This window comes from Lactuca serriola, chromosome 5 (genome assembly GCF_051521515.1).
Source record: "Lactuca serriola cultivar US96UC23 chromosome 5, Lser_US96UC23_V15, whole genome shotgun sequence".
Taxonomy (NCBI): Eukaryota; Viridiplantae; Streptophyta; class Magnoliopsida; order Asterales; family Asteraceae; genus Lactuca; species Lactuca serriola.
In genome coordinates, this window is record NC_136412.1 from 202,449,259 (window position 1) to 202,521,347 (window position 72,089).

General features: G+C 38.9%; 1 protein-coding gene across 1 annotated transcript; it reads left to right on the plus strand.

The window, feature by feature from the left end:
- The first annotated feature begins 35,099 nt into the window (after positions 1 to 35,099).
- LOC145050095 (homogentisate phytyltransferase 1, chloroplastic-like) lies at positions 35,100 to 49,527 on the plus strand. The gene is made up of 11 exons (XM_078998402.1): positions 35,100 to 35,175; positions 35,528 to 35,838; positions 36,486 to 36,569; positions 36,677 to 36,835; positions 36,943 to 37,032; positions 37,123 to 37,224; positions 37,361 to 37,456; positions 37,560 to 37,631; positions 37,719 to 37,814; positions 48,476 to 48,580; positions 49,483 to 49,527. The coding sequence occupies exons 1-11, from the start codon at positions 35,100 to 35,102 to the stop codon at positions 49,525 to 49,527; spliced, it is 1,236 nt and encodes a 411-aa protein (XP_078854528.1).
- The last annotated feature ends 22,562 nt before the right edge of the window (positions 49,528 to 72,089 follow it).

Sequence of the window (72,089 nt, forward strand, 5' to 3'; positions counted from 1 at the left end):
GTGGGTGAGAGTGGACACCCATTAAACTACCATTTTATAGGCAGTTTCCTTATACCTCCCTTATAGACTAGCTTCGTGAATGAGGCATACTAGCGAGTTGACTGACCATATTCTTATACATATATAATATTAACTTTTAATTATAATATATATATATATATATATATATATATATATATATATATATATATATATATATATATATATATATATAAGGTGTGTTTTAAACTTTTCAAACTTTAGGGCTTACATATAAATTTCGAAAATTAAGACATTAATTTTAAATTTAAAAGAAACCAAATAACTAGATTTAATATTTATCTATTAATTAACTTTTTAATTAATTAATTAAATTTTGTAGGGATTATCTAATTAAATCAAACAATTAATTTAATCCTAATCCATATCCCTTCTAGATTTCGAAAATATAGGGATAGGATAATTTCCTTATTTTTCGAAATTATCCTATAAGGCAACTATTATCCAAAACAAAGAAATCCTAATTCTTCTAGCATATTTTGAAAATCAAGGGAGGATGCTAGGGTTTCCAAAACCCTAACCCTAATTTCGATTAAGGTTCATGGAGGCTAGGGTTTTTTGAAAACCCTTTGAACCAAAAACCCTAGAAATCGAAAATTTGGCCTTTTAGGGTTTAATAGCTATAAACCCTAATTTGCAATTCAATTATTATAGCAATTCAATTTAAAACAACAATAGCTCTGATACCACTGATGGGGTTTAGGTAAAACAAATAAACTAGAAAAACAATTCCTAAGTTCACACGCAACCTACTTTGGATCTATGTTTTAACTATTGAACATATAACTTTAAATTGCAAAACAAGAACCCTAGAGGAGAGAGGCTATTTTTGAAAATAACAAACTAGGGTTTAGGAGTTACATACCTTTCAATTGTTATAGCAAACAATTGACAATCCTCTTGATCTTGATCTTGATCTTCTTGGAAGCTTAGCACCACATATGTAATGCCTCTAATGGTATCACACCCAAGAACTAGAAAGAAGGAAACTAGTGTTGGAATAGTGTCTAACGCTGCAACTATATTTGGCAAGTACTTAACCCGGTTGTGCATGGTCCTTTTGGGTTGCCTTCACCATAGCAACTTGACAGGTTGATTTATAATGAGAGAAGAAATATTATTAATATATTATGAGAATAATATAAGGAATAATAATATTATTATTTGATTAATATAAGTCATGAATTAATTAGGAATTAATTTGGTGACTTAAAGGGATTAATTGAATAAAGGGGCATAAACTGTCAATTGTATGATAGTTGTACTTTTGGCTATTATCCCTTATGGATAAGGGGTGAACGGTTTTGGGGGCTTAGGATAGACCTAGAATTCGTCCAAGGCTTATCATGAGGGTATTGGATTGCTTAGGGCCGATTTCTTCCTCCCCTCTCCTCTCTCTATAATCATCCTCTTGCTAGTTGGTGTTTGTAAGCCATTAGAGGAGTGACACTTGTGACTCTAAAGCTCCAAGGACAAGAAGATTCAAGCAAGTGATTCAAGGTAATCTTCTAAATCTGATTTCTTATGTTATTATGCTAGAATTTTCATTAGAAGTCTTGGATACAATGCATTTTCAATTAGAGAAACCTAGATCCAACCATTAGGGTTTGTATGTGCACATAGGAATGTTCTTATGGCTCAAACCCATCAGTGGTATCAGAGCCTGGTTGGTTTCCGTTGAATTGATGTATTAGTTGCTTGATTGTTGTTTAAAAAATTCGATTTTGTGTTTCTGCCTGATGAACTCGGCGAGTCCCATGGTGGTACTCGACGAGTAGGCCTCAACTCGGCGAGTCCATTGTGGTACTCGGTGAGTTCGAGCGTCAGAAAGAGCTAAGTTCGGGATTTTTTGTTGTTTATCTTATGGAAACTTGCCTTTATCTTAATGGGTCAATATAAATCCGATTTTAACATATATTTGAGTATATCCTTGACCTAATTAAAGATATTTACCAATAAATTGAATAATAATTTCCTTATGTGATAATTGATTGATTATTTTATTAAATTGGTAAATTGTTTTGCAAGAAATAATTAAATAAATCAAATATGGATAATTATGAGATTATATGTTGATTTGAATTATTTGTTATTTGATCCTTCATGTTTTGAAAAGTTTAAAACTTGTCCTCAAGTTTTGAAATTTATGTTTTGTGATTAAAAGTTTAATTTAGACAATTTAAATTTCAAACCCTAGAATTTTACAAGTTTAAAACTCAACCCTATACTAATATAATATTACAAGATTAATATATATATATATATATATATATATATATATACATATATATATATATATATATATATATATATATATATATGTATGTATGTATAATTAAAATGCTAGTCTTACCGTTAGTAGGCCTCATTCATGAAGCCGGTCTATAAGGTGGGTATAAGGTTGCTGCCTATAAAATGGCGCTTAATGAGTGTACACTCTCACCCACCGCTTGCTTGATCGGTGGAGGGTCATTAGCCGAACGGGTAGGATAGGGCAACTCTCTCTCCTCATTAATAAGTATAATGAACCTATAAAGTAACTAAACTATTTTTCAAATTCCCAATCCTAGTTACTTTAGGAAAAGTGAATTGATGCAATCCCATGAAATTACACTTTGCACCCTTGCTAAAAAGTTAGTGGAGCGTGTGTGGTTTACCGGCACACTAATTGGTTCTAAGCATAGGTGGCAAAGGGTGATTCAATGTTTATCATAGTTCGATAGAGCGTGTGTGGTTTACCGGCACATCGAATAGGTGATTGTTACAATGAAGGCACCATGTAGATTTGCATGCTTATTCACACCCACTTTGTGATCCTCGGTATCCCAGTCACAAATGAGAGGGGAATATCGAGATTTAAACATGCCATTGAAAAGTTCAATGAATCTTATCAAAAACTAGGAATTCTCAATACATTTAGAACTTAAAGTTAGGTTTTCATGGTGGAGAATTAGTGAATCGTCATTCACTTACCCTCAAATTGTTTGCATGTTGGATTACGGCATCCCTTTTCTAATATGTAAATAATGTTGTTGGATCCTAGCCCTAATTTTTCTTATTGGGTGATTATTAGGGATTCAAATTCTAATCAATCTTTGTCCTTTCTATTTGTAGATGTCCAACGCGAACAACGATGTTGCTAGTTTGTTCACATTGATGACCCTTTTCCCAAAGGTGACATTTGATGGAACGAACTTTAGCGAATGGATAAGATACATTCGCACAATTGCTCGCTACGAGGATAAGGAGTATGTCCTCGACGAAAAGCTCGAGAAGATCAATCCGGAAATCGCTACTCCGGCTGAAATGGCTGCTTTTGAAACTCATGAGCGTGATGCGACGAAGGTACATTGCATCATGATAGCCACGATGAACGCCGAATTCCAAAAGTCCTATGAGGACATGTACCCGTACAAGATGCATCAAGACTTATTGGAGAGATACCACCAAAACTCAAGGCAGGAGCGTTACGAGATTTTCACCAACATGATCTCCGCTAAAATAGGACATGGAGAATCTCTATCCGTACACATGCAAAAGATGCAAAGGTATGTCGATCGTCTTCGCAAGTTGAATGTTGACTTTGGGGAAGACTTGGCTATCGACATGGTCCTTCACTCCTTGCCTCCGTGTTACAACCAATTTAGGATGACCTACCACATGAACAAGGAAGAGGTCACCCTAAGTAAGCTCCAAGGTCTCCTTAGGGTTGCTGAGAGCAACCTCAAGGACAAATCTGTTGCACCTACTCCTAATCCACCCGCTGCTCCTGTTTTGGCTATTGGGCAGGGAAGGGGTAAGAAGAGGAAGGCTCCGTCTAAGAGCCACCGCAAGGGAAAGTCCCGAGATGGTTCCTCTTCTAGTGGGACCAAAGTTGATCCTGCTAAGCCCAACCCAAACCCAAAGGAGGCAGAGTGTCACCATTGCCACAAAATAGGGCAATGGAAGAGAAGCTGCCCAGAATACCTACAAGCTATCAGGGAAGGAAAGATCAAGCCGTCTTTCGCAGGTATTTATACAATTAAATCTAATGATTCATCTCATGCTATTTGTTGGGTCCTCGATACCGGTTGTGGTTACCACATTTGTTCTAAATTGCAGGGACTAAGAAGAAATAGGGATGTGGAGCATGGAAGAATAAATCTAATCATGGGGAACAGAAGATCGTCGCCTGTGACCAAGATTGGAGTGTATTCTCTAGTGCTTAGGAATGGTTTATGTTTAGATTTGAACAATTGTTGCTATTCGCCAGAAATGGCAAGAAACATCATTTCATTTCATGGTTTGTTTAGACAAGGATTTAGATTTTCTTTTAATAATGAGAATGGTTCTATTTATGCTTATCTAAATGGTGTCTTATATTTTAAAGCAATACCATGTAATGGAATTTATGAAACTGTTATGATTGTAGATAACCTAGGAAATGATGTTTTATGCATGGATTCTTCCAATAGTATGGATAGAGCATCATTGCGGCATTGTTGTCTTGGACATGTCAACAAGAAATGCATAGCCCAACTCCAAAAGGATGGGGTGTTGGACTCATTCGACCTTAGGGAAGATGACACATGCGAATCTTGTTTACATGGAAAGATGACCAAGTCACCCTTCACTAGCACATGTGAAAGGGGTGAGGGTTTATTGGACCTAATACATATCGATGTATGTGGACCCTTTAGATCAACCACAAAGGATGGGAACCGCTTCTATGTGACTTTTAACGATGACTATAATAGATATGGGTATATCTACTTAATCAAGCAAAAGTCAGAAACGTTTGAAAAGTTAAAAGAGTTAAAGAATGAAGTGGAGAATCAATTGGGCAGGAAAATCAAGATGCTTCGATCCGATTGAGGAGGAGAGTACCTAAGTCTTGAATTCCACAACTATCTAAAAGGCGTAATCGAACCTTGTTAGGCATGGTCCGCTCTATGATGAGTCGTGCTTCACTATCTATCTCATTCTGGGGGTATGCCTTAGAGACTGCCGCCCATATCCTTAACCGAGGCCCTACTAAGAAGGTTGCCAAAACACCTCATGAGATGTGGACAGGGAAAGCTCCCTCGTTAGCACATATCAAGGTTTGGGGTTGCGAGGCTTTCGTAAGACGAGATACTCATGACAAGCTCGAACCTCATAGTGAGCGATGTATTTTCATCGGCTACCCACAGAAATCCTTTGGATATCTCTTCTATAGACCGAAGGACAATGTAATCTTCGTTGCGAGGAGAGGCTTTTTCCGAGAGCGAGAACTCATAAGCCAAGGAGATAGTGGGAGGCAAATCGAGCTTGAAGAGATTCAAGAATCCATTGATGAAGGAACCTCTACCGCTGGCACTCAACCCGAGGAGGAAACTCCGGTTGAACCTATTGACCAGTCCTTACCTCTTAGACGTTCCGAAAAAGTTACAGTTCAACCCCAGTTTTATGGTTTTCATATTACTACCGAAGGGGACACGTATATTAGTGATAGTACACTAATAAATCTAGATGAACCTAATAGCTTTAAGGAAGCCATGGCAGGCCCGGAGTCTGCAAAATGGAAAGAGGCAATGGACAGCAAGATACAGTCCATGTATGAAAACCAAGTTTGGAATTTGGTTGATAATGTACCCGGACGTAAGACCGTTGGGTGCAAATGGATCTTCAAGAAGAAGACCGACGTGAATGGAAATGTACACACACATAAGGCGCGATTGGATGCAAAGTGCTTTACTCAAACTCCCGGAGTTGACTATGATGAGACCTTCTCACCAGTTGCAAAGATAAAATCTATTAGAGTGATGCTAGCTATTGCCGCATTTCATGATTATGAGATTTGGAAAATGGATGTCAAGACCGCTTTCCTTAACGGGAAATTGGCTGAGGATGTTTACATGGCTCAGCCAGAGGGTTTTGTTGATCCGAAGCATCCAAATAGAGTGTGTAAGCTTGAGAAGTCCATTTATGGACTTAAGCAAGCGTCTCGCAGATGGAATCTTTGTTTCGATGAGAAAGTCAAAGAGTTTGGATTTGTACGAAGCGAAGATGAATCTTGTGTATATGTCAAAGCCAGTGGGAGCATAGTTAGCTTCCTCGTTCTTTATGTCGATGACATACTACTCATAGGAAACGACATCCCGACTCTGCAGGAAGTAAAGTCCTGGCTCGGGAAGTGTTTCGCTATGAAGGACCTCGGAGAAGCTTCCTATATCTTGGGAATAAGGATAGTGAGAGAACGAAGTAAGAGACTAATAGGACTTAGTCAGAACACTTACTTAGATAAAGTACTAAAACGTTTTAGTATGGAAAATTCGAAGAAGGGAGAGTTACCGATACAAAGTAATGCCAAGTTGAGTAAGACTCAAAGTCCGAGTATCGAAGTCGAGATAGCAGAAATGAGTCGAGTACCATACGCTTCCGCAGTTGGCTCAATCATGTACGCTATGACTTGTACTCACCCTGATGTAGCCTTTGCTTTGAGCATGGTTAGTAGATATTAAGGGAACCCTGGCAGAGCCCATTGGATTGCGGTCAAGAATATCCTTAAGTACCTTCGGAGGACCAAGGAATGGTTTCTAGTCCTCGGAGGGAGTGATGACTTGAAGGTGCGAGAGTATAGTGACGCCGGCTTTCAAACCAACAGGGACAACTACCGTTCGCAATCGGGTTGGGTCTTTACCCTTAATGGAGGAGCAGTAACTTGGAAGAGTTCCAAGCAAGAAACCGTAGCTGATTCAACATGCAAATCAGAGTACATTGCAGCGAGCGAATCGTCGAAGGAGGCAATATGGTTAAAGAACTTCATCGACGATCTTGGAGTTGTGCCTACCATCAAAGAGCCTATGGAGATTTTCTGTAATAATGAAGGAGCGGTTGCCTTGACCAAGGAACCGAGGGATCATGGTAGATCTCGTCATATTGACAGAAGATATCATTTCATTAGACATCGAGTAGAAGAAGGACACCTCATGGTGAGGAGGATATCATCAGAAGATAACCCAGCAGATCTGCTTACGAAGGGACTGAGTAAGGTTAAGCATTTGCAGCATGCTAGGAGTATTGGGCTAAGAGATGATATTAGATTAGATTAGATGATTTTAGAAACTTGTAATAGATAAATGTAATTTAACATGTAGCACCTGGTTCCTGGTTTTGAGGCAAAAGGGGAAGTAGATCAAGAGGAAGGAAAGGAACCCAGGCATCTTTGCACTCTTTCAGCAGTTCCTTTGAGGTATAATCCATTTTCCCCCTGTTTCTATGCTCATTACTTCATTTAAGTCATTTTTGAGCCATTCCCCAAGCTTGTATGTGCATAATGTTTCGTAATAAGTTTATTGACCTCTAGATCTAGGCAAGATTGAGCTCCAGGAGCTCAGATCTGTTAGCTTTATGGACCAATGTTGCTTGTTCACCCTAGATCTACCCTTTTGACGCATTTTGAACCCTAAAATCCATATTGGTGAATATCTACACGTAAAGTTGGAAACTTTACGTGTGATTCATGTCCTAGAAGCCCAGATCTGTGAATGGCATGGACTGGAACCGAGCAAATCGGTGTATTTAGTGGGTGCATGGCAACGACTCGGCGAGTCGTTCATGTGACTCGGCGAGTCTGTTCTCGAGTCTCCGAGTTTGTCCCCTTTTCGTAGTGTCGAGTGAGCAGTGAGTCACGGGGTGTGACTCAGTAGGTCAGAAGCTGAACTCATCTATGGAGGAACTCGGCGAGTCAATGCCCTGACTCGGCGAGTTCAAGGCAATCTCCTTAGATCAAGAACAGACTCGGCGAGCTGTTCATACAACTCGGCGAGTCTTAGCATAAGTGTTCATCGGATGAAGATGAACTCGACGAGTTTTTCATACAACTCGGCGAGTAGGATGAAGGACTTGAATATCAGTTTAGAAGGAGAACTCGTCGAGTCATCGCCTAACTCGACGAGTAGAATCGGGATTCAGGGCAACCATTTGGGTAGGGACTCGGCGAGTTGGAAAGCCAACTCGGCGAGTCGGGTCAACTGAAAGTTGACTCTGACTTTGACTTAGGGCATAATCAGGGGTAAAATGGTCATTTTACCCAAAGGACGGCTGGCAGTGTTTGATTGAGTATGTTGTGGGAATTACAGCCGGAGGATTTCCGGAGCAGCAGCAACAGCAGTAGACAGTCAGTTCCCGATCAGATCGGCAGCTACTTCGAGGTGAGTTACCCTCCAGTAGCGGTGGGTCTACGGCCACAATGCCGGCCCACCAATAGGAGTTGTATGTAGATGATTGTCTCTGTGATATTCATCTACAGTTTACTACTACCTGTGTGTGTTTATGTGCTAGTATGATATGATGCTATATGCTAGTGACATTAGGGGGAGATAGTCCCCGAGATATCCGGTTGGTAGGGCTGAAGGGGTAGTCATACCCAGCCATGTTAGATAGATACTGATATTGCGATGCATGTTATGTAGTAATAGTAGAGGGGAGAAGTAGTTCTCCAGTATCCGGTCGAGAGGACTGAAGGGGAGGCCAGCACCCAGATATGCTAGGCAGTATCCGGTCGAGAGGACCGAAGGGGAGGCCAGCACCCAGATATGCTAGGCAATGTTCGGTCGAGAGGGCCGAAGGGGTAGGTCGGGCACCCAGATATGCCTGACAATATGTGTATGTTATGTGATTATATGGTATGTGGTACAGTGGAGGAACTCACTAAGCTTCTTGCTTACGGTTTTCAATTTTGGTTTCAGGTACCTCCTCAGTTAGGGGAAAGGAGCTGGCGCGGTAGCAGCATGTCACACACACACACACTCTCTTGTTTCCGCAGTTACGAGTTTGTTCTGGGAAGTGATACTCTGATATTTGATTGATCGAATGTTGTGATTTTCAACTTGGTTTTCGATGTGAAAATGTTTTAATCAAACAATGTTTTAACTATTACTGCTTTTATGTAATGTTTATACGAAATTTTTGGACGTGAAAATTGGGTCGTTACAAGTTGGTATCAGAGCCCTTGTTTGAGGGATTCGGACTCACCTTCGGGGGTGGCTGAACTCAAATCGAGGGATTAAAAGATTTTCTAAAAGAAAATGTTTTCTACAAATTAAGAAAAGAGTTTGAGAAAGAACGAAGTGTGTGATGTGCGCGACCGGCCGAGCTCAAGTAAGTATTCCCCAAAGTACCCATACAAGTTTATGTTTTGTTTATCAACCTTTGTAGAACAACATGCTAGAAAAGGACTACGGATCTAGGAGTGATGCCTTATGTGCCTACTTTATGTGTTCTAGCTGTATGAGAATTGCATGCTAGTATCGAGTAGACAGCAGTAGGGTAGCCTGTTAGGGTTGTGCCCGATAGTATGAGTTAGCACTGTGTGCCAGTTCAGCTTCCCTCCATGAGAGCGGAATTGCTTGAGGTTGTTTCCCTTGTCTGAATGTTGCTTGCTTCGTGCTATGTGGGACTCCGAATAATGGGAATTAGCCGTTAGGCGAATACGTCACGTCACATGTGATCAAGGTTGAATAATCTTAGAGTACCGGATTTGATCCTACTGCGCAGCTCTTGTTTGAGTCCAACCGTTGTAGGGACGAGTCGGGTACTCAAAGGATTATCTGAGTCTCGTCGCGTGTGATGGTATTCGGGTGATGGCTAATTGGCATTACAAGGAGGTCTGCAGCAGCTGAGGACTGGATCGAGTAGAGTCGGAGATTTCCTAGGGCGAGCCTGGGATGAGTATAGTAGTGATCAGCAATAGGGAAAGGGATCTGGTGGAGTCGAGGCAGTCCTTGAAGAAGGTACGGATAGATGTGGAAGGTAGTATGGGCCCGTACTACTGAAAGCAGAGGATCCGTACCCGAACCAAGGAAGGCCAAGACAAGACCAGGGAACTTGTAAGTAGTTGTGATCCCTCAGGAAGTATCAGTATCTCTAATGATTGTTGTGATGTATTGAAGAATGGTGGTACTTCGATCGAGGCTGGTAGATGGCGGTTCAGGAGAGGGGTCAGGTTCGGGATCAGGTTCTGAGCCGGTAGATGAGGGACTACGCGAATTCATCGCGTCAGAGATCACCAGAGGCATCCTCGAGTCGACCCCCATCCTCTTTGGGTCGATCAAGGAAGGGATCATGGAGTTGATGGAGGATCGCCTGCGGGCATTCAGGAGTGATTTGGCATTTAGCCAGTCGGGATCTCGCATACTGTCCTTCAGGGACTTCAGGGGCAGTGGTGCGTCGGATTTCCATGGGGTGAAAGACCCCATTGCTGCCAGGCGATGGATCGTAGACATCGAGTCTGCACAGTTGACTAGCTTCTCCCCCGAGGGGTCGAAGGTGAGGTATGCAGCAAGGTGTTTACGGGACCAAGCCCAGGATTGGTGGGAGTCAGTGGGTGACTCGTTGGGAGCCTCAGCTATCGAGGCTATGACCTGGTCGGACTTTGTGACCAGGTTCAGGGCAGAGTGTGCACCGGCTGTCGAGCTCCAGCAGCTGGCCAGGGAGTTTCTGGACATGAGACAAACGACGGAGACTGTGGCGGAGATCGCCGCCAAGTTCCGAGAGAGGGCTTTGTTGGTGCCCCCGTATGCTGGTGACGAGGATATGAGGAGGACTCGTTATCACGATATGCTACGAGCTGACATCAGGGAGCATGTTAGCTTTTCTGCTTGCCCTACCTTGGACTCTATGATTGCCAGGGCAAGGGAGAGGGACATAGATTTGGAGCACATCCGGAAACGGAAGGCAGAAGAGGGTCAGTCAGGAGGGGCTTCGGGGAAGAAGCCCAAGGGATCAGATGCGGGGCCGAAAGGCCAACAGGGACGGGGACGCTGCAGGAGATGTAGCAAGACGCACGAGGGAGCGTGCCGGTTGGGATCATCAGGCTGCTACAAGTGCGGCAAGTGTGGGCATTTTAGCAGGGATTGCACTGCTCCGGCAGCAGTTATTCAGACATCGGAGTTGCTGTGTTTCCACTGCAGCCATAGGGGCCACAAGAAGGCCAATTGCCCCCAGTTGACAGTTTCAGCGCCGGTGAAGGCGCCAGCTCCAGCGACCCTGCGGATCACGGATGGCCGACAGGGCAAGGCAGAGGCTCCGGTGGTGAGGAGCCGAGCATTCCAGTTCACTACCGAGGAGGCACGCGCCGCATCCGATGTGGTGACGGGATCGTTCCATGTGAACGGCATCCCAGTTCAGGTATTGTTCGACTCGGGTGCATCCCGATCATTTGTTTCCCTTGCGCTTAGCAAGAAGTTTCATGAGACTTCGGGCGAGTTAGATTGCCCTTTAGAGGTAGAGATTGCTGATGATCGATCGGTGCGAGCATCGATGGTGTTTCGAGATTGCGTTCTGCGTTTGTTTGAGGAGCGTTACTTGGTAGACTTGGTTCCCATTCCGTTGCGCGGGAACAAGGTGATTATTGGCATGGATTAGTTGAGCCCTAATGGGGCGGTGATAGATTGCGTGCATCAGTTAGTGCGGGTCAGGACCCCAAGCGGGGGGAGTTAGTGATTCATGGCGAGAGGCCGCAGGGTGGACCCACTATATGTTCAGCAGCGAGGGCTAGGCGCTATCTTCAGCAGGGATGCACAGGATATGTCGCGTATGTGATGGATACCCGGGAGGCAGGTAAGGCGACAGTGAGCGAGGTTCCGGTGGTTCGAGATTTTGCAGATGTTTTCCCGGAGGAGCTACCTGGGATACCTCCGGAGCGACAGGTGGAGTTCAGGATTGACCTTGTTCCTGGTGCGGCTCCGATAGCCAAAGCACCGTATCGGTTGGCTCCTCCCGAGATGCAGGGGTTGTCTATGCACCTGCAGGAGCTGTTAGACAAGGGATTTATTCGTCCGAGCAGTTCGCCTTGGGGAGCCCCGATCCTGTTTGTGAAAAAGAAGGATGGGTCGCATCGGATGTGTATAGATTAACGGGAGCTGAACAAGGAAACAGTGAAGAACCGTTACCCACTCCCGAGGATTGATGACCTCTTTGACCAGCTTCAGGGAGCATCTTGGTTCTCCAAGATTGACTTGCGTTCGGGTTATCATCAGATGAGGGTTAGGGAGGAGGATATGCAGAAGACCGCGTTTCGGACGCGCTATGGCCACTATGAGTTTGTGGTGATGCCGTTTGGGCTCACCAATGCTCCTGCTGCGTTCATGGACCTCATGAACTGCGTGTGCAGACCGATGCTGGATCGGTCTGTGATAGTCTTTATCGATGACATCTTGGTTTATTCCAAGACTCAGGAGGAGCATAAGGAGCATCGGAGGGAGGTGTTGGAGACCCTGAGGAGGGAGAGCTTGTATGCCAAGTTCTCCAAGTGTGAGTTCTGGTTGCGCGAGGTGGAATGTCTTGGGTACCTCGTCAACCAGAATGGGATTCTGGTCGATCCGACCAAGGTCGAGGCCGTGATGATATGGGAGGTTCCGAAGTCTCCATCTGAGATTCGGAGTCTCCTGGGATTGGCAGGCTACTATCGGAGATTTATTCAGGATTTCTCCAAGATAGTCGTGCCCCTGACGCGGCTGACGAAGAAAGTCGTGGTCTTTCGGTGGGGGCTCGAGCAGCAGGCTGCATTTGAGATGCTGAGACAGAGATTGTGCGAGGCGCCAATCTTAGCCCTGCCAGAGGGCGTGGAGGATTTTGTGGTTTATTGTGATGCGTCCATTTCTGGGTTGGGCGCGGTACTGATGCAGAAGGGGCATGTCATTGCCTACGCTTCGAGGCAACTCAAGCCTTACAAGGCGAACTACCCGACGCATGATTTGGAGTTGGGGGCGGTGGTTTTTTCCCTCAAGATTTGGCGACATTACCTCTACGGGGTTCGATGTACCATCTACACGGACCACAAGAGTTTAAGGTACCTCATGGATCAGCCAAATCTGAACATGAGGCAGCGTCGGTGTTGGATGTGGTGAAGGACTATGATTGCGAGATCCTTTACCACCCAGGGAAGGCCAACGTGGTGGCCGATGTGCTTAGCCGCAAGGCGGCGCCGATCAGGGACGTCTGCTTGAGGATGACCGTGGTGACTCCCCTGTTGGAGCAAATTCGGGAGGCTCAGCAGGAGGATATCAAGGAGGAACATCGGAAGAGCGAGCGTGTAGTGGGTCAGGTTTCCTCCTTCGATTATGATAGCCGAGGACTTTTGACACTACACCGTAGAGTGTGGGTGCCGTATCACGGAGGCGTGCGCCAGATCTTGATGGAGGAGGCGCACAATCCCGCTTCTCTATTCATCCCGGGGCGACGAAGATGTATAGGGATCTTCGTCTGGATTATTGGTGGCCCTGCATGAAGCGGGATGTGGCATGGTATGTCGAGCGGTGTTTGACATGCAGGAAGGTCAAGGCCGAACATCAGAGACCGCATGGCAAGATGCAGTCGTTGGATATTCCACTATTGAAATGGGAAGATATCACGATGGATTTTATCACGAAGCTTCCCAGGACCGCATGTGGAGTGGATTCGATTTGAGTCATCGTGGATAGATTGACCAAGAGTGCTCATTTTATTCCGATTCAGGAGAGCATATCGGCCGAGAAATTGGCCGACATCTATATCAGGGAGATCGTGGCGCGGCACGGGGTGCCGGTATTGGTGATCTCGGACAGGGATGTGCGTTTTACTTCCAGATTTTGGAAGAGATTCCATGACGAGTTGGGCACTCGTCTGCATTTTAGCACCACCTTTCACCCGCAGACGGATGGCCAGAGCGAGCGGACCATCCAGACTCTGGAGGATATGCTGCGGGCGTGCGTGCTAGACTTCGGTGGTAGCTGGGATACCTATCTTCCCCTGGCCGAGTTCTCATACAACAACAGCTACCACGCGAGTATTGACCGTCCTCCATTTGAGATGTTGTACGGTCGGAGGTGCAGGACCCCGATATGCTGGGGTGAGGTTGGCCAGAGAGTCATGGGGAGCACCGAAGTGGTGCTCAAGACGACCGAGAGGATTCAGCAAGCCCGGAGCAGGCTTCAGACTGCTCAGAGTCTACAGAAAAGTTATGCCGACAAGCGTCGATCCGACTTGGAATTCCAAGTCGGGGATATGGTTCTCCTGAAGGTGTCGCCTTGGAAAGGCGTCATTCGATTCAGGAAGCGGGGCAAGTTGGGCCCGAGATTCATCGGACCGTTCAGGGTCGTAGCCCGGGTGGGCAAGGTGGCGTATAGGCTGGATCTGCCAGCCGAGCTCAGCCAGATCCACAACACTTTCCATGTTTCGCAGCTGTGGAAGTGCCTAGTGGACGATTCAGCGGTAGTGCCGTTAGAGGATATTCAGGTTGATGACAGCCTGAATTACATTGAGCGCCCAGTCGCAATCCTCGATAGGATGTCGAAGGATTTGCGGAACAAGAAAGTCGAGCTAGTGAAGGTGCAATGGCAGCACCGCAAGGGTTCGGAATGGACTTGGGAGCCAGTGGATGAGATGATGGAGCATTACCCCGAGCTGTTTCAGGATCGAGCAGCAGACTTCGAGGACGAAGTCTAAAATAAGTGGGGGAGATTTGTAGCACCTGGTTCCTGGTTTTGAGGCAAAAGGGGAAGTAGATCAAGAGGAAGGTAAGGAACCCAGGCATCTTTGCACTCTTTCAGCAGTTCCTTTGAGGTATAATCCGTTTTCCCCCTGTTTCTATGCTCATTACTTCATTTAAGTCATTCTTGAGCCATTCCCCAAGCTTGTATGTGCATAATGTTTCGTAATAAGTTGATTGACCTCTAGATCTAGGCAAGATTGAGCTCCAAGAGCTCAGATCTGTTAGCTTTATCGACCCATGTTGCTTGTTCACCCTAGATCTACCCTTTTGAGGCATTTTGAAGCCTAAAATCCATATTGGTGAATATCTACACGTAAAGTTGGAAACTTTACGTGTGATACATGTCCTAGAAGCCCAGATCTGTGAATGGCATGGACTGGAACCGAGCAAATCGGTGTATTTAGTGGGTGCATGGAAACGACTCGGCGAGTCGTTCATGTGACTCGGCGAGCCTGTTCGCGAGTCTCCGAATTTGTCCCCTTTTCGTAGTGTCGAGTGAGCAGTGAGTCACGGGGTGTGACTCAGTAGGTCAGAAGCTGAACTCATCTATGGAGGAACTCGGCGAGTCAATGCCCTGACTCGGCGAGTTCAAGGCAATCTCCTTAGATCAAGAACAGACTCGGCGAGTTGTTCATACAACTCGGCGAGTCTTAGCATAAGTGTTCATCGGATGAGGATGAACTCGACGAGTTGTTCATACAACTCGGCGAGTAGGATGAAGGACTTGAATATCAGTTTAGAAGGAGAACTTGTCGAGTCATCGCCTAACTCGACGAGTAGAATCGGGATTCAGGGCAACCATTTGGGTAGGGACTCGGCAAGTTGGAAAGCCAACTCGGCGAGTCGGGTCAACTGAAAGTTGACTCTGACTTTGACTTAGGGCATGATTAGGGGTAAAATGGTCATTTTACCCAAAGGACGGTTGACAGTGTTTGATTGAGTATGTTGTGGGAATTGCAGTCGGAGGATTTCCGGAGCAGCAGCAGCAGCAGTAGACAGTCAGTTCCCGATCAGATCGGCAGCTACTTCGAGGTGAGTTACCTTCCAGTAGCGGTGGGTCTACGGCCACATTGCCGGCCCACCAATAGGAGTTGTATGTAGATGATTGTCTCTGTGATATTCATCTAGGGTTTACTACTACCTGTGTTGTGTTTATGTGCTAGTATGATATGATTCTATTTGCTAGTGACAGTAGGGGGAGATAGTCCCCGAGATATCCGGTCGGTAGGGCCGAAGGGGTAGTCATACCCAGCCATGTTAGATAGATACTGATATTGCGATGCATGTTAAGTAGTAATAGTAGAGGGGAGAAGTAGTTCTCCAGTATCCGGTCGAGAGGACCGAAGGGGAGGCCAGCACCCAGATATGCTAGGCAGTATCCGGTCGAGAGGACCGAAGGGAAGGCCAGCACCCAGATATGCTAGGCAATGTCCGGTCGAGAGGGCCGAAGGGGTAGGTCGGGCACCCAGATGTGCCTGACAATATGTATATGTTATGTGATTATATGGTATGTGGTACAGTGGGGGAACTCACTAAGCTTCGTGCTTACGGTTTTCAGTTTTGGTTTCAGGTACCTCCTCAGTTAGGGGAAAGGAGTCGGCGCGGTAGCAACATGTCACACACACTCTCTTGTTTCCGCAGTTACGAGTTTGTTCTGGGAATTGATGCTCTGATATTTGATTGATCGAATGTTGTGATTTTCAACTTGGTTTTCGATGTGAAATGGTTTAATCAAACAATGTTTTAACTATTACTGCTTTTCTGTAATGTTTATAACGAAATTTTTGGACGTGAAAATTGGGTCGTTACATAACATTTGATGAATAAATAAAGGAGTATTATTTATAAGTAAAGTTACTGTCTTATGTTAAATATTTAACTATTGTTTCACTTTGCATGTTTTGACTTCCAGAATAATTGAGTTTATTTAGAATAATCGAATTATTCAAACAGTCCACAATCGTTCATATTTTGGAAGTAGGTATGAATGAAGATTGTCATGAATTGGTATGTAGATTGTCTAAATGGTATTAGACATAGCAAAAGTTTGTTGCAACGTTCATGAGTGCTTATGAACTAGTTTTGAGCATTGGAATAAACCCGCGCTTGCTGGAATCACCTTATGGAATCTGTCGAAAAGGTTGCTCGCAAGACGATAATATTATATGGTATTAAAACCTAGATATATGGTTTGTTATTTGTTGATTGGTTGTACATTGATAATGCGAACCCGCATCAGTAAATTGATGTTAAAACGCATTGTTGTGTATGATTGATTAATGAATAAGTAAATGCATATAAGTCGAAGTTTATCTGTTACTTTTATCCTAAGAGGCTAAAAGCGATATCTCGGTCGCTCGATGATTTGATTTGACTTGTGTGCGGGCCCGGTCAGAACTGAATTGATGTGTTCGATTAAGTTCTATGTCAAATAAATCTGAGATCGAGAAACTAAATGCTAGACAATTGGTTCCATATAAATGTCTGCATGATATCTAAACAGAGGACTGTACGATCCCTTATCTAAAGGACAAGATTGATAAGATCAGAGTTTGACATCGTCTTTGAGAGCTACGATTGCTAATCGGATTGTACTTGTACATATAGTTACTAGACTTATCCAAGTGGGAGACTGTTGGAATAGTGTCTAAGGCTGCAACTATATTTGGCAAGTATTTGACTCGGTTGTACATGGTCCTTTTGGGTTGCCTTCACCATAGCAACTTGACAGGATGATTTATAATGAGAGAAGAAATATAATTAATATATTAAGAAAATAAGATAAGGAATAATAATATTATTATTTGATTAATATAAGTCATGAATTAATTATGAATTAATTTGGTGACTTAAAGGGATTAATTGAATAAAGGGGCATAAACTGTCAATTGTATGATAGTTGTCCTTTGGGCTATTATCCCTTATGGATAAGGGGTGGACGGTTTTGGGGGCTTAGGATAGACCTAGAATTCGTCCAAGGCTTATCATGAGGGTATTGGATTGCTTAGGGCCTATGTTATCCAATTAGGGTTTAAGGGTGAAACCCTAGGAGCCTCACTAGTATAAATAGACCCTAGGGGTCAAGGAAAATCAGCACCCTTGTCTCTAAAGAAATCCTGGCCGATTTCTTCCTCCCCTCTCCTCTCTCTATAATCATCCTCTTGCTAGTTGGTGTTTGTAAGCCATTAGAGGAGAGACACTTGTGACTCTAAAGCTCCAAGGACAAGAAGATTCAAGCAAGTGATTTAAGGTAATCTTCTAAATCTGATATCTTATGTTATTATGCTAGAATTATCAGTAGAAGTCTTGGATACAATGCATGTTGAATTAGAGAAACCTAGATCCAAGCATTAGGGTTTGTATGTGCACATATGAATATTCTTATGGCTCAAACCCGTCAACCAGAAGGAGAGATAAGGAGTGAGTATGCAATTTTCAGCCTAGGGTTTCTTCTAAGGTAGGAGTGACCAAATTTAGGAGCTGGGAGGCTCCTTATATAACTGAGGGATCTAGGGTTTAGGGAAAACCCTAATACTCCTTTACTTGGGGCCTAAGATAATCCAAGGCCTTATCCAAGCCCCCTTGAACGAAATCCTTACGGTTTCCCCTATAGATTTCGTCCACCTCCCTCCAAGGAGGTTCTGGAGCCTTCCACTCAACTATTTGATAATTGCAAATCAGTCCCTGCACTTTATAATTAACACTTTTAACCCCGAAATTAATTCTAATTAATTTCTGCTTAACTATTAATTAAATATTATGATTTCTAATTAATATATTATTTTCATAATTTCCTTGTCCAGTTGCTTGGTTTGAGGGCAACCCAAAAGGATTATGCTGTTATCAATTCAAGTACATACCAATTATAGTTATGGGCTTAGACACCTAATCCAAGAAATTCTTCTCGTGATATATGTATATATATATATATATATATATATATATATATATATAACTATTCCAAGTTATTTCTACCAGGAATAATCAAATAACATTTTCCACCTTACGGTTTAACTTTAGGTATCTACTATAAGCACCTAATTCACTTAAACCACAGCTCTGATAGCATCTTGTAACACCCAAATTTTTTCCTCACCAGGTATACCCCAAAATACATTCCATAATTACAAAATGTTTACAAAACATTTTGGTATACACTGGCACACTGAAGCACAAGAAGCTATCACAAGGATCGTGCTGGCAGCAAGCACAGGATCAATCTAGGCGCTACAATCTTTAACCTGCAAAACATTTATAAACAAAATCCGTAAGCCTCATAGCTTAGTGAATAACAAGTAAAATAAAATAAACACATAATCCAAATAACAAATAATACATCAAGCAGATATATTCATAATATTTCCTAAGAGATCTAACATAAACCTTTTTGCATAATAATCCCATTCTTAGTAAAGCATTAGACCTAAACATGTCAAATGATACTATCTCCGAGATAAATATAATCCTATATATATATATACATATATATATATATATATATATATATATATATATATATATATCATCTTCAATCTGAGATAAATATAAACCAATATAAAAATAATTATAACCTATATAACTAATCAAGTACCATATCTCCAATTCGAGATAAAATATTCAAAGAATTATACCATCTTGAGGTATCATATAATGTCATAATAATCACCAATACACATATACCAAAATGTGCAGGTACCAATACCAACGGATGTTAGAGTAGTGTTTCTCACCTGATCACTTGGTTGGCACAGTACTTCGGCCCTTAACCTATACAACTTTCCCGTCCATCACAAACCGGTACCTAACAACAATTTCCAAGTTCCTTAGAATCTATTATAGTTTACCCTTAACTACAGCCCATGACTATTTGTCACTAAGCTCATTAAATACTATAATATATCAATACTAGTCTTAACCCTATAAGCCAATAACCAAATCTACCATATCGTGACATTTCAGTAAATTAGGGTTTATAACCCTGACGGTCCCAACTAACTATCTTACCATGAGATTTACTTACAAATCTCACCAACAGGTCCGTAACAGCACCATATCACAGATACAAGTATATGTACGTAACTTATACTCAAATCTATCCAATCCCAACAATAATGTTGTATAAAACAATTACATAATAACAGGGTAAATTATACCTCTACGAGCCTCGTATCTCCCGTATATCAGCACAAATCACTTTATACGATCTCCCACAACCGAGTCCCGGCAGCGCTTCACTTACATGAACCATAACCTCCCAAATGACACTAAAAACACTCGTTTTTATAGTCTTCAAGCTCTCACTTCATGAGAATTATAAGCTCACGGTGTGAGCAATGTCTAGACCTAGTCCTGCAATGTGTCGCACTCTGTCGCCACGTGTCTCGTCGATTCATCGCATCTCATGTTGTGAGAATCACTTGATTACGTCGTGAGAATCAAATCTGACGTTGTGACAATCATGATTCACGTTTGTGGTGGTCAAATGTTGACCTTTGACTTGACTTCCGTTGACTTTCTCATAATAGCATCCTACTTTCATCCCAACTTTTAATAGCCATAACTTTCTCATACGGGCTCCGTTTTCAGCAAACTTTATATCCATGGAATCGTCATCACATGAACTACAATATAATTCAATAATATTTTAATAGTTAACATTTCTAAAAGTTAACCCTTTCTAGGGTTTATCTCACCTGTCGCTTTCATAATATCTATATTTCATAAAATAACACATGTTATAAAAAATCGGGTGTCACAATTATGGTTAAAAGTTAGGTAATTTGGTGATAATATTGATTAAATTGATAATAAACAAAAGTAAATTGTTATTATGGTTTAAAAGTTAAGTGTATTGCTATAATTATAAACTAAAATGCATTGTTATAATAAACTAAAGGACATTGCTATTATTTTTTAAGTATTACATTGTGTTACCATTTTTTAGGTTGATAAGTTGCATGCGCAACTCTCTATCATGAAACAACAACAAATGAAAGAACAGATAGAAATGGTTATAAGGATGATAAATATGTCTGGAAATTAATCAACACTGTGGTCCCCCCGCTAATCCACCCGAGGATAGCTGATATGTATTTTGGAACAATTGAATTTGTAAACACTTGTATTGTTTACTTGTTTTGTTATGCTTAATTTGTATGGAATTTGAGACATTTGTATGGTATTGAGATAATGGAATGGAATGTGTTAAAGTTGATATTAGAGACATTTTTGGTGTATTTTGTATTGTATTTTGGACAAACTAAATTGATATATGGTATTTGATAAAAAATGGAAAATTTTAAATTTTTAAAATTTTATATTTTGATAAAATGAAATTAGCTACGGACTAGTTATGGAAATCCGTTGCTAAATAGGTACGTAGGTATTCCGTATGAAGAAAATCAAATTTAGTCAAAATTGAGTTCCGTCGTTAATTCGTAGGAAATCCATAGCTAAGCAGTTTTGTAGCTATTCCGTAGGAAAAAAGTCAATTTTGGTCAAACACAAATTGTGTAGGTAATCTGGAGCCATGTGATTTCGTAGGTATTCTATAGGAAAATAGTCAATTGTAGTCAAACTTCACACCTGTAAGCAATCCGTAATTATTCCGTAGCAATTTGTGTTTGTAGATAACTAGATTATAACCCGCGTTAAAGCGGGGAACGTATAAAAAGCATACAAATGTCTACAGATAATGCATAATAATTATAAAAAAAACATTATGGTTATTGGTATTATTAAAATGTGTAGAAGATACATTAAAATCAATAAATATCTATAATCGTTGAAGGACCTCTTTGTATACAACATTTTTTGTTTTATCAGTTGAATGACCTTCTTCATCACATATGGTTATGATATTGTTATATTAGCATAAGTATTCTAATTAGACGTTCCTTCCATACTAAGGTTACTTAATTTGAGCCTATATTGACAACCAATATACCATTTTTTTCACTGCATTAAATATTGACAACTATTTCATTTATTCAAATAAAGTCATAGAGTATAATTTATGGAATGTTAAATGTTATATGTATTTAATTTTAGTATATCATCAATGGAAATTCTTTTCTAAATCATGAATGGTTTATTTTAAATTGATTATGAATATAAGTGTTGGCTTTTATGTTTGTTCTTATTTATTTAGTGTTCGCAAAAACTTTGTATTAGTCTTGGCGCAACTTTAATTAATTTTAGTATATCATCAATGTAATTTAGTATATCTTTCAATTATATGAAATATCAAATAATGACATTTCATTACTATTGTGATAATTTAGTTTATATATTACATTTTTACTAATCTTAACGATCTTATTTTTTTCTAATAACCATAGTGTTTTTACTAATTGTACTTACAAATCTCCTAATATATTATAATTTTTATCTACTTTATAATTTTTCATAACTATATTATTTTCAAGATTTGTTGTCTTAATAGGTTTTTTTAGTCTATTCAATTTTATATTGTAACGCCCCATCTCTGGTATGTTGCTTCAGTGGCATTTATGTAGAAGTTTTCAAGAGGGACTCGGCGAGTCTATGGCCCGACTCATCGAGTAGGGATGAGATTTCGAGCACGTGTTAGTCGGCGAATCAGCGAGTCCATATTCAGGACTCGGCAAGCCCATATTCGGGACTCGGCGAGTCCGCCTGCCAGGTAGAAACCCTAAATCCCCGGGTTTGCACCCTATTTAAACCACCTTATGAGCCTCAAACTCATCCCCTTCACCCTCAGAGCATCATTTAGCAAACCATAACCATTTCCTTGAGTATTTGAGCATTTCTTGTGTGAATCTTGAAGTTTTGAAGAGAAGAAGGAAGCTAGATCCAAAGGAGAAGAAGAAGATCCAAGGTCTTGCACCCATTTCAGAATTTATTGAGGTATTAATCGAATTCCTTCTGTTTCTATGATTGATTTCTCTTTCATAAGCATATTTAGCCCCTTTTATCCATTCCTTAGCTTGTTCATAGTAGAGAGATCACATTAGATTGATTAGCCTTCGGATCTAGCCTTGTTTCAGTTCCAAAATCGTAGATCTATCACCTTTATAGAGCCATTTTGCATGATAGCCCTAGATCTACTCTTCTAAGTGCCTTTTTAGCCTTTATATCCTTTTTCATGCGTATGTACACGTAAAGCTGGAAACTTTACGTGGTAAATCAGCCTTAGAAACTCAGATCTATAAATTGTATGCGGTGGTTTTGAGCAGAATCGAGTTTTTAGTATCTGCATGCATGTGACTCGGCGAGTCGTTCTTCGGACTCGGCGAGTCAGGTCGCGAGTCCCCACTCTTTCCCCTTTGATTGATTCCGAGTGGGGACCAGTGAGCAGTAGGATGGACTCAGTGAGTCGGAGGTTAGACTCAGTAATGGAGGGACTCGACGAGTTGTTCATACAACTCGGGGAGTCCAAGACACTCTTCTTAGCTCAAGAACAACTCGTCGAGTTGTTCATACGACTCGGTGAGTCGGATGCAGTTTGCCTGAGTTTTTGAATCGAAGAGGGGACTCGTCGAGTCGATGCCATACTCGACGAGTAGCCACGAGTAGGGTTGAGAAGTGAGACTAGAGACTCGGCGAGTTGGCGGCCCAACTCGGCGAGTCAGGTCAACTGTAGGTTGACTTTGACCGGGAGAGTTGACTTTGACCAGGGGGTAAAAGAGTCATTTTACCCAATGTAGTGATTAGCGTCTGATTGAGTGTGTTTATGGATTTGTAGCCAGGGAGATACCGGAGCAGCAACAGATAGCTTCCAGAGCCATATACACAGCAGCCAGTTCACGAGGTGAGTTTCCTTCCAGTAGGAACGGGTCTACGGCCATAATGCCGGCCCGTTTAGTTAGCAGTAGTTCCGGACTTCAGACCGATGCAGTAGTTCAGTATGCTTGATGTTTATGTGATTCAAGCATGTTTATGTGTTATATGTTCCGGACTTCAGTACGATGCAGTATGCAGTATATGTGTCTATATTAGTTGATATGTGTTATGCTATGCTATGATCAGTTAGTTCCGGACCTCGGTCTGATGCAGGGGAAAAGGTCCCAGTCAGTTCCGGACTTCGGTCTGATGTAGGGGACAAGGTCCCAGTCAGTTCCGGACTTCGGTCCGATGCAGTTAGTTCCGGACTTCGGTCCGATGCAGTTAGTTCTGGACTTTGGTCCGATGCAGTCAGTTTCGGACTTCGGTCCGATGCAGTCAGTTCCGGACTTTGGTCCGATGCAGCTAGTTCCGGACTTCGGTCCAATGCAGTGGGCAAGGCCTAGTATGTGCTTTATTTGTTATTGTGTGGTATGTGGTAGTTCGGGGGAGCTCACTAAGCTTCGTGCTTAAAGTTTCAGTTTTGGTTTCAGGTACTTCCGCAAGCAAAGGGAAGAGCTCGGGATGATGGCATCGCACACACCACAACTTCAGTATTTGTCCTGGGAGTTGATTCAGTTTCTTTGATATGTTTTGATACAGTTGTGATACAGTTTTTCTCACAGTATTTTATTATGGTTTTGAAACACGCAACATATGGTTTTATTATGTGATACTCAGTCTCATGGTTTTTGTTATAATAAAAATGAAATTTTTGGGTCGTATTTTTGGGTCGTTTCAAGTTGGTATCAGAGCCTTGGTTTGAGGGATTTGGATACACCTCCGAGTGTATCTGAACTCAAACTAAGGGAAAGATAAAAAGATTTTCAAAAAGGAAAAATGTTTTCGAATGAAATTGTGAAAAGCACTTAGAAAGAAAAGAATGTTTAAATAAGATAAGGGTGTGGTGCATGCAATCAGCCGAGCTCAAGTAAGTACTCCCGAGTTACCCATACAAGTTTATTATGATTAATTGTTCCAGTTTCAGTAGAACAGCATGCTAGTATAGGACTAAGGATCTAGGAGGATGCGTTATGTGTCTGCTATATGTGTTTCAGCTTTATGAGAATTGCATGCTAGTATTGAGTAGACAGTAGTAGGATAGCCTGTTTAGGTTATGCCCGGTAGCGCGAGCTTAGCATTGTATGCTAGTACAGTTTCTCATTATGAGAATAGATTTGCTTGAGTAGTTTCCGGTGTCCGAATGCTGCTTGCTTTGTGCTTTGTAGAACTCTTGGTGATGGGAGTTAGCCATTAGGTGAATACGTCACGTCACATGTGATCAGGATTGAATAATCTTAGAGTGTTGGATTTGGCCCTATTGCGCAGCTCTTGTTTGAGTCTAACCGTTGTAGGGACAATTCCTTTACTCAAAGGATTATCCGAGCCTCATCACATGTGATGGTATTCAGGTGATGGCTAATTAGCATTACAAGGAGGCCTTCAGCAGCTAAGGACTGGTTTGAGTGGAGTCAGAGATTTCCCTAGGGCAAGCCTAGGATGAGAGTAGCAGAGATCAGTAGTAGTAGAAGTGACTTGGTGGAGTCAAGATAGTTCTTGAGGAAAGTACGGATAGATGTGGAAGGTAGTATGGGCCCGTACTACTGAAAGCAGAGGATCCGTACTCGAATCAAGGAAGGTTTAGACAAGACCAGGAAGCTAGTAGTAGTATCAATGATCCCTTGAGATATTTCAGTTTTCTGATGTTGCTATGATGTGTTTCAGAATGGTGGTTTTGCGTTCGAGGCCAACAGCCGACAGTGGAGGTGCCGGGGAGGGATCAGGATCAGGCTCGGGGGACGAGCGTATGGATGAGCAGACCAGAGAGTTTCTTTCTTCAGAGATTACTTGTATCATACTAGAGCAGACTCCTGTGATCTTCGGTTCGATCAAGGAGGGTATCCTGGAGCTGATGGATGAGAGGTTGGGTGCCTTCCGTGCCGAGGTGGCGGCCATGATGGGGTCGCGCACACTTACGTTCAGGGAGTTCAGGGCATGTGGAGCTCCAGATTACCACGGGGCGCGGGACCCCATAGCGAGTACTAAATGGTTGGTGGATGTGGCCAACACTTTCCGCACGAGCAGGTGTCCCGAGGGGGACAAGGTTAGATTGGCGTCCTGTCTTCTAAAGGACAGGGCACAGGATTGGTGGGAAGAGGTCGGACATACCATTGGAGATGATGCAGCGTTAGATGCCATGACCTGGGCTGATTTCTCTACCAGGTTCAGGGCGGAGTTTGCACCAGTTATTGAGGTGCAGCAGTTAGCTAGAGAGTTTCAGGACCTCACCCAGACTACAGAGACTGTGGCGGAGATCACCACCAAGTTCAGGGAGAGGGCTCTTCTTGTTCCTCAGTATGCAGCCGATGAGGAGATGAAGAAGGCCCGTTATCATGAGATGTTGCGGAGCGATATCCGGCAGTCTGTGAGCTAGTTCAGCTGTAAAACGCTGGATGACATGATTGCTAGGGCTCGGGAGAGGGAGATTGACCTTGAGATGGAGAAGAAGAGGAAATTGGAGGCGGTTTCGGGTACAGATAGTTCGGGCAAAAAGCCCAAGGTTTCAGATCACAGATCCAGGAGTCAGCAGAGCCACGGTCGATGTGGCAAGTGTGGGAGATTGCACGATGGGGTGTGCAAGGCAGGGGGTTCTGGCTGCTACAAGTGCGGTCGGACTGGGCATTTGAGCAGGGATTGTACGGCCCCTGCTACTGTCACTGCAGCATCAGATCTGATTTGCTTTCAGTGCAATCCGAGGGGACATAAAAAGTCCCAGTGTCCGAGTTTAGCTGCAGTAGGGAAGGTGGTTGCACCTGCCCCTGCTACTTTGAGGATTACAGATGGCCGGCAGGGCCGAGCCGAGGCGCCAGTGGCGAAGAGTAGGGCTTTTCAAATGACAGCAGAGGAGGCACGAGCGACTCCTGATGTGGTGACGGGTATGTATCTTCCCTTCATCTCTATATTATTATTGATTGATTATTGCTTATGATTATATGTTTTATATAGGGTCGTTCTCTGTGAACGGCATTTCTGCTACGGTATTATTTGATTCGGGGGCTACCCGATCATTTGTATCGCTAGCGCTAAGCAAGACATTTAGTAGAGCTCCAGGGGAGCTAGATTGTCCTCTAGAGGTTGAGATAGCAGATGAAAGGACCGTGAGGGTCGCTAGAGTGCATAGAGGGTGTTCTCTTCAGTTGTTCGACGAGCAGTTTTCGGTGGACCTGGTTCCTATTCCCCTGAATAAGGTTATAGTAGGCATGGATTGGTTGAGTCCCAATGGGGCGGTGATTGATTGTGAGCTGCAGCTAGTGAGGGTTCGCACTCCCAGTGGGGGAGACTTAGTGATTCAGGGCGAGAGGCCACAGCGCGGACCAACCTTTTGTTCCGCCACAAGAGCGAGGCGCTATTTTCAGCAGGGTTGTGCTGGTTATGTAGCTTATGTCTTGGATGCCCGGAAGAAGGGCAAGACGACAGTTAATGATGTTCCGGTAGTGCGAGACTTGCTGGATGTATTTCCCGAGGATTTACCGGGAATACCTCCTGAGAGGCAGGTTGAGTTTAGGATCGACCTAATTCCTGGTGCGGCTCTGATAGCCAAGGCACCGTACCGCCTAGCTCCCCCTGAGATGCAGGAGTTGTCTACGCAGCTGCAGGAGCTGCTAGACAAGGGTTTCATTCGGCCGAGCAGTTCGCCTTGGGGAGCGCCAATCCTGTTTGTGAGGAAGAAGGATGGGTCGCACCGTATGTGTATAGATTACCGGGAGTTGAATAAGGTAACGGTGAAGAACCGTTACCCACTTCCGAGGATAGATGATTTGTTTGACCAGCTTCAGGGAGCGTCTTGGTTTTCCAAGATCGATCTACGCTCCGGGTATCATCAGATGCGAGTCAAGGATGAGGATGTGCAGAAGACTGCTTTCAGGACCAGGTATGGTCATTATGAGTTTGTGGTGATGCCATTTGGGCTCACCAATGCTCCAGCCGCGTTCATGGATCTCATGAATCGCGTGTGCAGGCCGATGCTGGATCGGTCAGTGATAGTATTCATAGATGATATCTTGGTGTATTCCAAGACGCAGGAGCAGCACGAGGAGCACCTGAGGGAGGTGGTAGAAGTTTTGAGGAGGGAGAGACTTTTCGCAAAGTTCTCCAAGTGCGAGTTTTGGTTGCACGAGGTGCAGTTCCTTGGTCACCTCGTCAACCAGAAGGGTATTTTGATAGATCCGGCCAAGATAGAGGTCGTGATGCAATGAGAGGTCCCGAAGTCTCCATCCGAGATTCGGAGCTTCCTAGGGTTGGCAGGGTATTACCGAAGGTTCATTCAGGATTTCTCCAAGATAGCAGTGCCGCTCACCCGACTGACCAAGAAGTCGGTGGTATTTCGTTGGGGGCCTGAGCAGCAGGTAGCGTTCGAGACCCTCAGGCAAATATTGTGCGAGGCTCCGATCCTTACCTTGCCAGAGGGGGTAGAGGATTTTGTAGTCTATTGTGATGCCTCAATCACAGGTATGGGAGCAGTATTGATGCAGCGAGGCCATGTGATAGCTTACGCCTCGATACATTTGAAGCCTCACGAGGCTAACTATCCTACCCATGATTTAGAGCTGGGGGTGGTCGTGTTTGCCCTCAAGATTTGGAGACATTATCTTTATGGGGTCCGTTGTACTATCTTCATGGATCACAAGAGTTTGAGGTACCTTATGGATCAGCCGAGTCTGAACATGAGGCAGAGGAGGTGGTTGGATGTGCTGAAGGATTATGATTGTGAGATCCTTTACCATCCAGGGAAGGCCAACGTGGTGGCCGACGCCCTAAGCCGCAAGGTGTCGGCAGCCCCTATCAGAGATTTGTGTTTGAGGATGACAGTGATTACTCCGTTGTTGGAACGGATCAGGGAGGCTCAGGTTGAGGGTCTCAAGGAGGAGAGGCAAAAGTGTGAGAGGATAGTGGGCCGAGTAGCTTCGTTTGATTATGACAGTCGGGGATTGCTGACACTTCATGGGAGAGTGTGGGTACCATACTGGGGTGGGGTACGACAGGTGTTGATAGACGAGGCTCATAAGTCTCGATTTTCTATCCACCCAGGGGCGACGAAGATGTATAGAGATCTTCGACCCAATTATTTGTGGCCCTGCATGAAGCGGGATGTCGCTTGGTATGTTGAGAGATGCCTGACCTGCATGAAGGTCAAGGTGGAGCACCAGAGGCCTCACGGCAAGATGCAGCCGTTAGATATTCCCGTGTGGAAATGGGAGGACATCACCATGGATTTTATCACCAAGCTTCTTAGGACCGCACGAGGGGTAGATTCGATATGGGTGGTAGTGGATCGGTTGACGAAGAGTGCTCATTTTATACCGATCCAGGAGAGCATATCGGCGAAAAAGTTAGCCGATATCTATGTCCGTGAGGTGGTGGCACGCCATGGAGTGCCGGTATCCGTGGTGTCAGACCGAGACGTCCGTTTTACATCCAGATTCTGGAAGCGGTTTCACGACGAGATGGGTACTCTTCTCCATTTCAGTACCGCTTTCCACCCTCAGACGGACGGGCAGAGTGAGAGGACGATTCAGACTCTCGAGGACATGCTCAGGGCATGTGTTCTAGACTTCGGTGGCAGTTGGGATACATATCTTTCCGTTAGCGGAATTTTCGTATAACAACAATTATCATGCGAGCATTGATCAACCTCCCTTTGAGATGCTTTATGGGAGGAAGTGTAGGACCCGATTTGTTGGGGTGAGGTCGGTCAGCGGGTCGTTGGAAGCACAGAGGTGGTGCTCAAGATGACCGAGTTGATTCAACAGGTCCGTAGTAGACTGCAGACTGCGTAGAGTCGGCAGAAAAGCTACGCCGACAGGAGGCGTTCAAACTTGGAGTTCCGAGTGGGCGATATGGTCCTTCTGAAGGTCTCACCTTGGAAGGGTGTCATTAGGTTTCGGAAGAGGGGCAAGCTGGGTCCCAGGTTCATTGGTCCTTTCAGGGTTTTGGCTCGAGTGGGTCGGGTTGCTTATTGATTGGATCTTCCAGTAGAGCTTAGCCAGATCCACAACCCTTTCCATGTGTCCCTGTTGAGGAAGTGTTTGGTGGATGAGTCAGCAGTTGTTCCCTTAGAAGATATTCAGGTTGATAGCAGCCTGAATTATATTGAGAGGTCGGTCGCGATTCTGGACCGGAAGACAAAGACCTTGAGGAACAAGGCAATTCAGTTAGTGAAGGTGCAGTGGCAGCACCGGAAGGGGTCTGAGTGGACGTGGGAGGCTGAGGAGGAAATGAGAGAGCACTACCCAGAGTTATTTGCAGATTCAGTCGTAGCAGACTTCGAGGACGAAGTCTAAGACAAGTGGGGGAGAATTGTAACGCCCCATCTCTGGTATGTTGCTTCCGTGGCATTTATGTAGAAGTTTTCAAGAGGGACTCGGCGAGTCTATGGCCCGACACGTCGATTAGGGACAAGATTCCGAGCATGTGTTAGTCGGCGACTCGGTGAGTCCATATTCGGGACTCGGCAAGTCCGCCTGCAAGGTAGAAACCCTAAATCCCCGGGTTTGCACCCTATTTAAACCACCTTATGAGCCCCAAACTCGTCCCCTTCACCCTCAGAGCATCATTTAGCAAACCATAACCATTTCCTTGAGTATTTGAGCATTTCTTGTGTGAATCTTGAAGTTTTGAAGAGAAGAAGGAGGCTAGATCCAAAGGAGAAGAAGAAGATCCAAGGTCTTGCACCCATTTCAGAATTTATTGAGGTATTAATCGAATTCCTTCTGTTTCAATGATTGATTTCTCTTTCATAAGCATATTTAGCCCCTTTTATCCATTCCTTAGCTTGTTCATAGTAGAGAGATCACATTAGATTGATTACCCTTCGGATCTAGCCATGTTTCAGTTCCAAAATCGTAGATCTATTACCTTTATAGAGCCAGTTTGCATGATAGCCCTAGATCTACTCTTCTAAGTGCCTTTTTAGCCTTTATATCCTTTTTCATGCGTATGTACACGTAAAGTTGGAAACTTTACGTGGTAAATCAGCCTTAGAAACTCAGATCTATAAATTGTATGCGGTGGTTTTGAGCAGAATCGAGTTTTTAGTATCTGCATGCATGTGACTCGGCGAGTCTTTCTTTGGACTCGGCGAGTCAGGTCGCGAGTCCCCAATCTTTCCCCTTTGAGTGATTCCGAGTGGGGACCAGTGAGCAGTAGGATGGACTCAGTGAGTCGGAGGTTAGACTCAGTAATGGAGGGACTCGACGAGTTGTTCATACAACTCAGCGAGTCCAAGACAATCTTCTTAGCTCAAGAACAACTCGTCGAGTTGTTCATACGACTCGGCGAGTCGGATGCAGTTTGCCTGAGTTTTTGAATCGAAGAGGGGACTCGTGGAGTCGATGCCATACTCGACGAGTAGCCACGAGTAGGGTTGAGAAGTGAGACTAGAGACTCGGCAAGTTGGCGGCGCAACTCGACGAGTCAGGTCAACTGTAGGTTGACTTTGACCGGGAGAGTTGACTTTGACCAGTGGTAAAAGAGTCATTTTACCCAATGCAGTGGTTAGCATCTGATTGAGTGTGTTTATGGATTTGTAGCCGGGGAGATACCGGAGCAACAGCAGATAGCTTTCAGAGCCATACACACAGTAGCCAGTTCACGAGGTGAGTTTCCTTCCAGTAGGAACGGGTCTATGGCCACAATGCCGGCCCGTTTAGTTAGCAGTAGTTCTGGACTTCAGTCTGATGCAGTAGTTTAGTATGCTTAATGTCTATGAGATTCAAGCATGTTTATGTGTTATATGTTCCGGACTGAAGTCCGATGCAGTATGCAGTATATGTGTCTATATTAGTTGATATGTGTTATGCTATGCTATGATCAGTTAGTTCCGGACCTCGGTCCGATGCAGGGGACAAGGTCTCAGTTAGTTCCGGACTTCGGTCTGATGCAGTCAGTTCCGGACTTCGGTCCGATGCAGTGGGCAAGGCCCAGTATGTGCTTTATTTGTTATTGTGTGGTATGTGGTAGTTCGGGGGAGCTCACTAAGCTTCGTGCTTACAGTTTCAGTTTTGGTTTCAGGTACTTCCGCAAGCAAAGAGAAGAGCTCGGGATGATGGCATCGCACATACCATAGCTTCAGTTTTTGTCCTGGGAGTTGATTCAGTTTCTTTGATATGTTTTGATACAGTTGTGATACAGTTTTTCTCACATTATTTTATTATGGTTTTGAAACACGCAACGTATGGTTTTATTATGTGATACTCAGTCTCATGGTTTTTGTTATAATAAAAATGAAATTTTTGGGTCGTATTTTTGGGTCGTTTCATATATTTCATTGTACAACATTATCATTTGTATGTATTCTGAAACTTTATTTTTAAAATGCTTAATGTTTACATCTTGATATTTTTTTACTAAACTCGTGTAATAATAATGGAATATATATCTACTTTGAATTAACATTTACTTCATTCACTAAATTAAGTTCCTCATTAAATGGATATATTTTGGAAAATAATAATTATAATGTGGCAACATTAATATACTTTTAGAGGGAAAAAATCAAGATCATTAAAAAGATTTATATAAAGAAAATAAAATTTTAACTTGGATGAAATTACTGAGAAAAATTATTTTAGAGAGAATTGTATTTTGTAAAGTATAATACTATGACAAAATTCAAAATATGTATATTGTTCTTTAAATTTATAAATTTTGTTGTTACTATATAAAGAAAACAAAGTAGGTTGGTATGTTAAACAAAAAAATAATAATTTCAATGTGTGTAACTAAACAATGGAATTTGAAGATGAAAATGTAAAACTTAAAAGTATGAAGACATGTGATAAAAAAAAATGTTTGAAAGAGCTCTAACCACATTTGACCAATTTGTTAGTGAGAATATCATAAATGGACCATTTGATAATGATTAATGAATTATTTCCTGTATGAATCAAGGTGGATTCTATAATTAGTGGATTTGAAATGTTTTAAATAATGCTAAAATATACATGTATATTGAAGTGTAGATAAACATGTCATTTTCAGGCAAACCACATGTTTTATGATATCATGTAGAAAAATACTTTAGAAAATAAATTTTTTTAAAAAAATATACTTAACTTATATCCTGATCAACCAGGTTCATCAATCATTTCTCCCTTGAATTTTCAAAAATCACTTTCATAAAATTACTCGACATAACCCGACTAAGAAAATCTGGAACAAAAAAAATAAATGTTTGTTGTATTATAGATGTGTAATACAATAAATATTTACGTGTAGATAAGGTAGAATGTTAAAATAAAATCTTACAAAATGCAACATGAGTGTCGATTCCTGACTATCAAATCTTGGAAAGTCAAAAAATTATAAGGATCCACCATATCTGTCAACAAAATTGTTTCCATACTTAATTTCAAATGATGCATAAATAAATGATATATTATTTCCTATTAAATCAACCTAAAAGTGTAATAGGATCATACCAAAATATTTTAAAATCATACCAAAGTTAACCAGATTCTTATGACATAATAATAATAAAAATCATAATCACCTCTAATATATAAAAATAACATTTTCCTAATCAGTGTCAATTCCAAAGATAGTTATTTTCTGTTTTGTTAAAGGTATGTAATATTTTTTTCTGTTTATTTGAAAAGTTTCAGAAAATTAGTTAACCAATTTCATGTAATTTGTGACAAAGAAAATCGAAATATATGAATACATATATTTGATATAAAAACAAAAAAATAATCGAAAAAAAAAATCAAAAAGCAAAAATACTGACCTTCTACTACACAACAACGAAACTTTGAAGCAAAAATGATGATAAAAGTTATAAACAATAAGAATGATGTTGTAGGAGAAGGTTTGAAAAAAAGAAACGATTGAAAATAAGTGTGAGTCGTAGATTCAATGATGAATCGTATATGTATGTTATAATTTGAATCTGATTTTTTGGTATTAATAATGGTTTCCTAATAAAAATGGATTTTTTATATTAATGGTTTACTAATATAAACATATTTATATTAATGGTTGATATTAGTGCCATAATTGAAATGGATTGTTACTAATATGTTTTTAAAGCTGACCATATTAAATCCTTTATAACCGGAAATTCAAGATTTAAAATATGAAAATATTTTATTGGAATTATATACATTCTATTTCAACGGATGTAAGTTAACTTTGTTTGACAATTGGAAAGATTTTATTAAAATTAAATATATTCCATTTGGAGAAGATGATGTCAGCAATTTGATCTAAGGATAGAAAACATATAACTGAAATACAATCAATAACTCAGATTGTTTAAGATGATTTCATAAGGTTTCTCTTTTAATAATATTTAAAGATGTGGATAAACTGTAGGTATTATACCTACGTAATTGGTCGTAGTTAGTCCGTAGCAAATATATAGGTATAAATTTCCCACGGGCATTTATGATATAGGGCATTTTCTGTAACAAATGCGTAACTATCGCCTTATACCTACTGAATACCTATATATTGTGTCGTAGTTATTGTCCTAGTTTTCTAATAGTGACATATGACGAAAAAAAACTTTTATTTATTAGGTAGGATTTTTCTTTATCTTTTTCCTGATTAATTTAATTCGTCATTTACCAACGGTTACCATATTATGTACTAATTAGGTGAAAGTTTCATCGGTAATTTGTGACTCCGCAATGTCTACATAGAAAATCATCACAAAACTAAAAAGTGCAATACAAAAAAATTCGTTAGGCAATTTCATCACAAGGCATTCCTCGGCAATCACTAAAAATCTTTGTGCATAGAAAAAACCGTCACGAAGGTAATCATTGGAAAAATTGGAAAAATATGTTTGTATAATTCAGTTAATGCCCTTTTACGATTACCTACCAAGAACACCATCCAAATCATGGAGTTATCTAGTTGTGTATATGTGAAATATGGCTTATGTCTATACTTGTATTGTGTGCATCTCCATAAGAGAGGTGGGTATGAGCAACGACATTATTGGGTGTTATTGCATGTTATAACACATAAATACCGCCTCCTTCCCTGGCGTTATTAGACTGCACGTTAGACTGAAGGGAGTGGAGAGGCAAACAGCTCGGCAGCCATGGGCCCACCGACCCTCAAGCCTAGAAAAAATGTCTAGGACAACAATGTTATGTTGTTTCTCTCATCCTTATCACTTATGGGTGCCTTATATGGCTTATATCTATATGACTATATTCAGTTAAATCATTTAACTTTTATGTTTGGAGTTTATATTACTTCCGGTTAATCCAATGGTCTAGCATTTAAAATAATAATAATAATAAGAAAAAGACATGAACCTATAAATGGTGACGTTGTGTCATATTGCCTTACCCTATCACTACCATGACGTGGTTCACTTGTGAGTCCTTATGAAAGGCAATAATTTTTAATAAAATAAGCTTTTAAATGAATTGACAAATAGATTGAAAGCTTAAATCCATTAGAAAACCAACGAATTAAGATGGATAAGTCGTTGGAGTTCTCGATGAAATACATTTAGGCCGGACAAGAAGCTAGTCATTGTTTGTAATTTTGATAAATTCCTAAACAATCTAATGAACAGGCAACATCTAACTGTTTTCTTCGATATAACCAATATGACTCTTCGCTACATAGAGCAGAAAGGCTTTCCATTTCTCATGGTTTGGCTTTATTTGGAAAAAATATGAAATCAATGCCGATTGGGTTTGCTCTAAAACCTTCTTCATCTTCTTTACGAACTCCATTGGTGGCAACTGCAGTTGGGTCTGGTAATCTTTTTTCCTTCTTTTCAAACATAACTTCACATCTAATTCTGCCATCGATCACACCTTTTGAAATATACTTTATTTTCTACGAGGTGTTTAGTAAATTACAAAATTTAAACCAATTAGGTGACATCAAAAACTACCATCAACTATCAATATCTATAGAAAAATTAAATATCTTGGTATATTTTGTTTCTACCCATCTTCATAAGCACGTATAAAATAATAATACATGTAATCTATTAAATCTCTCTTTTAATCTTTTCTACACTTGACAATTGACATGATCATATAGATAGATAGATAGGAACAAAATGTAAAATGATTTTTTATTTATGTTTATATATGTGTTTAGGTCATGGGAAAGTAAAAGTATCAAAGGTTCAAGTGTGGAAAACCATTAGATTGAGGGACTCTAATGTTACATTTGAGAGATCGAATCATCTACACGGTTATAAACTGAATGATCCTGAAAGTGCCAACAAGTATTGCTCTGAATTTCATCGACATCAAAGAAGAACCAAACTTCAGGCAAACGCTAGCTCTGAATTTTCTATCAATCCACATGATTCTGAGGTTGCTCCTCCCCAAAAAGATGGCAAATCACTTGGAGCTACGTTGGATCTTATTTACAGATATTCAAGAGCTTACACGCTCAAAGGAACAGTAAAATTTCTTATTCTTACTATCACTCCACCAATGTTTATTCCTGTAAAACCTAATTATTAGCAACAATAAAATTCATTAAGAAAATTAGTGAATCATTGTAATTTAATTTATGAATATTCAATCCCACAATACTAATTAAAAGTCTCAATAAAACATACCTAGGCTAGTAGTACTTATTTTCTTTGTTATCTAGAACTTCGATATATGGAAGGATTTATAGCTCAGCGTTATCTGGTGTTTTTATTCCTTCTTGAAGTTGAGGGTTCAAGTCGCATGGTGAACATAATTGGATTTAAAAACTAGTTTAGTAGTTTAGAGGTTCGTTAAATTTGCGGTTTCGAAAAAAAAGGATTCTAGAACTTCGATTAGTTAATAACCTCTTTTTTTTAAGGCTTCCAAATTACATCTCAATTTCACTAATATTTTTATTGTAATTTGTTATCTAGAACTTTGATTAGTTAATAACCTCTTTTTCTTAAGGCTTCCAAATTACATCTTAATGTAACTAATCTTTTTTATTGTATGTATGTTTGTAATACATAAAATCTTTGGGCACCCGCTATACACACCCCGTGTATATATAAAATTCAAGTTTTTTCTTCTACGAAATTTTGTATATGAATTCCAAGTTTTTCCTTGAGCAGGTGTTATCCATCATTTCAATATCTTTGCTTGCCGTCCAGAACCTTTCGGATTTTACTCCGTCATTTTTCCTTGGAGTTTTGCAGGTTTGCTTCTTCCGTCATTATATTTTTGAAAAATTAAAATCAAATCATTCTAAATTTAAATATTACTTATATTTATTATCACTTTAATTCAATATAATACATTTCAGGCGATCATTGGTGGCTGTTTAGCCAATTTGTATGTCGTCGGCATAAATCAACTCTCTGATATTGATATCGACAAGGTTAACAAACCATATTTGCCATTGGCATCCGGGGATCTTTCAGTTAAAACCGGCATTCTACTCACCTCATTGTATGCTATTTTGGTATGCTCCACAAACTAAAAAGTACAAGTAAAATCAAGAATTAAACACAGAAAGAAATAAATCTATGATTTTTTTAAAAGAAAAATGTACTTTTTTGTGGTTATTAGGGTTTTTGCCTCGGATGGAGTACTAAATCTTGGCCGTTGAAGTTAGGTCTCTTGTTATGGTATGCTTTTGGAACTGCATATTCAGTTAATGTAAGTCTTTCTTTATCTATGCATGTTAAATAGAATGTTAACGTTAGAAGGGTCAAGTGTCTAGCTTCATATAATTTTCTATACTTGTAGCTACCATTACTAAGATGGAAGAGCATTCCTGCACTTGCTGCAATGTGCCTTTGGTCAGTTCAAGGAGCGATCATTCCTATTTTGTTCCACCTCCATGCACAGGTTGATTATTTACAGAATTTCATGAAATCATAAATATTGATCACATATATTTGTAAAAATATTATTCGAGAATTAGCAAAAAAGTAATTGATTACCAACGACTAATCCATTTCATGGAGATGAACATTACGTACAGACAAATATATACGGAAGATCACTCTCACTTTCGCAGCATGCCATTTTTGTATTTGGGTTCATGAGCATATATGGGATAGTTATCGCACTATTTAAGGTACGTACACAATCATTCTCAGAAAAAATAGCATAAAAAATGTCTTATAGCTTTTGAGGTTTATAGAATGATAGTTTACTTATATTTAAAATATGAGTTTCAGGATATTCCAGATGTTGAGGGAGATAAGTTAAATGGTATCAACTCAGTCGCACTACAAATCGGGAAAAAACCGGTCAGCTCCAATTATGAGCTTTTGGTACGAGTTCCAACGGAAATTGGATATGTTCAAGTTAAATAACAAATTGAAAAATATTTGCAGGTGTTTTGGCTTTGTATATGGCTCCTTGAAATGGCATACGGTGTGGCCATATTAATTGGGTTGTCGTCAACACATTTTTGGATCCGATCATTAATGGTAAAAAAAACCTATAATATTTTACTAGCATTCCATATTAACCAAATTTGAATAGGAAATATTAAATTGATTGAGAATAAAATACAAAACTACTTGAGAACTAACCAACCAAAAATTGCTAGAGTTTCATTATAGTACAATTACAAATGAACAGAAAAGTCAATATTTTTTTAACCAGCAAGTTAGTTGTTAGTGGTCTGGGCGAATCTCGGTGACGAGCCTTCCACCGTCTATGGGGCCTGTTGGCCAGCACATATCTGACGCTTCATTGACTCAAGCCCAAAGCTACACCTCCCCCTTGTTAAACAAGAAAACTAATTATGTTAAACAACTAAAGGGCCAAACATGACCCGCAGTAGAAAACGGTCTAATAACTTTATTTTGCTAACATTACTTTCAAACTAATAATGCAACAACAATAAGCATTGAGAGTTTGTCAGACAGAAAATGAAATCGAGGAGCAGTCAAGGCTTTCGTAAATATATCAACAATCTACATTGTGGATGGAACATGAGGAAGTTAAATAATCCCCTGCTAAAAGTGGTGACGAGTGACAAGACAATCAATCTCAATATGTTTTGTCTACTCATGAAAAATAGAATTCTTGGCAATAATTATAGCACACTTGTTGTCATGGTGCAAAGGAATAGGGCGGGAAATATGAACACCCATGTTTGCAAGAAGCCATCGCAGCTACACAATCTTGCAAGTAGCAACAACCATAGTTGGATACTCAAATTATGTATATGATGGAGAGACAACATCTTGTTCTTACTCTTCTATAAACTCAACGAATCTACAAGAAAGATACAATACCTATTAGTAGACTTGTGATCATAAGCATTGTTATCCCAGTCTGCATCACTATAGGCAGGCAACTCAATAAAGGAAGTGGAAGGAAACACCAGGCTATGAAACTGATAAAACGAATATATCTCAAAATATGAAGAACATCTCCCTAATGAATCGTGGAAGGAGCAGTGACAAACTGGTTAACCACATGAACTACAAGAGCAATATCTAGCTTAGTGACGGTAAGATAGGCTGAACTCCCCACAATGGTATGATAAAGGCTCAGATCGGAAAAAGGAACACCGTCAATTGGAGAATACTTTGCACTACTCTCTAGAAGGGTAATAATTGTTTTATTATCCGACAGTCATGTGCGTTCAAACAAATCTGAGATATACTTCGTCTAAGATAAAAGATAACATTTTGGAGATTGTGCAACTTCAATCCGTAATAAATAACGCAGTAAGCCCTAGATTTTCATAGCAAAACGATTAGCCAAATCATGCTTCAGTGATTATATACCATCATGATCATCACTAGTAGTGATCATATCATCAACATATAAGGAAAAAATTATCCAACCTGCGGTTATACATCTAACAAACAAAGCAAAATCATGACAACTAAATTGAAACCCAAAAGAAGCAATTACAATAAAAAAAAATTCTCAAACCAAGTACAATGAGCTTGTTTAGGACCATACAATGCTTTCCGAAGTCGACAAACTTCACCTAGCCAGTGATCAATAACTTGTGGATGAGACATGTATATCTCATCATGAAGATGACCATTCAAGAATGTATTCTTGACATGCATCTGGTAAATCTTCCATTATCGAATAGAAGAAACAGCAAGTGGAGTGCAAACAGTTTTCATTTTTGCAACTAAAGAAAAAGTCTCTTCATAATCCATACCATATTCTTGTCAGTGTCCTTTTGTAACAAGTCTAGCTTTATAATATTCAATAGACCCATCAGAATTGGTTTTGATCTTATATATCGAACGATAAACAATTTTATGTTCTCTAGGTAGGAGCGGAACCAAATCTTATATATGAGTATAATAAAGAGTTGCAAGTTCCTCAATCATAGCATTTTGCCAAAGAGGATCAAAGACAACCTCTTTATAGGATGTTGGTTCTGAGAGACATTGTATATTCCCAATAAAGGAGGCAAATGATGGCAATTTAGATGAATATACAAATTATGGAAGGTTGGTAAACTTTCAACTACAAGTAGGTCTTTATGGCGGGTGTTCTTGAGCAACAACAGGTGAGGGTTCTTGAGTAAAAACAGGTATGAGATCAGAAGTTGAAGTGTTATCTAATGTAACGGAAGCATCTGAAAAACATCATCACTACCAATGAATTAATAACCCACAATTCTGACCGTGTCACGTTGTGTGACTAAACATGGATTTTATAGAATGGAATGTGTTCTTGAAAGGTAACATGTCAAAAAACATACAATTTTTAACTTTTCAGATTGTATCATCGATATACATTTGACAAATATCATAACCTAATAATAGACATAGAGAAAAAATTTGAGATAACTTGGTTCGCTTAGTGTAAGTTCGTAAAACAAAGCATGTACACCCAAATACTCGTAATGAAGAATAATTTGGAAGTTTTCCATATACTTTTTCATAGTGAGACATACGAGAATTATGTGAATTAGGAATACGACTAATGACATATGTAGCTGTAAGAACGACTTCTCCCTAAAAGATATTAGGGGCCTAAGAGGATAAAAACAAGGATCGTGCAGTTTCAACAATGTGATGATGTTTTTTTTGTGCAATATTGTTTTGTTGAGGAGTATATATACATGATGATTTTCGCATAGTGCCATCAGATGCAAGTAACCGAGTAAACTCATTAGAGGTATATTTGCATCCCAAATCACAACAAAAGCATTTTATAATTGTAGAGTGTTGAGTCTGACTAGGTCTCTAAATTCGTTATATGTGGTAAAAAAAATCAAAACGATGCTTTATAAGATAAACCTACGCATAACGAGTGTAATCTCCTATAAAGGAAACACGGTAAGTTGATCCTCCTTTAGACGAAACTGGTGAGGGACCCCACACATTAGAATGCACAAGATCAAACGGAACAGTAGAGTGAGTGACACTTGTAGTAAATGGTAAAGCAGAAAATTTTGCCATTTTCCAACCACAATAGATAGAAATATCATGACTATTTAAATGACCTAAAACACAAGTAGAGACCAAAAACTATAAATGAGAATCTAACACATGTCCTAAACATGAATGCCAAAGATAAAAGTTAGAAGATGAATCATTCTAACAAAAAGAGGACAAATCAACAATACTAGCAGCGACATTAGACAAATCAACACTACTGGCAACGACACCAGTCATTTTGAGTTGATCCAAGACATATAGTTCCCCTAACTTACGATTGGTCTCAATCACTCTCTTGTAGTGCGAATCAAGAAACCATATTTACACAACGGACTAACTGAGACAAGATTTAAAGCGAGTGTGTGAATATAATAGACATGTTTAAGAGATACATCAAGAGTGACAACCGAACCAACACCCTCCTTAGGCATAGGTGTAGATCTAGTAGACATGACTGAAACGGATGATCCATAAGACAAAGAAATAATGGATGAGAAGTAAGGTGACATATGATGAGATGTACCAGAATCCAAGATCCATAAAGATGAAGTAAGAATAATCATCAAAATTAAATTTTTGAACTTTTCTATCATTCAGAACCAAATTGACAATAAACAATCAAACAATAATATCAAACCAACAATAGACGATCAAATCAAATCGACGAAACCAATAACGAACAACAATAGTCAAATAGAACATCAAAACCTCCAAATCGACAAATACTAGCAATAACCAAAAAAATAAACTTCGAACAATAACCAAAACTAACCGTAAAATGCTTTTTGTCCAATAATCGCAGCGAGATATCGATGAAAATATGTAATTTGAACTCTGAAAAAATAATTTATCAAAATCTATACTATGAGCAATAAAATTGCAGTGCGAATATAAAATTATGGCGAGATATCAACGTAAAGTTTATTTTCGCAGCAACGGCATCAAATCGCGGCGTGAAAACCGACGAAAAACCCCAAAAATCAAATTAATACCAGCAATAATTGAATCCTCGAACAATCCGAACAAATCAAACCAACTCAAATACATAAATAGATTAGAAAGACAACCCAAAGTAGTCAAAGCTTTGCTAGCAATAATTAGAACCCACGGAATGCTACAACTTTTGTACAACTCGCCTCCAATAATCATAAATAACATACCAAATTTAGCTCTAATACAATGAGAACTAATGAAGCAAATATTGTTAGGGTTTCATTATTGAACAATTAGTTTAGAAACAAAATGGTAGCTAAATAAGCAGATATAAGAAAGTTACATAATAGAAGAAATCATGATATCTAATGGAAAGGTGATGCATTTGGGCGGAGAGGATAGGAAATATTAAATAGATTAAAAAAATACAAAACTACTCAGGACCTAGTAGTTTTTATCTAGTCAAAATTGGTGGGGTTTGGTCAAAAGAGTATTTAGTTTAGAAAAAAAATAATGGTAACCAAATAATAAAATATGAGAAAGTTAGATAATAAAAGAAATCTACCTTATTTAATGGAAAGGTGATGCATTTGAGAGAAGAAGGTTAGAACATAGAAAGGTGTGGCGGAGAAGACGGAATTCTCCCTTTTGTAGCTAAACAAAGTATGAAGAAAGGCAATATAATTATTCTCACTAAATCCACGGAGGTGTATAACAGCAATGGTCTTCCGAAGGTGATGTGTAGGTGTGGGAACATTGTCTATGTATTCATTGCTGAGAAGATGAACAATTCATGAAAAAGATTTGTTCACTCGGTTCATAAGGATTCAACACAATCTGGCATTGGATTATGGTGAAGATCTCTTTATTTGTTTTGTAGAGATTTAACTGAATCATGAATCATGAATTTAGGTGCTTCTTTCCATACATGTCATGACATAGATGTGATGTAGAATTTCAACCATTATAGGGGCAACGTTCGACATGTAGATAATAAGAGCCTCAATATCACTAGTGTCACCATACCTATAAAACGTCAAATATATATATATATATATATATATATATATATATATATATATATATATATATATATATATATATAGGGTTAAGTTCAAATGAGAACACTATTTAATGTGAGAACGTGAGAACACAACTTTATGTTACTATTCTACTATGAATTTTGTATATACAACGATATTGCATTATTCATCAACAAATATACGAACAACAACATATTTATATTCACATTAAAATTTTGTATGTACAACTTTATGACATTATTCATCATCGAATATATGAACAATCACATATTTAACATTCACATTAGAATTTACTAAATTACTACACACACACACACACACACACACACACACATATATATATATATATATATATATATATATATATATATTATAGTAGAATAACAATATAAAATTGAATATATTCATATGATAATTACTACAATACTATACATATTAAATTCATAGTAGAATAGTAACATAAAGTAGTGTTCTTACGTTTTCACATTAAATAGTGTTCTCGTTTGAATTTAGCCATATATATATATATATATATATATATATATATATATATATATATGTTGTTTCAAGAGACCTTTGGGTTCGAATTGGAAGTTGAAAAATGTCAAATATTTTGGACTTGCGGAAGATGCTGATATCAGTGTGGTAGTTAGATGACAAAATTCAACATGTTGATTGCGAGAATCATTAGTGGAAGGTGACAAACAGGAACCTGGTATTTACTTAAAATCTAAAGCAAGAGAGTTTATATATAGTTAAATTTTCGGCAAGTGAATTCAACTATTCAGTCAAAGACTCAAAGGCATCTGTCAGCACCAAAGGCTTCAGCACATAAGTGAGAGGGGGAGGAAGATGTTGGCATGAATGGAGGAATTTCAAATACGAATAATGTTGCTTCCAAATTATGTCATTTTTGTATTTTGGGTAAACATAAGAATGTCACACGCTATGGTAGGGCGAGTTTCGAATGTAGAAAAGCTCGAAGTTATGCATTCACATGTTTTTGGGCCAACTTTCATATCTCCAGCATGTGGTTTAGATATAATTTTACTTTCATCAATTATCAAAAGTTAGGTGTGATTTTATTTTCCTAAGAAGAAATGTTTATGTATTGGGTATGGGTTGGATGACATGGGGTATTGTATTAGAGATAGTGAAAGTCGAATCGTTATTTGGTGTCATGATATGACATTCAATGAAGACGCGTTATAAATATGATTTTGCCATCATAAAAAAAAAGAAGGAAAAATTGAAGAACCAAACAAGAATTTCAAAAACATATGTCAAGTGGTTTGGACGTATTTCAGACGTAGACTTTGCAGAGGCATCTAGAAATGTCGAAACAAGTGAAGGACATGGAAGAAGTGAGAGCAAATATGAAAATAGTGGACCCATCTTGTGAATCTGAAGACAACAGTGTAAAAGGAGAAAATGTCGAAGCTGATAAGACCTCATATTGTGATTATATTGTGATTCCGAAGACACTAGTTCACCCTACTTACTAGAAATAATTGCAAAAGACTTTTGATTCTAAGATTTTATCAGCACCCCTTCAACATTGATCCATGCAACCAAATCAATGATTGAAAAATTAGAAGACCATGACGAAAGCATTAGTAACCAAGAATTGATGATTTCATAGCATTGTAATCTATCCAAGACCCAAAAATATTCAAACTCCAATAATATCAAGAAATTTCCAAAATGCTTTACAGTGGCATTCGAAAACCCTTCATTCTTGCACACCGAATGAATGCTTGGCATAATAGCGGAATTTATAACACAACCCACAAAGGTTGTAGAAATATTACCGATATTCATATCTTCCAATTCTAACACTAGTGATACCGAATCACTATTCTTGTATGTAGAACCAAGTACCTTATTTAAAACATTAGCAAATGTCATACTAAATTTGTTTTCATTGTCATTACATTCTGCCAGTTTATGATGTAAATTTTTTATTGAGGGCACATGATTTTTACTATTACAGTCAATGTTTAATCCTCACAATGATTACAAAAATCGTCAAGAACCTATCTATTTTAGTTTAACTAGAATATTTGGTATTTATAAGATAAAACAAGTTAGAGAATGGATCCAAATTGGATACTTTTCCTTAATTTTATGTCACACATCCCTTTTATTTTTATCCAAGATTGGGAGGTTGTCGAGGAAGTTGAGAATCCTAACAAACAATATAAAATCTTGGCAATTTGTTATTAATAAACAAAAGGAGGATGGACTTCACACTCTCAATACCAAAATAATAGCATTGGATGTCTTAGTTGAAGTCATTGGGCTTGATGAAGTGTCTCTCAAATAAAGATAAGATACTATTGTAAAAATTCAAGATTTAGATAATGCTAGATTGCTTGACTTAAGACAAAAATCAAGGTGCAAATGGGTGCTTGATGTTGATGAGAATTCAAGTTTCTACCACTGCTTGGTAAACATGAACATATACAGACGAAGTGTGTAAACTACGATTCACAAACTCAAAGTTTGGTATTTTAGCGGACTATGATCGTATATTCTTAGAAAAACCTTTCACTATGGATGAGATTAAAGACGTTGTGTGGGGATGCGGGAAAGATAAATGTCCAGGCCCAAATGGCTTCCATTCAAGTACATAAAGACTTTTTAGGACATTATTAGGGTGATATGGTAGAAGTGGTCAAGTATTTAGAACGACATAAGGTCCTATATTCGAGGAGCAATACCTCATTCGTCTCTCTTGTCCACAAATCCGAAGTTCCTATCTACCTCTCTGAATATAGACTAATAAATCTTATTGGGTGTATCACCAAAATTATTTCCAAAATTCTTACTAGTAGAATCAAAAAGGTTATTGGTTTTGTGGTGAACTTCAAGCCTTACATTAGGGGAAGGAGCACCATGAATGACCACTTGGTAGTCAATGGACTTATTTCCTAGGCTACTAAGAGGAAGAAAAAAGTTATTTTATTCAAATTTGACATTGAAAAACTTCTGACTCGATTAGTTGGAGTTACTTGGATGTAGTCATGGCTTAAATGGGTTTCGAGCTTACATGGAGAACTTGGATAACGGTCATTCTCTCTTCATCCAAGGTCTCTGGTGATATTTAACAATTCCCCTACTTAGGAGTTCTTCAGGAAAAAGGAAGAAGACAAGGTGATCCTCTTTCCCTTTCTATATATATCATCGTCGTCGAGGGTGTCAATATTATTGGAAGAGGATAATAATCATGACATCTTCGAGGGGATTGTTATGCTTAACTCCGGGCCTAGTATCTCCCTTTTCTAATATGCGAATGATGCAATCTTTTTAGGAAAATGGTCCAGTTAAAATGCTAAAAATATTAAAAGTACTCTTACTTGTTTTCACCTTGCTTCTATCTTCAGCATCTTCACAAAAGCAAGTTAATGGGTATTAGTGTCTCCTCCTATTGGAAGTCTCTTCCATGGCTAGGTGGTTCAAATGTCTTTTAGGCGAGCTTCCTTTCTTATACCATGGAATGATTGTGGGTAGAAAGCTTAGTAGAATATCTTTGTGGATTCTGCTTATTGACAAATTCAACAATAAACTTTTGATGTGGAAAGTGTGAAGCCTTTCAATTGAGAGTTTAAGTGCGCTCAACGTTGCTCTTTTATCGAAATAGTGGTGTCGGTTTCAGGACAGTACAAACATAATTTGGAAAAAAGTATTTACGGTGATCTAGGAGGGTGGGATCATCGCTTTTATGGTTGTAACAAGACCACAGTTTGGGCAGAATAAGCAATATTAGTATCAATATAAATCAACTCAATATAGATTTAATGAACCACTTTTATAGGTATGGTAACACTAGAGACAACTTGAGTACGACTAACTGGTGACAAAGTCTAAATGGGGGAGGAGAGTTCATTATCTCATCATTAAGGAAGGAATGACAATAAGTTATAGGAACTGATTTGTGCACAACAAATTTTTTCCGTAAACAACACTTTATGTATCAGAGTATTGTATTGTACAACACTATAACACATTAATTGTTGTGTATGGAGATAATTTATTGTGTATAAATCACTTCTCATAAGCATTGGAGAGCCTAACTTACCCACTATCTGGTCCAAGCTGGTTACCAGGAAGATTAATGTATTCAGTTGACAGGTGTATTTTGGAGGATTGTACACCAGAGTCTACCTCGCTCGGAGGGGGGGGGGGGGGGGGAGGGGGGGTTAAGAGCTTAACATTCCCACCACATATTTTCGTATTTGCTATTCTTTCAAGGAAAAGGATATTCATATTTTGAACAATTGCTCCACTACAAAGGAGATCTGTGGTTGCATTCTCAATTGGTGGAAAAATCTATCCGTTGTGAATGATCCATTCGACGATTAATTGGGGTTAAACTCTTCCTTTATCGCAGTCCAACAGTTCCCTTGAAATCCTTGAACCGACTTCAAGGGCGTTCTTATGGATCATTTGGACATATAGGAGTGTTTTAGTTTTCAAGGGCAAAGTGGAGAGACCAAATACTTTAGTTAATGATGTCAAGGCTTTGGCCTTTTTATGGTTCAAGAGTAGAGCTAAATGGGATAGAAATTTATTATGGGAGGCATGGGCTCATAAACCCTTGTAGTGTACCATATAATTCCAACTTTTTGTTGTTCGGTTTAATAAAGTTTAACTGTTAAAAAAAATAATTAACCACACAATTTTGCATATTGTCGATGATTATTTACTAGTTGTGAAACTCGTATAGTATACGAGTTGATTAAAACAAAATGTTAAATACGAATGATTAAACGGGAATTTATTTGAATTTGAAATTTGAAATAAGTAAAAATTATGAGAGAAAAAAAAAGCATGCAAAATATAAATTAAAATTATATATTTAGTTGTCAGACTCGCGTATACTAAACATGTTAATTATAACAAAATGTTAAATACGAAGGTTTAAACTGTAAATTTATTTAAAATTGAAATTAAAGTTTAAAATTTGAAATTTAAAATTTAAAATTTGAAATTAATATAATGAGATGTTTAATTTATAGAAACTAAATTATTGACATATTGAAAATTAGAAAAATTAAATAAATAAAAATTGGAAAATAAATATTTTAAAATTATGACAAAATAAAATATCTACTTTAATAAATGAAAATGACTTTGCCACATGTTCTTCTCTTATAAGATTAGCCACATGTCATTTTGTCATAATTTGAAATATATTTATTTTCCACTTGTCATTATTTTAATTTTCATTTTCAATATATCATTGATTTACTTTCTATAAATTAAACCTACCATAATGATTATCAAATTTTAAATTTCAAATTCAATTCCAAATAAATTTACAGTTTAAACCTTTATGTTTAATATTTTGTTATAATTAACCCGTTTAGTACACACTAAACTCATAATTTTAATTAATTTATTCTTTGCATATTTTTTTCTCATAATTTCCATTTATTTCAATTTCAAATTCAAATAAAATATCTATTTAATCGTTCGTACTTAACATTTTGTTTTAATCAACCCGTATATTATACGGGTCTCACAACTAGTTATATAATAAATAAGAGAATGACATGTAATAAAATTCTTTTTATTCATTAGAAGCGATATGATTTTTAAATTTTACTATATTTCTTCCCCAATGCCAAATATAAATTGATTTTTAATATGTACACCAAGTTTATCTTAATTTTTGGTTTAAAAGGTCTATTTATTTAGGAGGGAGGCTTAATTTTAACATTGTGTAAATATGATGAACAGGTAATCGGTCATAGCATTCTCGGTTTTATTCTTTGGAGAGAAGCAAACCTTGTTGATCTCAAAAGTGACGTGGCTATAGAATCATTCTATCTGTTTATTTGGAAGGTAATTATTTGTATCAACTTTGAATTTAGTTTTATTATTTTCTTACAAAATACAATTTTAAAGTTTATATATGATTTCACAAATTATATTTAGAATCACGATATCCATTTTGTTATTCTTGTGTGTACTTATCTTACCACATATTTAATAATCCTAGCACTATAATGTATAATTAATTATTATTTTAGAAGTCATTTTATTTTGTATTTTAAAAATGATTTTTTTATCTATAAAATTAATGGCTAGGATTGCGTCTCATCCTCTAACAAAATTAGGTCATCTCACATTAACATATATATATATATATATATATATATATATATATATATATATATATATATATATATATATATATATATATATATATATATATATCTTGTGTGTGTGTTTTCTTCATTTTATATTTGAATTGTGATTTACTAGCAAATTTTTTAAAAAATGTACTATAATAAATGAAGATCAATTTTGTCAAATGTCAATATCTCATAAGTTTTGATATATATTATTTTGTGATATTTTTAAAATAAATAATATCCATTTGTTAATTTGTGTGTTTTTTAAAATTATAAAAGAAAAAAAAAACCACAATACTTATATACTTATATATATTTAAATATTAAATGTAATAAATGTGATAATATTTCTTTATTTTTTATTTCAAAATTTTATTTAAAAATACTTATTATTACATTTGATATTTAATTTTTTTTAATCAACCTGTATAATTAATGAATTTTACATTTAGTACTATTATATATTATTTATCAATTGCTAAAAACAAAATTTTGAGCTAAAATTAGTATTTAACTCGTCTGTTAAATACAATCTTATTTTTTATTTCGACCGTGAGACCTTAATTGGCAATTCTTTTAACGGATCATACTCATTGTTCGTTTTTGCAGCTCTACTATATGGAATACTTGATGGTGCCCGTTTTAAGATTTTAAGCATAAAAAAGCGGCAAGTGATCAGTGATGTTTGCCATTCATTTTCTTTTTCTTTTTTAATTATCATTGGATTTTTAGTTTTTATTCGTTTGATTTTCACGTAGATCAAGATTTCATTATGAATTGCATAACATAATAACGAAAGTGGTGTGATTTCTGATCTATGAAAATCGTTTTTTTATTAATTTTTTTTTTGGGTAATAACATTTTAAGTTATAGAATATATAATTCTAACTTTTTCTTTGTTATATTGACATAGTACTTAATACTACAAAACTAGGTATTAACGACAGATTTTAGCAATGGAACACCGATCGGCGATCGATTTCAGACATACTATAAAACTAGTTATTACCAACAGATAGTGGCTACAAAATAAATTATCCGTTACAATACACCCTATACCAATAGAATTGCGACGGTTTACGTACGTGACTACCCAAAAGACCTACATGACGGTGACCCGATTTCACATTAAATAAAATATGTCATTCTTTATATGTTTGTTACTATTCTTAATTTATAATCGATAACAAACACAACAATTACTTGCTAAAATAATATTATAATAAATAATATTTGCTAAGTATATAAATTTGAGATGTTCAATCTACCGATTTGAAATGGTCAATCTTCCAAGAAGCAATAGAAGAAGAAATGCAGCTAGAGCAACTTTTTTGATATTAGACTAAACCAAACTACAATCTTATTATTGAAAATAATATTATCTAAAAAGAGATGATATAAATATATAAATTTATTTAAATATCTCATTTTATTATTAAGATTACAAGGTTTTTAAATATAATATTTAAAATAATAGGATCCAAAAAGAGATGATTGAAAATATTTATGATATAAAAATATTATGATTCAATATATTTATGATCTTAACTGTATCTTTATGATTTAAAAAATATAATGATCCAAAGTTGATTGTGACTAAAAACTTAATTTACTTAAATTTATTATGATGCAAAATTATATTATCCAAATATGATTATGATCTTAAATACTATGATTTAAAAATGATATGATCCTAAATCATATTGTCACAACTAGCATTTTAGCTAGTAAATTATGTCCTCATGTAAACACCAACTATTGTAAGACTTGTAATTTAACTGGATATCATATTCTATGCTTAATCAAAATCATCCATTTGAATCAAAACTCCTGAATGAAGTTCAAAACCTAATACAATACATCTCATATGCTTAACTATGGGTTGAAAACCCTAAATATTCCTGTTCAAACTTATTACGGACTAGGATCCTCTTATTGGGCCTAATCGGCCAGTAAACCTTCTATTTGATGATTCTGGGCCAATGAAACCCGTTTGGGCTCTAGTTGGGCCCACATTCGTCAAACCATAGCAATTGGGCCATGTGGGGCCTAAAATGTCTCACCTTGTTTTCATGGACCTTAATGCGCCATGAACCACTTTCTTGAAATAGTATTGGGTCGTAAACCCTCAAATGGACCCAATGGGCCGAAACTTTCACAATTGATCTTATAAATTTCGATTATATGCAATAATGGTCCAAAAAATTCTTTTCTTTTTTTTCCTCCATTCTCATTCTCGACCCACAAGCAAATAAAAATATAAAATAAAATAAAATAAAAAAGAATTAAAATATGTTGACATATTAAGATCATGACACCTCATTAATATCCCTCATGTGATTAAGCTTAATACATCTCATGTAACTACACAATCTCATACTTCCATACCATTTACATTGCATGTATCTATGCAATGTATTAACCATAATGCATTGACCACTACTCCCTCTCTATTCCTCTCTAAATTCAGCCAAGATCAAACATCACCACCAACATCTTGCAAATCACACTTATCTACATTTTTCATTCCGCTTAACTCTCTCCAAATATCCTTTCCTTCTTCTCCCTAAAAACCGTGAGATTTTGGGTGATCCAAGAGGCTTCTACCAAGTTTCATTCACTAAGTAAGTTGTTATCATCTCTGAAAATGATTTGTTTCCATTAGGCTATGAACACTCCCTTACATAATCTCATTTCGTGTTCTAACTCTCTTGAACAAATCAAAACTCGAAAATCTTCTCAAGGGAACATCTAGGGTCGAAATCTCCTTCAAACTCTTCTTCAAACCGAGAACAACAACCCAAAGTGAGTTTATACACCCTATTTTCGGTTTTTACTATTTTTTGGGGAAGAATACAAGTTGTTTTGTGTAGATCTATGTGTTTATGCATGTATATGTGTGTTTTCATGTTATATGTTGTGATTATTTGGTGAAAACAAGTTAGATCTTGCCAAACACGAAATATCTACTATATACGGTGATGTTTGTAAACTAAACCATCTCATGTGACATACTATGTGGTGGAAAGGATTAGAAATGCTAAAAATGTGTGAAAACTAACCAAAACCGTGTAAAGGGCCGTTTTTGACAAAATAACAAAAACGTGAGGTTCTTATGTAACTCACTGTTTTGAGAGGACCAAAAGAGTCATTTTTAAATCAAAATGGATCTTTATAATATTCATGGTCTTAAAAGGGCCAAAAGTGCAAATTTTCACAAATGGGATTCTATGTGGGCCTTTACGGTTCTAATGGGCTACATATGTCAATTTTCACAAACATGGGCCTTATTTGGGCTTCTCACGGCTTTGGGCCAAAAATTGTAACTTTTTGGACTTTTATGGGCTTAAATGTCATTTTCAACAAAGTTGTGCCAAAAATGTAAATTTTTGATAAGAGGGACTAAAATTGTGATGGTATTAAAATTTGGGCCAAAAAGATGAAATTATCTATAATTGGGCCGAAAACGCACATTTTTACAAAGATCAAGCAAAAAAATGATATTTTTGACAGAAACGAGTTAAAATGTTATTTTTACAAAAGGTGGGCCTTTTATGCATTTTTGGTAACTAATTGGATGCAAACAAGCAATAAGGTATCAAATGGGCTAATTTTGTCATTCTTATGTTATTGGGCCTTAGTGACCCATTTATATGCTTGATAGATCCTAAATACTCTTTACATGTTTATTGGGCCTTGTTGACCCGTCTACATGCTCAACGGACCTTGGTTACTACTTGCGTGCTATTTGGGCCTGTAAGTATCATACATGTGAAATGGGCCTTAGTTGTTCATTTACATATATTTTGGGCCCAGGTTATATAATCCCGCTTCTTATGACCCTAGAAATGACGTACATGTTTAGTGGGCCTTAGTCGTTCACCTACATGGTCATTGGGTCTGGAATCTGCTTTATATGTTTCTCTTTGCGTAAATTTGATGAAGGATCTAGTGAGACTTGTCGGTTGACACATATTGAGTGTACAATCGTAGTCTGTAGTTATAATCAGAGTCTCCTGGAGGGAGAGCGAGGGTTTGTGTATAGATCTAAACTGTTTTAAGAAAATATAGGATTTTCTTGTGATTACAAAGTTATACAAATCATTTTCTCAAACGTGCTTATGAACTCACCAACAATTTTATGTTGACCTTTTTAAATTAACTTGTATTCTCAGGAAAACGTTGAAGCAGGTTGGGCATAACAAATTGATGGATATTTTGTTATATTTTGTTTCATCATACTTTAACTATTTTGGCATGTAATATTCAAACAAAGTACTCGATGTAAACAGTGTATGTTGTTATATTACATGTGTGATGACGATGATGTTGTGTTTCAGTTATATACTATGTGATGATACTACAAGGATGAAGTCACACCAAGCCCCCAGACGTTTCCACTGTCTGGTTCGGGAGTGTGACAGATTGGTATCAAAATATTGTTAATAGTGAACTGGCATATCTAATCATACAGGATATGCAAATAAAAATACAATGGGACTAAAACACTCTGAATAAAGGTATACCTAGATGCGCATTAATATCATAACCCTAAAAGTCTCTAGAGGATATTAAACACCATGGTTAAACCCGAACAGTTATGTAGTCATATTGGGGGTAAATATAGACTGGTCAACTATATTTATTCACAATACGACCAACATGTGTTTGGGAGTGATCATGTTGGGAAATGAATCTAGAAACTTACCTCATATCCAAAAGCTTTAGGGAACTCAAACATAAACAATTAAAATACTATAGGAGTATTTGAAATGTTACCTACACACACTTCTCACCCCCCAATTTGTCACGCAGTCGCCATGGACGAGGTACATCAAGGCGTCCTTTACTACCAGGCCCTAGTGGCCAATGGATTGATCGAGGAAGACCCTGTGATGGGTCAGTAGGCAGCTCCCAGTGTTGGGCCTGAGGAGTACATGGAGACAGACTACGAGGTCAGAGAAACCGACAAGGTCATGGAGGAAGACGGGGACACTAATGAAGTACCCAGCGAGCCTCAGAAGTGATGTACGACCAACCCACACCACCGAGGGACCCCATTGACAGGACTCACTCCTTAGAAGAGGAGGTTGCCACTCTTAGGCAACAACTATTAGCAGCAGAGGCCCGAGCCGTGTGAGAAGAGCACGAAAGGGATGAGGTCATTAGGGAGATGAGTGAGATGGCTGACTTCGTGGCACAACATTTTGGAATATGATTTCTCCACCGGACTCTCCTCATCATTACTAGGATCAATATCACTTATCAACACTATTGTTAGTACGTTTTTATGTACTATTCTATGTACTATCGACTACATGATTAAGTGATTACACTACTCATGGAGTCGTTACTCTGTCGGATTTTATTTCACTTCATGTATTGTATGCCTTATGTAGGCAAATTTTCATGACTCAAAAGATTATCATTAATGAAAATAGCTATATATTTTCTCATGATGCTGTTATTTGTTTTGTGCTCTATTACTATTATTACATGTTCATTTTATGCACTCACTTGCTTATACATAACCAAATCACCAACACTATTATATAATCAAAAAATCGTGAAACTAAAATACACTGGATACTCAACATCTTTCCGTTCCATGACAGAAAGATGCCTCGAAGACCGATCCGTAGAAACCGCAACGCAACACCACCACCACCGCCTCTACCAGAAATGAACTTAGTTGCATTTCAAGCAACCGTTTCAGCTGCAGTTACAAAAACATTGGCTCATATTCACCACGGGAACAACGGTGGAAGTAATGGGCAAGGGGCCAAAAGCTCAAACCATGGGGTGAACCAAGAACCTTCAACGGGACGGGAGTCATGATAACTCTGAAAAGGTGGTTAGAAAAAGTGGAATCGGTATTCGAGATCTGCGGATGTCCGAAGGGGTGCAAGGTGTAGTTTGCGGCCTGCACATTCTTGGATCAAGCTCTCTCTTGGTGGAATGGCCACGTGGAGGCCATGAGACTCCATGTGGCAAATGCTATGCCATGGGAGGAGCTCAAGGAAATGCTGATGGCCCAATATTGACCAAGGGGAGAAATCCAGAAGTTGGAGCAAATGTGGAATCTCACAGTCAAAAACTTTGACATTGATGCATACATCTCAACGTTCGGTGAGTTGTCACTCTTGTGTCCAGCGATGATCACATCTGAAAGGAAAAAGATTGAAAGATTTAATTGGAGACTGACCTCTCCAATTCAAGGAAATGTAATTGCAGCAAACCCTAGAACGTATGACAGTGCTAAAAGACTAGCCAAGAAGTTATACGACCATGGAAACAAGAAGGGTGCCAAAGGAGGAGAAGCTGAAGTTAAAAAAGAAACTGATAACAAGAAAGGCCAGAAAAACAAGCGAAAAGGGCGACAAAACTCAGAGTCATCAAAGAAGCAACAAACAGTAGCAGTCCAGGCTGCTACTGCTCAGGCCATCTCAACACCACATGCCCTAGTCTCATATACACCAACTGCTCCCAGACAATACTCAAGGACCCTACCCAAGTGTAGCAAATGCAGTTTTCACCACCATGGATAATGCAGGGAGATGCATTGCATGAGTTGCAATCAAAAGGGTCATACCGCAAGATACTGAAGAACTTAGCCTCAACAGAACCAACAGTCAAGCAACAACAATAACAACAACAATAACAACAACAAAAATAACAACAACAACAATAACAACAACAACAATGTTGGGGCTAGTTACAGTTATTATGGGTGTGGAGGAACTGGTCATTTCAAACGCGATTACCCCAAAGCCAACAACCAGGGGGCAGGAGTATCAAGAAGGGTATTGACATTGGGTCAAGGTGAAGCAGTTCAGGACCTGAATATTGTTAATGGTACATTCCTACTTAACAACACTTACGCATGCATTTTATTCGATAACGGAGCCGAGCGAAGCTTCGTTAGTAACAAATTCAAACACTTACTAAACCAACAACCCCAGATGCTCAATGAAGCCTTCACGGGGGAGATGGCTAATCGGAAAACCGAAACAACTAGAGATGTTTACGTAGGGTGCACATTAACACTAAACAATCATTCATTTCAAATAGATTTGATGCCAGTAAACATTAGGAGTTTTGATGTGATAATCGGTATGGATTGGTTAAGCCCCCACCATGCTGATATTATGTGTCGCGAGAAGGTCGTTCGCCTTCACCTCTGCAATCATGAAACCCTAATAAACTATGGTGATAAACCTGGCGCCAATCTTCGTCTCATCTCGTGCATCAAGGCACCAAAGTGTCTCCACAAGAAAAACTACGCATTCCTCGCTCATGTTGTGGATAAAACCAAAGAAGAAGTAAACATTAAAGATATCCCAGTGGCATGATACTTCCCAGATGTATTTCCAGAAGACCTTTCGGGAATACCCCCATAAAGGCAGGTCGAATTCCGAATCGACCTAATACCAGGTGCACATCAATTGCCAAATTACCCTATAGGTTAGCTCCCGCCAAAATGCAGGAGTTATCCAACCAACTAAGCGAATTGTTAATCAAAGGATTCATCAGACCAAGCTTCTCACCTTGCGGTTGGGGGGGGGGGGGGCTTCGGTCTTGTTTGTCAAGAAAAAGGACAGATCCTTCAGGATGTGCATCGATTATAGGGAATTGAATGAGCTCACTGTTAACCGATACCCACTCCCTCGGATTGACGATCTCTTTGACCAACTTTAAGGAGCCAGTTACTTCTCCAAAATAGATCCGAGATTCGGTTATCATTAACTTCAAGTACGAGAAGAGGACATTCCAAAAACTGCTTTCCGAACTCGATACAGTCATTACGAATTTGTTGTGATGCCCTTCGGTCTAACAATTGCCCCTACAACATTTATGGACCTCATGAATCGAGTATGCCTCCCATTCCTTGATAATTTTATGATCGTCTTCATCGACGATATTCTTATATACTCTCGAAGCGAAGAGGAATATGGTCAACACCTCTGTCAAATCTTGGAAATCCTAAGGGTTGAGCGTCTATATGCAAAACTCTCAAAATGCAAGTTCTGGATTCGCTGTGTAAACTTCTTGGGTCACGTAGTCAGTGAGAAAGGGATTCATGTAGATCCTTCGAAGATAAAGGCCATTGAAGGTTGGGCGATCCCGAAGACACCAACATAAATTCGGCAATTCTTGGGTCTCGCAGGCTACTCCCGAAGGTTTATCCAGAATTTTTCCAAAATACCCAAACCCCTCACCACTTTGACACAAAAAGTCGTATCTTTCAACTGGATGGAAAAGCGAGAAGCTGCCTTCCAATCCTTGAAGCGAGCCCTCTGTAGTGACCAGTGCTATCCTTACCATAGGGGACTGAAGACTTCATAGTCTACGGCGATGCTTCGAACAAAGGATTAGGTTGTGTCGTCATGCAACGTGGGAAGGTGATAGCTTACGCATACAGGCAATTGAAGACAAATGAAGTAAATTACACCATCCATGATCTCGAGTTGGGCGTTGTGGTCTTCTCCCTAAATATTTTGAGTCACTACCTCTACGGTACAAAGTGTACCATCTTCACCAATCACAAAAGCCTCCAGCACATTTTAAACCAAAAAGAGCTGAACATGAGGCAGCGAAGGTGGGTTGAGCTGCTAAATTATTATGAATGTGAAATCAAGTACCACCCAGGTAAGGCTAACATGGTAGCCGATGCCCTGAGCAGGAAATAATACTCAGGTCACCAGGTGAAATCCTTATCAATAACCATCCACTCCCACATAACCTCAAAGGCCAAGGAAGCCCAATCAGATGCATTGAAGCCGGGAAACACCACAGATGAAACACTGTGTGTGATGGATAAGAACTTTGAAGTTAGGGAGGACGGAACTTACTACTTCATGAATAGAATCTGGGTCCCTAAACTTGGGGGATTCAGAGAGATAGTCATGAGCGAAGACTATAAAACTCGATATTCCGTCCACCCAGGTTCAGACAAGATGTACCTGGATATTAAGCACCATTATTGGTGGCCAAATATGAAGGCAGAGATCGCCACTTACGTGGGCAAGTGTCTCACTTGCGCCAACATGAAAGTGGAGTATCAAAAGCCCTCAGGGTTATTACAATAGCCAGTAATACCCGAGTGGAAATGGGAAAGGATTACTATGTACTTCATAAGCAAATTACCTAAGACAACAGACGGATTGGATGCTATCTGGGTGATTGTAGATAGGTTAACCAAATCAGCTCATTTCCTGCCAACAAAAGAATCGTAAAAGATGGAAAGATTAACACGAATTTATAACAAGGAGATTTTGAGACTTCACGGAGTGCCAGTATCTATTATCTCAGATCATGATAGTAGATTTACTTCTCAGTTTTGGCAGTCACTCAAGAAGGTTATGGGGACACAACTAGACATGAGAACTGCTTACCACCCTCAAACCGATGGACAAAGCGAACGAACCATCCAAACACCCGAAGACATGTTCCGAGCCTGCGTGATCGATTTCGGAAAGTCATGGGATACTCACTTGCCCTTGATTGAATTCTCGTACAACAACAACTATCACACAAGCATAAAGGTTGCTCCTTTGCAGGCCTTATATGGTTGCAAATGCAGATCACCTCTCTGCTGGGATGAGGTGGATGACACCCAGCTGGCAAAAAGGCAATCACTGGACAACAACCTTACATGATAAGAAATCATCTGAGAAACTACAGAGAATATAGTACAAATCAAAGCCCGACTTCATGCATAGCGTGACCGATAAAAGAGTTACGCTGACAAACAACGAAAACCCCTGGAATTCCAAGTCTGAGATTGGGTACTCTTAAAGGTCTCTCCCTGGAAAGGGATGATCCGGCTTGGGAAAAGGGGAAAACTAAATCCACGATACATCAGATCATTCGAGATTCATGCTCAAATTGTTCCGGTGGCCTATAAGCTGCAGCTACCTGCGGAGCTCAGCAATGTACACCCCGTGTTCCACTTCTCGAATTTGAAGAAGTGCTTATCAGATGAAACCCTCGTCATTCCTATAGAAGTGATCGAAATAAACGAGAATTTACTGTTCGTCGAGGAACCGGTTGAGATAATGGATATGGAAGTGAAGCATACGAAACACAGTCGCATTCCGATTGTGAAGGTTCGATGGAACGCTAACCATGGACCAGAATTCACATGGGAACGCGAAGACCAGATGAAGCAAAAGTACCCTCACTTATTCTCTCGTTCATGATCCTACCTTTCGAAAGAATTTCGGGACGAAATTCCCATAAATGGGGGATAATGTCACAACTAGCATTTTAGCTAGGGATTTTTGTCCTCATGTAAACACCAACTATTGTCAGACTTGTAATTTAAGTGGATATCAAACTCTATGCTCAATAAAAATCATCCATTTGAATCAAAACTCCTGAGTGAAGTTCAAAACCTGATATAATACATCTCATATGCTTAACTATGGGTTGAAAACCCTAAATATTCCGGTTTAAACTTATTATGGACTAGGATCCTTTTATTGGGCCTAATGGGCCAGTAAACCTTCTATTTGATGATTTTGGGCCAATGAAACCTGTTTGGGCTCTAGTTGGGCCTACATTCGTCAAACCTTAGCAATTGGGCCATGTTGGGCCTAAATTATCTCACCTTGTTTTTGTGTGCCTTAATGGGCCATGAACCGCTTTCTTGAAACATTGTTGGGCCATAAACCCTCAAATGGACCCAATGGGCCGAAACTTTCACAATTGATCTTATAAATTTCAATTATATGCAATAATGATCCAAAGAATTCGTTTCTTTTTTTTCCTCCATTCTCATTCTCGACCCACAAGCAAATAAAAAAATAAAATAAAATAAAAAAAGAATTAAAATATGGAGACATATTAAGATCATGACACCTCATTAATATCCCTCATGTATTTAAGCTTAATACATCTCATGTAACTACACAATTTCATACATCCATACCATTTACATTGCATGTATTAATGCAATGTATTAACCATAATGCATTGACCACTACTCTCTCTCTCTCTCTATTCCTCTCTAAATTCAGCCAAGATCCAACATCACCACCAACATCTTGCAAATCACACTTATCTATTGTTTTCATTCTGCTTAACTCTCTCTAAATATCTTTTCCTTCTTCTCCTTAAAAACTGTGAGATTTTGGGTGATCCAAGAGGCTTCTACCAAGTTTCATTCACTAAGTAAGTTGTTATCATCTCTGAAAATGATTTGTTTCCATTAGGCTATGAACACTCCCTTACATAATCTCATTTCGTGTTCTAACTCTCTTGAACAAATCAAAACTCGAAAATCTTCTCAAGGGAATATCTAGGGTCGAAATCTCCTTCAAACTCTTCTTCAAACCGAGAAGAACAACCCAAAGTGAGTTTATACACCCTATTTTCGGTTTTTACTATTTTTTGGGGAAGAATACAAGTTGTTTTGTGTAGATCTATGTGTTTATGCATGTATATGTGTGTTTTCATGTTATGTGTTGTGATTATTTGGTGAAAACAAGTTAGATCTTGCCAAACACGAAATATCTACTATATACAGTGATGTTTGTAAACTAAACCATCTCATGTGACATACTATGTGGTGGAAAGGATTAGAAATGCTAAAAATGTGTGAAAACTAACCAAAACCGTGTAAAGGGCCGTTTTTGACAAAATAACAAAAACGTGAGGTTCTTATGTAACTCACTGTTTTGAGAGGACCAAAAGAGTCATTTTTAAATCAAAATGGATCTTTATAATATTCATGGTCTTAAAAGGGCCAAAAGTGCAAATTTTCACAAATGGGATTCTATGTGGGCCTTTACGGTTCTAATGGGCTACATATGTCAATTTTCACAAACATGGGCCTTATTTGGGCTTCTCACGGCTTTGGGCCAAAAATTGTAACTTTTTGGACTTTTATGGGCTTAAATGTCATTTTCAACAAAGTTGTGCCAAAAATGTAAATTTTTGATAAGAGGGACTAAAATTGTGATGGTATTAAAATTTGGGCCAAAAAGATGAAATTATCTATAATTGGGCCGAAAACGCACATTTTTACAAAGATCAAGCAAAAAAATGATATTTTTGACAGAAACGAGTTAAAATGTTATTTTTACAAAAGGTGGGCCTTTTATGCATTTTTGGTAACTAATTGGATGCAAACAAGCAATAAGGTATCAAATGGGCTAATTTTGTCATTCTTATGTTATTGGGCCTTAGTGACCCATTTATATGCTTGATAGATCCTAAATACTCTTTACATGTTTATTGGGCCTTGTTGACCCGTCTACATGCTCAACGGACCTTGGTTACTACTTGCGTGCTATTTGGGCCTGTAAGTATCATACATGTGAAATGGGCCTTAGTTGTTCATTTACATATATTTTGGGCCCAGGTTATATAATCCCGCTTCTTATGACCCTAGAAATGACGTACATTTTTAGTGGGCCTTAGTCGTTCACCTACATGGTCATTGGGTCTGGAATCTGCTTTATATGTTTCTCTTTGCGTAAATTTGATGAAGGATCTAGTGAGACTTGTCGGTTGACACATATTGAGTGTACAATCGTAGTATGTAGTTATAATCAGAGTCTCCTGGAGGGAGAGCGAGGGTTTGTGTATAGATCTAAACTGTTTTAAGAAAATATAGGATTTTCTTGTGATTACAAAGTTATACAAATCATTTTCTCAAACGTGCTTATGAACTCACCAACAATTTTATGTTGACCTTTTTAAATTAACTTGTATTCTCAGGAAAACGTTGAAGCAGGTTGGGCATAACAAATTGATGGATATTTTGTTATATTTTGTTTCATCATACTTTAACTATTTTGGCATGTAATATTCAAACAAAGTACTCGATGTAAACAGTGTATGTTGTTATATTACATGTGTGATGACGATGATGTTGTGTTTCAGTTATATACTATGTGATGATACTACAAGGATGAAGTCACACCAAGCCCCCAGACGTTTCCACTGTCTGGTTCGGGAGTGTGACAGATTGGTATCAAAATATTGTTAATAGTGAACTGGCATATCTAATCATACAGGATATGCAAATAAAAATACAATGGGACTAAAACACTCTGAATAAAGGTATACCTAGATGCGCATTAATATCATAACCCTAAAAGTCTCTAGAGGATATTAAACACCATGGTTAAACCCGAACAGTTATGTAGTCATATTGGGGGTAAATATAGACTGATCAACTATATTTATTCACAATACGACCAACATGTGTTTGGGAGTGATCATGTTGGGAAATGAATCTAGAAACTTACCTCATATCCAAAAGCTTTAGGGAACTCAAACATAAACAATTAAAATACTATAGGAGTATTTGAAATGTTACCTACACACACTTCTCACCCCCCAATTTGTCACGCAGTCGCCATGGACGAGGTACATCAAGGCGTCCTTTACTACCAGGCCCTAGTGGCCAATGGATTGATCGAGGAAGACCCTGTGATGGGTCAGTAGGCAGCTCCCAGTGTTGGGCCTGAGGAGTACATGGAGACAAACTACGAGGTCAGAGAAACCGACAAGGTCATGGAGGAAGACGGGGACACTAATGAAGTACCCAGCGAGCCTCAGAAGTGATGTACGACCAACCCACACCACCGGGGGACCCCATTGACAGGACTCACTCCTTAGAAGAGGAGGTTGCCACTCTTAGGCAACAACTATTAGCAGCAGAGGCCCGAGCCGTGTGAGAAGAGCACGAAAGGGATGAGGTCATTAGGGAGATGAGTGAGATGGCTGACATCGTGGCACAACATTTTGGAATATGATTTCTCCACCGGACTCTCCTCATCATTACTAGGATCAGTATCACTTATCAACACTATTGTTAGTACGTTTTTATGTACTATTCTATGTACTATCGACTACATGATTAAGTGATTACACTACTCATGGAGTCGTTACTCTGTCGGATTTTATTTCACTTCATGTATTGTATGCCTTATGTAGGCAAATTTTCATGACTCAAAAGATTATCATTAATGAAAATAGCTATATATTTTCTCATGATGCTGTTATTTGTTTTGTGCTCTATTACTATTATTACATGTTCATTTTATGCACTCACTTGCTTATACATAACCAAATCACCAACACTATTATATAATCAAAAAATCGTGAAACTAAAATACACTGGATACTCAACATCTTTCCGTTCCATGACAGAAAGATGCCTCGAAGACCGATCCGTAGAAACCGCAACGCAACACCACCACCACCGCCTCTACCAGAAATGAACTTAGTTGCATTTCAAGCAACCGTTTCAGCTGCAGTTACAAAAACATTGGCTCATATTCACCACGGGAACAACGGTGGAAGTAATGGGCAAGGGGCCAAAAGCTCAAACCATGGGGTGAACCAAGAACCTTCAACGGGACGGGAGTCATGATAACTCTGAAAAGGTGGTTAGAAAAAGTGGAATTGGTATTCGAGATCTGCGGATGTCCGAAGGGGTGCAAGGTGTAGTTTGCGGCCTGCACATTCTTGGATCAAGCTCTCTCTTGGTGGAATGGCCACGTGGAGGCCATGAGACTCCATGTGGCAAATGCTATGCCATGGGAGGAGCTCAAGGAAATGCTGATGGCCCAATATTGACCAAGGGGAGAAATCCAGAAGTTGGAGAAAATGTGGAATCTCACAGTCAAAAACTTTGACATTGATGCATACATCTCAACGTTCGGTGAGTTGTCACTCTTGTGTCCAGCGATGATCACATCTGAAAGGAAAAAGATTGAAAGATTTAATTGGAGACTGACCTCTCCAATTCAAGGAAATGTAATCGCAGCAAACCCTAGAACGTATGACAGTGCTAAAAGACTAGCCAAGAAGTTATACGACCATGGAAACAAGAAGGGTGCCAAAGGAGGAGAAGCTGAAGTTAAAAAAGAAACTGATAACAAGAAAGGCCAGAAAAACAAGCGAAAAGGGCGACAAAACACAGAGTCATCAAAGAAGCAACAAACAGTAGCAGTCCAGGCTGCTACTGCTCAGGCCATCTCAACACCACATGCCCTAGTCTCATATACACCAACTGCTCCCAGACAATACTCAAGGACCCTACCCAAGTGTAGCAAATGCAGTTTTCACCACCATGGATAATGCAGGGAGATGCATTGCATGAGTTGCAATCAAAAGGGTCATACCGCAAGATAATGAAGAACTTAGCCTCAACAGAACCAACAGTCAAGCAACAACAATAACAACAACAATAACAACAACAAAAATAACAACAACAACAATAACAACAACAGCAATGTTGGGGCTAGTTACAGTTATTATGGGTGTGGAGGAACTGGTCATTTCAAACGCGATTACCCCAAAGCCAACAACTAGGGGGCAGGAGTATCAAGAAGGGTATTGACATTGGGTCAAGGTGAAGCAGTTCAGGACCTGAATATTGTTAATGGTACATTCCTACTTAACAACACTTACGCATGCATTTTATTCGATAACGGAGCCGAGCGAAGCTTCGTTAGTAACAAATTCAAACACTTACTAAACCAACAACCCCAGATGCTCAATGAAGCCTTCACGGGGGAGATGGCTAATCGGAAAACCGAAACAACTAGAGATGTTTACGTAGGGTGCACATTAACACTAAACAATCATTCATTTCAAATAGATTTGATGCCAGTAAACATTAGGAGTTTTGATGTGATAATCGGTATGGATTGGTTAAGCCCCCACCATGCTGATATTATGTGTCGCGAGAAGGTCGTTCGCCTTCACCTCTGCAATCATGAAACCCTAATAAACTATGGTGATAAACCTGGCGCCAATCTTCGTCTCATCTCGTGCATCAAGGCACCAAAGTGTCTCCACAAGAAAAACTACGCATTCCTCGCTCATGTTGTGGATAAAACCAAAGAAGAAGTAAACATTAAAGATATCCCAGTGGCATGATACTTCCCAGATGTATTTCCAGAAGACCTTTCGGGAATACCCCCATAAAGGCAGGTCGAATTCCGAATCGACCTAATACCAGGTGCACATCAATTGCCAAATTACCCTATAGGTTAGCTCCCGCCAAAATGCAGGAGTTATCCAACCAACTAAGCGAATTGTTAATCAAAGGATTCATCAGACCAAGCTTCTCACCTTGCGGTTGGGGGGGGGGGCTTCGGTCTTGTTTGTCAAGAAAAAGGACAGATCCTTCAGGATGTGCATCGATTATAGGGAATTGAATGAGCTCACTGTTAACCGATACCCACTCCCTCGGATTGACGATCTCTTTGACCAACTTTAAGGAGCCAGTTACTTCTCCAAAATAGATCCGAGATTCGGTTATCATCAACTTCAAGTACGAGAAGAGGACATTCCAAAAACTGCTTTCCGAACTCGATACAGTCATTACGAATTTGTTGTGATGCCCTTCGGTCTAACAATTGCCCCTACAACATTTATGGACCTCATGAATCGAGTATGCCTCCCATTCTTGATAATTTTATGATCGTCTTCATCGACGATATTCTTATATACTCTCGAAGCGAAGAGGAATATGGTCAACACCTCTGTCAAATCTTGGAAATCCTAAGGGTTGAGCGTCTATATGCAAAACTCTCAAAATGCAAGTTCTGGATTCGCTGTGTAAACTTCTTGGGTCACGTAGTCAGTGAGAAAGGGATTCATGTAGATCCTTCGAAGATAAAGGCCATTGAAGGTTGGGCGATCCCGAAGACACCAACATAAATTCGGCAATTCTTGGGTCTCGCAGGCTACTCCCGAAGGTTTATCCAGAATTTTTCCAAAATACCCAAACCCCTCACCACTTTGACACAAAAAGTCGTATCTTTCAACTGGATGGAAAAGCGAGAAGCTGCCTTCCAATCCTTGAAGCGAGCCCTCTGTAGTGACCAGTGCTATCCTTACCATAGGGGACTGAAGACTTCATAGTCTACGGCGATGCTTCGAACAAAGGATTAGGTTGTGTCGTCATGCAACGTGGGAAGGTGATAGCTTACGCATACAGGCAATTGAAGACAAATGAAGTAAATTACACCATCCATGATCTCGAGTTGGGCGTTGTGGTCTTCTCCCTAAATATTTTGAGTCACTACCTCTACGGTACAAAGTGTACCATCTTCACCAATCACAAAAGCCTCCAGCACATTTTAAACCAAAAAGAGCTGAACATGAGGCAGCGAAGGTGGGTTGAGCTGCTAAATTATTATGAATGTGAAATCAAGTACCACCCAGGTAAGGCTAACATGGTAGCCGATGCCCTGAGCAGGAAATAATACTCAGGTCACCAGGTGAAATCCTTATCAATAACCATCCACTCCCACATAACCTCAAAGGCCAAGGAAGCCCAATCAGATGCATTGAAGCCGGGAAACACCACAGATGAAACACTGTGTGTGATGGATAAGAACTTTGAAGTTAGGGAGGACGGAACTTACTACTTCATGAATAGAATCTGGGTCCCTAAACTTGGGGGATTCAGAGAGATAGTCATGAGCGAAGACTATAAAACTCGATATTCCGTCCACCCAGGTTCAGACAAGATGTACCTGGATATTAAGCACCATTATTGGTGGCCAAATATGAAGGCAGAGATCGCCACTTACGTGGGCAAGTGTCTCACTTGCGCCAACATGAAAGTGGAGTATCAAAAGCCCTCAGGGTTATTACAATAGCCAGTAATACCCGAGTGGAAATGGGAAAGGATTACTATGTACTTCATAAGCAAATTACCTAAGACAACAGACGGATTGGATGCTATCTGGGTGATTGTAGATAGGTTAACCAAATCAGCTCATTTCCTGCCAACAAAAGAATCGTAAAAGATGGAAAGATTAACACGAATTTATAACAAGGAGATTTTGAGACTTCACGGAGTGCCAGTATCTATTATCTCAGATCATGATAGTAGATTTACTTCTCAGTTTTGGCAGTCACTCAAGAAGGTTATGGGGACACAACTAGACATGAGAACTGCTTACCACCCTCAAACCGATGGACAAAGCGAACGAACCATCCAAACACCCGAAGACATGTTCCGAGCCTGCGTGATCGATTTCGGAAAGTCATGGGATACTCACTTGCCCTTGATTGAATTCTCGTACAACAACAACTATCACACAAGCATAAAGGTTGCTCCTTTGCAGGCCTTATATGGTTGCAAATGCAGATCACCTCTCTGCTGGGATGAGGTGGATGACACCCAGCTGGCAAAAAGGCAATCACTGGACAACAACCTTACATGATAAGAAATCATCTGAGAAACTACAGAGAATATAGTACAAATCAAAGCCCGACTTCATGCATAGCGTGACCGATAAAAGAGTTACGCTGACAAACAACGAAAACCCCTGGAATTCCAAGTCTGAGATTGGGTACTCTTAAAGGTCTCTCCCTGGAAAGGGATGATCCGGCTTGGGAAAAGGGGAAAACTAAATCCACGATACATCAGATCATTCGAGATTCATGCTCAAATTGTTCCGGTGGCCTATAAGCTGCAGCTACCTGCGGAGCTCAGCAATGTACACCCCGTGTTCCACTTCTCGAATTTGAAGAAGTGCTTATCAGATGAAACCCTCGTCATTCCTATAGAAGTGATCGAAATAAACGAGAATTTACTGTTCGTCGAGGAACCGGTTGAGATAATGGATATGGAAGTGAAGCATACGAAACACAGTCGCATTCCGATTGTGAAGGTTCGATGGAACGCTAACCATGGACCAGAATTCACATGGGAACGCGAAGACCAGATGAAGCAAAAGTACCCTCACTTATTCTCTCGTTCATGATCCTACCTTTCGAAAGAATTTCGGGACGAAATTCCCATAAATGGGGGATAATGTCACAACTAGCATTTTAGCTAGGGATTTTTGTCCTCATGTAAACACCAACTATTGTCAGACTTGTAATTTAAGTGGATATCAAACTCTATGCTCAATAAAAATCATCCATTTGAATCAAAACTCCTGAGTGAAGTTCAAAACCTGATATAATACATCTCATATGCTTAACTATGGGTTGAAAACCCTAAATATTCCGGTTTAAACTTATTATGGACTAGGATCCTTTTATTGGGCCTAATGGGCCAGTAAACCTTCTATTTGATGATTTTGGGCCAATGAAACCTGTTTGGGCTCTAGTTGGGCCTACATTCGTCAAACCTTAGCAATTGGGCCATGTTGGGCCTAAATTATCTCACCTTGTTTTTGTGTGCCTTAATGGGCCATGAACCGCTTTCTTGAAACATTGTTGGGCCATAAACCCTCAAATGGACCCAATGGGCCGAAACTTTCACAATTGATCTTATAAATTTCAATTATATGCAATAATGATCCAAAGAATTCGTTTCTTTTTTTTCCTCCATTCTCATTCTCGACCCACAAGCAAATAAAAAAATAAAATAAAATAAAATAAAAAAAGAATTAAAATATGGAGACATATTAAGATCATGACACCTCATTAATATCCCTCATGTATTTAAGCTTAATACATCTCATGTAACTACACAATTTCATACATCCATACCATTTACATTGCATGTATTAATGCAATGTATTAACCATAATGCATTGACCACTACTCTCTCTCTCTCTCTATTCCTCTCTAAATTCAGCCAAGATCCAACATCACCACCAACATCTTGCAAATCACACTTATCTACTGTTTTCATTCTGCTTAACTCTCTCTAAATATCTTTTCCTTCTTCTCCTTAAAAACTGTGAGATTTTGGGTGATCCAAGAGGCTTCTACCAAGTTTCATTCACTAAGTAAGTTGTTATCATCTCTGAAAATGATTTGTTTCCATTAGGCTATGAACACTCCCTTACATAATCTCATTTCGTGTTCTAACTCTCTTGAACAAATCAAAACTCGAAAATCTTCTCAAGGGAATATCTAGGGTCGAAATCTCCTTCAAACTCTTCTTCAAACCGAGAAGAACAACCCAAAGTGAGTTTATACACCCTATTTTCGGTTTTTACTATTTTTTGGGGAAGAATACAAGTTGTTTTGTGTAGATCTATGTGTTTATGCATGTATATGTGTGTTTTCATGTTATGTGTTGTGATTATTTGGTGAAAACAAGTTAGATCTTGCCAAACACGAAATATCTACTATATACAGTGATGTTTGTAAACTAAACCATCTCATGTGACATACTATGTGGTGGAAAGGATTAGAAATGCTAAAAATGTGTGAAAACTAACCAAAACCGTGTAAAGGGCCGTTTTTGACAAAATAACAAAAACGTGAGGTTCTTATGTAACTCACTGTTTTGAGAGGACCAAAAGAGTCATTTTTAAATCAAAATGGATCTTTATAATATTCATGGTCTTAAAAGGGCCAAAAGTGCAAATTTTCACAAATGGGATTCTATGTGGGCCTTTACGGTTCTAATGGGCTACATATGTCAATTTTCACAAACATGGGCCTTATTTGGGCTTCTCACGGCTTTGGGCCAAAAATTGTAACTTTTTGGACTTTTATGGGCTTAAATGTCATTTTCAACAAAGTTGTGCCAAAAATGTAAATTTTTGATAAGAGGGACTAAAATTGTGATGGTATTAAAATTTGGGCCAAAAAGATGAAATTATCTATAATTGGGCCGAAAACGCACATTTTTACAAAGATCAAGCAAAAAAATGATATTTTTGACAGAAACGAGTTAAAATGTTATTTTTACAAAAGGTGGGCCTTTTATGCATTTTTGGTAACTAATTGGATGCAAACAAGCAATAAGGTATCAAATGGGCTAATTTTGTCATTCTTATGTTATTGGGCCTTAGTGACCCATTTATATGCTTGATAGATCCTAAATACTCTTTACATGTTTATTGGGCCTTGTTGACCCGTCTACATGCTCAACGGACCTTGGTTACTACTTGCGTGCTATTTGGGCCTGTAAGTATCATACATGTGAAATGGGCCTTAGTTGTTCATTTACATATATTTTGGGCCCAGGTTATATAATCCCGCTTCTTATGACCCTAGAAATGACGTACATGTTTAGTGGGCCTTAGTCGTTCACCTACATGGTCATTGGGTCTGGAATCTGCTTTATATGTTTCTCTTTGCGTAAATTTGATGAAGGATCTAGTGAGACTTGTCGGTTAACACATATTGAGTGTACAATCGTAGTCTGTAGTTATAATCAGAGTCTCCTGGAGGGAGAGCGAGGGTTTGTGTATAGATCTAAACTGTTTTAAGAAAATATAGGATTTTCTTGTGATTACAAAGTTATACAAATCATTTTCTCAAACGTGCTTATGAACTCACCAACAATTTTATGTTGACCTTTTTAAATTAACTTGTATTCTCAGGAAAACGTTGAAGCAGGTTGGGCATAACAAATTGATGGATATTTTGTTATATTTTGTTTCATCATACTTTAACTATTTTGGCATGTAATATTCAAACAAAGTACTCGATGTAAACAGTGTATGTTGTTATATTACATGTGTGATGACGATGATGTTGTGTTTCAGTTATATACTATGTGATGATACTACAAGGATGAAGTCACACCAAGCCCCCAGACGTTTCCACTGTCTGGTTCGGGAGTGTGACAGATTGGTATCAAAATATTGTTAATAGTGAACTGGCATATCTAATCATACAGGATATGCAAATAAAAATACAATGGGACTAAAACACTCTGAATAAAGGTATACCTAGATGCGCATTAATATCATAACCCTAAAAGTCTCTAGAGGATATTAAACACCATGGTTAAACCCGAACAGTTATGTAGTCATATTGGGGGTAAATATAGACTGATCAACTATATTTATTCACAATACGACCAACATGTGTTTGGGAGTGATCATGTTGGGAAATGAATCTAGAAACTTACCTCATATCCAAAAGCTTTAGGGAACTCAAACATAAACAATTAAAATACTATAGGAGTATTTGAAATGTTACCTACACACACTTCTCACCCCCCAATTTGTCACGCAGTCGCCATGGACGAGGTACATCAAGGCGTCCTTTACTACCAGGCCCTAGTGGCATACATGTTTAGTGGACCTTAGTCTTTCACTTACATGGTTATTGGGTGTTGAATATGCTTTATATGTTTCTCTTCGCGCAAATTCGATTAAGGATCTAGTGAGACATGTCGGTTGACACCTATTGAGTGTACAATCGTAACCTGTAGTTATAACCAGAGTCTCTTGGAGGGAGAGCGGGGGTTTGTTTACAGATCTATATGGGGATGACACCCCATACCTGAGCTGTTCGGTACAGTTAGACTAAACCAGTCTAGGGTGACGAAAACCTTATTCTATTCCATCGGTGTCCATAAACGTCACGACAGACGAAATTGTCATTATCTTGTGTGGTTATAACGACTTACTTAGAGGAATTAACATTACGAAATATACGGGAGACCACTCTCTTTTCTCTTTGGATTACTCGGGAACATACTAGCCGGTACTCAACCTCGGGGTTTTATATACCAAAATTCTCTTTTACAGACAGCATCGGGTTGTCTGGGGACATTCTCTTACCTCTTTACATTCTCTTTATATTCTCTCCATTCTCTTTTGGAATTCTAGTAAACAATAACACACATGCATTAATACAAGATCAGACACAAACATACTAAACTGTTTTAAGAAAATATAGGATTTTCTTGTGATTACAAAGTTATACAAATCATTTTCTCAAACGTGCTTATGAACTCACCAACATTTTTATGTTGATATTTTTAAATTAACTTGTATTCTCAGGAAACCGTTGAAGCTGGTTGGGCAGAACAAACTAATGGATATTTTGTTATATTTTGTTTCATCATACTTTAACTATTTTGGCATGTAATATTCAAACAAAGTACTCGATGTAAACAATGTATGTTGTTGTATTACATGTGTGATGACGATGATGTTATGTTTCAATTATATACTATGTGATGATACTAGAAGGATGAAGTCACACCAAGCCCCCAGAAGTTTCCGACATCTGGTTCGGGGGTGTGACACATATTATAAAAAATATTATGATACAAAAATATATGATGCTTAATATCTTATAAGTTGAAACTTTTAAAGTTGTTAAATATCAAAAACGTTATTTCTCTTAGAAAAATGATGGTTAATAATTGTCCTCACGGTTTCTAATATTTTTTTGGTTCTTACCGGATCCAGTCTTCATAATATGTTGGATTAAGGTGTCTAAGGTCATAACTAAGTAATTATATTCTTGTAATTAAAACCAATGTCATTTTTGGATTGTCCTCATAACTAGAAATAATTTAG

What these genes read in the sequence shown, in the direction of transcription:
- LOC145050095 (XM_078998402.1), top strand. Translation starts at nt 35,100, where the DNA reads ATGCCGATTGGGTTTGCTCTAAAACCTTCTTCATCTTCTTTACGAACT. An exon ending in CCTCATTGTATGCTATTTTG is followed by an intron (nt 36,836 to 36,942) that starts GTATGCTCCACA and finishes TGTGGTTATTAG; the next exon opens with GGTTTTTGCCTCGGATGGAG. An exon ending in TAGTTATCGCACTATTTAAG is followed by an intron (nt 37,457 to 37,559) that starts GTACGTACACAA and finishes TATGAGTTTCAG; the next exon opens with GATATTCCAGATGTTGAGGG.